We start from the raw sequence: 69,478 nt of genomic DNA, 5'->3' as shown, positions 1-69,478 counted from the left end.
CGGGAATAAAATCGTCCGAATGGCACAGGCGATGAGGGGAATGCGACCCCATTCTCCCCGGCCCCTCTGGCAAAATTATTCGGAGATAATACGGTATATTCATGGTCTAATGCAGGAGTGAGCACGTCCCTGGTTTTGGCACTTGCAAAGAACAGGCGTTAATATTAACCATAGTTTGGCTGGATTCCTGTAAGTTAAGCCACATTCACGCTGCTTTTTACGTCCTTTTTTTGGTACTTTTCTGCATTTTTAATTCTATCCCATGCCTCTCTTGCATTTCAGGGACAGTTACAGGATGGGCGCGTTTTATGGATGCGACACTAAAAAGAGAGCTAGCATATTCATGGTTTCCCTAATTGTAGTTTATGAAATAAGCCACAATTGACGGGTCTCATACACTAAACTCCACCATACCAAGCTGAATGTGGCTAGGATTCTGCCTTAAATTAGGCCAACATATGGGGTTTGTTTGGGGGCCCAGGGGGAGATGCCAGCACACCTGCTTAACGGCGGTTACACGTGCGCTAAGCATTGCATTCTTCAAGACACAGGAAGTCCTCAACTTATGACGAGTGAGACTGGAACTTCCATCACTGAGTTTGCAGGGAGGAGGGGAGGAGGAGGAGGAGATGGCAGAGCAGAAGATCCCGTCAGATAAAAGAAATGAGAAAAATAAAACTAAAAGAAAATAATAATAAAGTAAGTGATAAAAATAAAGTGAAATAAAAATAAAGCGAAATAAATAAGGTAATAAAATAAAATAACCATAAATAAAATCTGACACAGCATCGCCAACACCTGACTGTCCAGCCTCTATTGGAAGGCTCGCCCTGAAAAACTCCTTCCACGTGGCCGCCTGTTCCACTGACTTGACAGCCGGTTGCCACTTCATGTGGCTGTCACTTCCGCCGTCTCACAGCTTACCAACCAGGAAACACTTCCTGACATACACAAGCTAAGAAGTATGAGCGGAAGGGCGACGGAGAGCCGACGGGCAGAAACCCGCATCGACCCAGAAAGAGATCCGGCTGGACTCTTTAGCAACCAAACCTTTCCTAGAACCCCCAGCTTCAGTGGAAGTCTACCTTGGAACGCCAAGTCATAGCATCGAGAAGGGAAGAAAACGCGAAAGACGCTCTGGGCTTACGCAGCTTCTGAAGAGAAAGCTTGGGTGGGTTTATCTGCGGGCTCCCAAGGGTGAACCTGGCTTGTCTTGGCGATCGCTTAACCTGGGTTGGACATCAAACCAGGTTTGCGTATTCTTTGCCTCTCTGCACCCTTTTCCGACAGGTGCCTCTTCACTCTGAAACTCAGTCCGGACCTAGCCCTTCTCCCTTCTCTGCGTACGAAATTAGAATTCTTTTGCCAATTTACTTAACTGTCAATGTTTGCTTCCGGCTCTCTGGGCGTTGAGCTGTCCTTAAACCGGAAAAACGGCAGGCGTGCATCCGCGTGAACAAACGTGTTGCCGTTTCTCGGGAGGGAGAGAGACCGGGGCCTGGCGGGAGGGAGGGAGGGGCTGTGCGAAGCAATAGGTGGAGCCGAGAAAAGGAACACAGCCTGGATGCTACTTTGCAGGCAGTCCTTGAATTATGACCACAAGCTGGGATCAGAATTTCTGTTGCTAAGCAGGACGGTTGTTAAGGGAGGGCAGCCCCATTTTATGGCCTTTTTGCAGGATAGAATAGAATAGAATAGAATAGAATAGAATAGAATAGAATAGAATAGAATAGAATAGAATAGAATAGAATAGAATAGAATAGAATAGAATAGAATAGAATAGAATAGAATGGAATATGGAATATGGAATATGGAATATGGAAAATAGAATAGAATAGAATAGAATAGAATAGAATAGAATAGAATAGAATAGAATAGAATAAGGAATAGAATAGAATAGAATAGAATAGAATAGAATAGAATAGAATAGAATAGAATAGAATAGAATAGAATAGAACAGAATAGAACAGAATTTAGAAGTTACAATTGAAATATAGAAAATAGGATAGAATAGAATATAGAACAGAATAGAAATGTAGAATATAGAACAGAACAGACCAGAATAGAATATAGAACAGAATAGATAAAGAATAGAACAGAATAGAAACATAGAATACAGAATATAGAAAATATAGAATAAAAAATATAGAATAGAAAATATAGACTATAGAATAGAATGTAGAAAATAGAAAATATAGAATATAGAAAACATAGAATAAATAAGATGTCCCCATTTCACAATTTTTATGAAGCAGTGTAGGAGTTAGATGCACCATCAAAGTGCATCTAAATTTCTTTCTTGGATATGTCTAAAAATGTACATAATTCCCTTTTTTCCCCCTAATTTAACATCTGTTCATACAGGGAAAGGCTTAAACAACAACAAAATTCAGATTCACACCCCGTCCCCCCCCCACACACTCACACACAAACCCCCAAAACATCTAGGAAAGGAGACACCAAAGGCAATTAAATTAACGGAGAGTAAAAGATAATAAATGTTCTGTATTTTCCTAATTGGCATTTCCTGGCTGACGTCAACCACGTGGCTGACTGCTAGGCTGTTTTTAAACTTTGTCCCTTTTCCTATCCTTTTTTTTTTCTTCCCCCTCTTAAGTTCTCCAAATCACACAGTTTCGGCAAACTCTGTATCTCTCCCTCTCCCCCCCTCTCCTTCCCTCTCTCTCTCTCTCTCTCTCTCTCTCTCTCTCTCTTCCTTTGGTATCGGTGACGCAATTTGGCTCATGTCAATATTTCCCGCCCATCTGCCAAACATTGAGAAATAATCAATGATGCCTCACTTCCAAAGACGAAACTACTTCTCCCATTCCCATGTTCCAAGCTACATGCATTGTACAGGGGTGTGTCAAATGAAAGCTGAATTAATCTAATGAACTAACTTAATCTGAAGCAGGTCAGAAGAGGGCCCGCTTATGTAATCCTTGACCTTAAGCCTTCTTTCTTTCAGGGTTAAGCTGCTTTGCCTGCCCCTCGCTGAGGCTGAAAAATAGGGAATAAGAGAGTTTTAAACGGTCATGTAGATAAGATGGGTGGCTTCTGGGAGGTAGGAGAAAGAGAGAAGGGGGGAAAGAAAGAAAGAAAGAAAGAAAGAAAGAAAGAAAGAAAGAAAGAAAGAAAGAAAGAAAGAGAGAGAGAGAGAGAGAGAGAGAAAGAAAGAAAGAAAGAAAGAAAGAAAGAAAGAAAGAAAGAAAGAAAGAAAGAAAAGAAGGAAGGAAGGAAGGAAAGAAGGAAGGAGAGAGAAAGGAAGAAAAAGAGAAAGGAAGGAAGAAAAAGAGAAAGGAAGGAAGGAAGGAAGGAAGGAGGGAAGGGAGGAAGGAAGGGAGGATGGCAGATAGATTAGGGAGGCAAGGAGGAAAAGATATAGATAGATAGATAGATAGATAGATAGATAGATAGATAGATAGATAGATAGATAGATAGAAAAACAGACAGACAGACATTGAGGGTCAGACATACAAGACAGGAAATAGAAAAGTAGAAGATGGCAGTTGTTTGATAGGTAAGTTTGGATGGATAGACGGATGGCAAGAGATAGGAAAAAAACAGGTAAATAACTAAAGGCAGAGAGGAGAAAGAAAACGATTATCAAATTTCATCTGTCTCCTGCGACAGTTTCTGCCCTAGATCTATCTCTGAAAATGACAGGGGAACAAAGCATCCCCCCTCCAATGACCCGCCAAAGATTTCGGGCATCCAGGATGCTCCCCACCACCCCACCCAAAAGAGGTTGTCTCATTTTGCCGGGCAACGTCGTGCTCCGTGAGCCTCAGCGCGCAAAACCTCCACAGCCAGGAGCAGCGAAGATGCCACGTACCAGATCCGCCAAGGGCGAGAGGTACATGGTGATGGTGAAGAGGCTGCAGAAAAGGCCCAGCTGGGCGAGGCGGGTGACGGGATCGGGGACCATCAGGCTAAAATAGGCGTAGCCGAAGAGAAGGACCGCCAGCAGGGCTGTTGTTTTCCTCAAGACGGCAAGCTGGAGAGTAAGGAAGAGAGAGAGAGAGAGAGAAGTAAAATACGGAAGGTCCCGGGTGCTCTCTGAGCTGCGTTGTTTTCCTGCGGACGCTTCATGACCAAACTAGGTAACATCATCAGTGCTAGAGGTGGGATTTGCGAGGAGGAGGAGGAGAAAGGAGAAGAAGGAGAAAGAAGAGGAGGAGAAGAAAGAGAAGGAGGAGGAGGATTACAGACACAGCACTATAAAAATAACAAGACAACTCTGTTTAGAAAATGGGAAAATTAGGAGTTGTGGATTCCTCCCCAGAGGCGTAATTCCATGTGTAAGTCAATATTTTTTTCAGTTTCCACCCCCTTAGTGGCCGGCTGGTGACCCAGGACACGTGAGTCCGAGAGGTGGAGCTGGACAGCGGAGAGAAAATTATGGGGACAAGAACTTTTGTTGACTCAAGTCACCAACCCTCTTGAGTCAACAGCCGTCAGGAGGGAGGGAGGGAGGGCTCGGCGTGTCAGCCAGAAAGCTACTCAAACATCGGCTGAAAAACATCTCAAAATGTTCCTTGCAAACTTTTTACTGGACCGTAAAGTGGTGGGTAACCAGGAAATGCGAAGCAAGGCTGAGGCGGGTTCGAGACACGTCGGCCCAAGGCTTCCCTGAGGATCGAATTGGGGGAGCCAGGCCGTTTCCTTAGTCCTCGGCTTACGAGCAACATTGAGACTCCCTTTTAAGTCGGGCAACTGTGAAGCGGGACGCTGCAGGATTTTTCTCCGGCAGTCGTTAAGTGAATCCCTGCGGTTGTTATTTACGACGGTGGCAGCGGCCCGGGGTCACGTGATCCCCTTTTGAGACCTTCCGACGAGCAAAGTCAACGGGGGGGGGGAACCGGGCTCGGTTAACGACCGTGTGACTAGCTTAACCACTGCAGTGACTCCCTTAACATCTGTGGCGAGAAAGGTCGCAAAATGAAGCCAAGCCCACTTAACCAATGTCTCACTTAACCAACATAAAAATTTGGGCTAGGTTGTGCTTAAAAGTCGCCATCCAAGGTAGCTCGGTAGAACTGCAGGGTTAGGAGCAGTCTACCTTTTGAGTGCCACGTTCCACTGGCCAAAGGGCGGAGGGGAAAGAATAAAGGATATTTTGGACAAGCTCACCCACCTTCTCTGAGCTGAAGAAGAAATAAACCAGGATGTACAGAGTCTGCAGGACGGCGCCCACTGCGTTAACCACGATCAACGTCCGGTCGCCCTTCAGGAAACCGTAGCTTAGCCAACTCAGGTTGCTGATCCAGAGAGAGAAGGAAACAGATTTTTTTTTTGAGTGACCAGCCCACTCCCCTTCTCTGGATTCTCTGAAATGGTCCTTGACTTACGACCACAGTGAAGGCCAAAATTTCCATCGCTAAGCGAGGCAGTTGTTAAAGTGTGCTCTGCCCCGCTTTACGACGTTTGGTGACAAGAAATGTTGAAAAATCGGGCAAAACGCGACGCACGTCTCACTTAGACAGTCGCTTATCTGAGATGGTACAGGATCTCCTGCTTGAGCCGGGGGCTGGACTAGAAGACCTCCAAGGTCCCTCCCAGCTCTGTTCTATTCTATCTGAATTGTGGTCGTTAAGCTGAGGACTGCTTGAAGTTGAAAGGGTTTAAATGTATTCCTTTTGAGGGCCCTGGGTTATGGTTGAGTAGATTGATCATACACAGATGTACAGCCGAGGATTGACCAATCTCTCAGTCTTGTTAAGGTCAGGGCTCGGAGGGGAACCTAGAGATCATTTAGTCCAACCCCCGTCTGCCCCTGCCCGGGACTTCACCACTGTTAGGCTTACTTTACGTCGGTGGTCAGAAACGGAAGAAACTGGATATTTTCCACGCTTCTGGTTGCAAACATTTTCCGCAGGTCGGTCCTGAGTGCGAGATATGGCAAAACAAAACAAGACAAAATATTAGATCATCCCTCTCCTGCCCCATATCCTCACTCCCCATAAAAATTAATTCCCCCCCCCCCATTTTTCCTCCCTTCATTTAACGCCAGCCATCCCACGGCTCTGCAGATTTGGTGGTTCAGGCAGAAAAATACTTTAAATGTGTGTGTGTGTGTGTTTGCATTAAATCTCAATTTGATGCCAAGAGTCCAAGACCCACAACTAAGGTCCTAACATGGCTTGTTTCTTCTCCCCAGGGTGGGCCTCCTCATCCACCTTCCCCCAAACCCTGCCCCACAGCTATGCTTTCCCACCCCACAGCTGTGCTTCGCAAGATTTGTGATGACACGCAGACACACACAGGTCTATGGGGCTAGTTGCCCCATAGCTCTGGGGATCTTCCTGCCCACCCCGCACCCCACATAATTAAGCAAAGGGTTGCTGATGGTGTGCCTATGGGGCTGAGCCACGGGTGGGAAGGGAAAATCCACACCCCTCCCCCCAATCTTTCCTTCTCACACACACACAAGACACACCCCATAGCCACTTCAGCCCCACAACCACCAGCTTTCCTTTTTTCCATAAACCTGTTTCCTGGCCAATCATTGCCCAGCTCACCTGGGCAGACAGGTGGAATCCTGGTGGGGGAGGGGCATTTTTGCTCCACCCACCCGGAACCTCCATGCCAGATTCCACCTGTGCACTGGGGGAGGGGGGACTCATTTTGCCACAAGGCTTTTCCCCCTCCCCTTATTTCTACTCTGCCTCCAGATCCCCCCCCAGCTGCTTATAGACCCCCAGCTCAGCTTCCCGACCCCCAGTCTTGCTTCCAGCCCCCCCAACTTTGCTTTCAGCCCCCCAGCTCTGCTTCCGGACCCCCAACTCTTCTTCCAGACCAACTTTGCTTCCAGACCCCCAGTTCTGTTTCCAGACCCCCAGTCTTGCTTCCAGCCCCCCAACTTTGCCTCCAGCTCTGCTTAGAGACCCTCAACTCTGCTTAGAGACCCCCAGCTCTGCTTCCAGCCCCCCAGTCCTGCTTAGAGACCCCCAGTCCTGCTTCCAGGCCCCCAGCTCTGCTTACAGACCCCCAGCTCTGCTTCCAGCCCCCCAGTCCTGCTTCCAGCCCTCCAGCTCTGCTTAGAGAGCCTCAGCTCTGCTTCCAGCCCCCCAGCTCTGCTTCCAGCCCCCCAGCTCTGCTTAGAGACCCCCAGCTCTGCTTCCAGCCCCCCAGTCCTGCTTCCAGCCCCCCAGTCCTGCTTCCAGCCCCCCAGTCCTGCTTCCAGCCCCCCAGCTCTGCTTAGAGACCCCCAGCTCTGCTTCCAGCCCCCCAGTCCTGCTTCCAGCCCCCCAGCTCTGCTTAGAGAGCCCCAGCTCTGCTTCCAGCCCCCCAGTCCTGCTTCCAGCCCCCCAGCTCTGCTCCCAGCCCCCCAGCTCTGCTTACAGCCCGGTGCCAAACATGCCCAGCGTGAAGAGCAAGGAGGTCCAGGAGAGGAGCTGCAGCAGCGCCCCCGCCATCCCGGCGCGCCCCCTCCCCACCCGGGAGGCTCCCCCCGGCCGGCTCCGGACCCTCCGCTGCCCCGGGAGACGCGCTGGCAGGCAGGCAGGCAGGCAGGCAGGCAGGCCGGGGGCTGGGCGGGCGCGGAGGGCGCATCAGCTCCGCCTTTCCGGGGGAGGATCGCGCTGCTCCGCCCGGGCGCTTCGCGAGGGGAGCGCGGCGCTGCGAGTCGGCCGGTGGGCTTCTTGGCGAAGCGGAGGGAGGGAGGAAGAGAAAGGGAAAGAGAGGGAGGGAGGGAGGGAGGAGGTAAGGCAGAGGAGAAGAAAGAAGGGAATGAAAGAGGGAGGAAGAGAGGGAGGGAGGGGGAAGGTAAGGCAGAGGAGAAGAAAGAAGGGAAAGTGAAAGAGGAAGAGAGGGAGGGAGGGAGGGGGAAGGTAAGGCAGAGGAGAAGAAAGAAGGGAATGAAAGGAAGGAAGAGAGGGAGGGAGGGAGGAGGTAAGGCAGAGGAGAAGAAAGAAGGGAAAGTGAAAGAGGAAGAGAGGGAGGGAGGGAGAAGGTAAGGCAGAGGAGAAGAAAGAAAGGAAGGAAAGGAAGGAAGAGAGGGAGGGAGGGAGAAGGTAAGGCAGAGGAGAAGAAAGAAGGGAAAGTGAAAGAGGAAGGAAGAGGGAGGGAGGAGGAGGAAGGAAGGAAGGAGAGAGAAGAGGAAAAGAAGGGAGGGAGGAGCGGTGAAGGAAATGGATGGAAGGATGGAGGAAGGAAGGAAGGAAAAATGAAAGAGGAAGGAAGGAGAGAAGGAGAAGGGAGAGGAAGGAAGCTAAGGAGGAAGAGAGGGAGTGATGGGTGGATGGAAAGAAGACAGGAAGGAAGGAAGGAAGGAAGGAAGGAAGGAAGGAAGGAAAAAGTAAAAGAAAAAAAGAAGTTTCTATTTAGTTCAATGATCCCCAAAGGACGCTCAAAGACCCAAGAAAGAATGCCAGGCTAAACAATAAGCGCGAGAGAAAGCGAGTTTTATTTCCAGCTTCAGAACAGGGGAAATAAATTATATGTCAACATTATTGAGCGATAGAATAGGAACTCCAAAAGCAAAGGGGCCGTTATGACTTTCAAACTCTCAGCCTCTTTATTAACCGGCCTATCTGTCTCCAAAAATGATTTACAGGTTTCATTTAAAGCCGGGCTTTTGTAAATATCTCCAGGTAGTTATAAAAACTGTACAAAGAAAAAAGAACAACAAAAAAAAAGATAACAAGTACCCACTTCTCTTTTCTTCCATATTTTTTTTTTGCCAACGAATCTTGCAAGACTTGGTGAGTTATTTATAAAAATGTTAATGGCAAATTATTATCTTTTTTTAAAAAAAAAACTTAAATAAATCCAGAACAGGCCTCGTTTGCTGGGGTTTATGGGTGCTGTAGTCCTCCCACCAAGATTCTGGGTGCCTCCACTCGCTTCAGCTGGAGCCATTTCAGGAATTAACCTGTTTTTCTGGGTTCAGTACAGTTTCTGAGTTGAGATGTTAACTCAGGACTGGTTTAGAGTCGTAAATCATTCATATATATATATATATATATATATATATATATATATATATATATATATATATGTTGAACCAAGTCTCAACAGCATTTCCTTTCTTCCTTTCTTCCTTTCTTCCTGTATGAAAACATAATATATTTTTTTTGTTGGGTTACCCTTTCCGTAACCTACAGCCTAATTATATATTTGGTTGAAAAACAAACTCAGAAGTATATTTTTAAGCCGGCTCTATATCCCACCCGCATTGGCTAATCCGGTCTTTGCAAGCGGTGTGTACAGACAGGCCTTTCCCATCTGCTCGGGGGTGGGGGTGGGGTGGGGTATTTTTTCTTTTCTTTTCACCGCTTTTTTTGTTTTTTTAAACAAAATGAATTGGGGGGGGGGGAAATAACATAACACCATTCCCATATGGCCGAACCAGAAACAAAGCCAATTGTTTGCTTTCACAGTTGTTGAACTGTTAAATCAACACATTTAAGATAAATCGAGAAGTGGGTTCTGTAGGCTAAAGGCATGAGGTCAGAAACCAGGAGACAGGGAATTCTAGTTCCACCTTAGGCATGAAAGCCAACCTGGTGACTTTGGGCTAATCACTAGGAGATGGTGAGTTCTAGTTCTGCTTTGGGCATGAAAGCCGGCCGGGTGACTTTGGGACAATCGCTAGGAGACGGTGAGTTCTAGTGCCGCCTTAAGCACAAAACCCGTTTGGGTGACTCTGGGCTAGTCCTTCCCTCTCAGCTCAATCTACCTTACAGGATTGTTGTGACAGGGAAAACAGGAGGAAGAGTACTCGGTATGTTTACTACCTTGAGTTATTTATAACAATAATAAAGAGGATAGGAATGAAGGAATGAGGAATGAAAAGATTGACTCAATCAATCAATGCCAGGTTGACTTGCTGGTGTGAAAGTCTTATACCTTCATTATTGTTCGATTTAATCATATCATCTGGCACACAAAGAAGGCGGGATTTTTTTGGGGGGTGGGGGTGGTGCAACTCACTTTCCCCCCCGCCCAGAACCACCCACAATCTCGTACAGATTAATTGCATTATCCTCAAGGGTGTGTCCCCAAAAGCACAACTCATCCCGTTTGGCCGTGCCAAGCGAAAACTCCAAGCTCATGGGCACTTGAGGCAGACACACACACACACACAAACACACACACACACACACACCAAAGCAAATATTGCACCCCCTAAAAGAAACAGGAGAGCAGAATAAGATCCTCCCTCCAATCTCAGCTTGGACAATGAACCTCCTCGTGCAGGAGCAGTCTCCCTTTGGCGTCCCGAGGATGGGAAGAAAGGAGAGGAAGGCAGGGTGCGGAGTTTTTTTCAAAAAAAAGGGGGGGGGGAAGAGTTTTGTTTTTTACAAGCTGGGTGGACTTCAAATTCCCAGAATTCCCCACCAGCCAAGTGAATTCCGGGAGCTGAAGTCCGCACATCTTAAAAGTTGCCAGTTTGGCAAAACATTAAGCTACACAGTGCTGAAACCCAGAATTTGGGGGGGGGGGCTGCACTTTTCTTTTTTTGAGGGTCTTTGCAACTCGGAGCTGAAGAAAGGAAAAAACAGAAATATTGAAGAAAAAAAGCAAACATCTCTTGTTTGTCAAGGACCTACTGTCAATTATTTCTCCCTCTTTCCTGCCCTGGGATTAAAATCATCAGAAAAGGAATTTTTTTTTAAAAAAAAGAGGGGGTGGGAGGGATTGAAATTTATGTCATTTTCCCACCAAGCTTGGTTCCCCCCCCCCCCCATTAATTACCAGCTTCACACCTCCCCGAATTTCTCGACTTTTACAGTTGCGTTGGTGAATTTGGAAGACAGAGAAAAATAAACGCGCGTGATCCTCCTTCCTCGGTTTTTCTCCAGCTGGACCACAAAACCCTGAATAGCACAACTTGTCTGGCTGGGTCACTCTCCCAGTTCCCAAACCTGCTGTGGCAGCATAATCCTGATTTTTGTTTTAAAAAAAAGAAAGAAAAGGCAAAATGCGCACGGACGCACTCGGCCCGACAAGTCAGGACAACCCAGTTACTGCGGCTGTCCTGCCGCCACCGTCGGATAATTTCTCCTGGATCCGACTACAAAGCCATCACACACACACACACACACAAAAAGAAATTTAAAAGAATCTCCACGTTGCAAGATTTCCTTCAAAGACGAGAGAGCGAACATCCAGTGCATTTTATTTTATTTTAATTTGCCGACCGTGATGTCATTCACCTTTCGACAATTTTTCCCTTTCTCTTCATCAGCTTAGCTGGCACAGACCGATGATGCCTCTTCTCAAAACAAGGCTTAAATGCGATTAACTGCCTCTGATTTACCAGCCTCTCCTTTCCTGGCTTTCTGTGATGGGCCAGGTTGAAATAATGGCTCACGGCTGCTGTAGGCAGTCCTCGGCTTACGCCGGCTCTTTTAGTGGCTGTTTTGCAAAAGCGTACTGTAAAAAAAAAAGTGACTGAGGAGCCTTTTTCACACTTAACGACTGTCGTAGCTTCCCCACGGTCCTGGGATCAAAATTCAGCCATTTGCAACCAGGTGTAATTCATATAAGGGGAAGTCCTTGACTTACGACCACCATTTACCCCGAATGTCCGTCGCTAAGCGAGTCAGTCATTGAGGGAGTTTTGCCCCGTTTTACGACCTTTTTTGTTCCTGTTAAGGGAATCACTGCAGTCATTTAGTCACAAGGTTGTGAAGTGGCCGTCGTACGTGCGAGTCAGTTGTCAAGTATCCGGCAGTGAATTTCAGGCAGTGAATTAGCTCCTTGGTTATACCTGCCCTGACAGCAAGGTGATGACACTGCACTATAAAAGAATATATATATATATATATATATGCCCCATACAACGTGGTTTGCCCTAAAGCAAACTACGGATTGTTTGCATGGACTTCAGCAAACACAAGATTATATCGGCTTTGCAACCTGCCAAATCCAGATTCTGCAGCGGGCTAAAGAGCACGCATGACTCTAGTCGCAGTTCTTTCACCCTCCAGGATTGAGGCAATATTGCAATAAAAAAAACCACAAAAGACTATTTTTAAAAAACAAGTAACATAAAATAATGCTTGGCACTACCCAAGCCATTGGGCTGAGAACTGCGGAGCTGCTTTATTTATTATGATGAAATGTATTTGCGGATGGTCTCGTTTCAAAGCGACTCTGAGTGGTTAAAAGGTTAAAAGTGTGGGGTTTGACTTCAGGACTGCAAACCGGTGGACGCCTGCTTATTTTTATTTGTTGTTTTTTTTCCAATAATGCTTCCCCTTGTTTTATTTATGTTCTTCTGTGAAATAAGAACTGTATTTTATCAGCCAGGGAGAAAACCAGGTGAAAAGGCGAATTAAAGCATCGTTAAAAATGCATCAAAGGAGCTTTGAAAAATCTTGGCGACCGGCAAGTTTCGTTTCCTTCGATCCCATGTTGTTGGGCCACCTGGCTCCCCCCAATATCCCCGAAACAAATCACTCCAGACATTTTAACAGACCATAATAACATCAGGCTTCAAAGGTTGCCCTCGCATCTTCACCTGGGCCCCTTGAGGCAGGAAATATAATAGTTGGGATCCGAATCAAAGCAAAACAATTTGCAAGGAAGATTTTAGCCTTTGTACTTTGTAAATTCCATTTACAGAATCGTTCCAGCAAGAAAAACTATGTTTTTTGCCTCTGCCACCAGGCTCCGCCCCCTTGCTTTAGGCCCCACCCACTGATCTCCCGCGCTCGGCCCTCTCGTTTCACAAAACAAGGTTGCCCAGTTGAACCACAGCCAGCTAGTTTGGTGTCATTTATTCTTTTTTATTCTTTTTTTTTTACAAATAAAAAAAATACCCCGCAATAAAAAGCATAAGAGAAAATAAATTTTCCCCTTCTTCTCGAAAATTCCACCCTTTTCCAAGCCTCTTTTGAAATTGCGATCCTTGCTGCCAAACTGGGTTTGTCACCTTCATCTTCCGTTCTAATAAATAGTACTGATCCGAGATCTTGAATCTATATCCTCTGGACACAGCCTTTCTGTCCGGATTGTGAGGACAAAAGTTCGACGAAGGGAAGATAAAAGTCACCGGGGCGGGGATCCTCTTTGAATTCAGGTCCTGCCTGTTTTTTAAGTCTGATAAATTATTCACATGATCTCGGAGGTCCCGAGGGAAGTGGGTGGTTTTGGAAGCAGCCTGTGTCTGTCTTATACCTTGCTTGAAAAGTCCAACGAAGTTTGCTCGAAAAGTCCCAAAGTATTTTGCTCGAAACATCCAATGAAGTTTGCTCGAAACGTCCCATGAACTTTGCTCGAAAAGTCTAACAAGGTTTGCTCGAAAAGTCCCAACGTATTTTGCTCGAAACATCCAGCCAAGTTTGCTCGAAACGTCCAATGAACTTTGCTCGGAAAGTCTAACAAAGTTTGCTCGAAAAGTCCCAATAAAGTTTGCTCGAAAAGTCCAACGAAGTCCATCCAACTTTGGCAGGATCCTCGGCATCACTGACTCGCGGAGGACACGTCTCCGACCTGCAGAGGACACGTCATCAGCTCGCCGCATTGCTTTCTCCTCACCGGGAGTCCAACGAGTTCTTTCTCGAGAACGAGAGAGCTGATTTGCACACCGCCTTTCCCACGCCTACGACGTGTGTCGCGCCTCCCCGCGCCTTGTGCTACCAACGGTTTTGAGCTTGATAATAGTGAAGACCCATGGTGCTGCCTCGCTCACCGCGTGGATCTCGTCGGAGTCCACCCTGCCTGGCTCAATCCGGGGGGGTTCAGTCAGGGTCCGAGATTCCCTTCAGGGCCCCCGAAAGATGAAGACCAGCAGCAAGAGGTTGATGAAGGGCAGGGGGCTGCCAAGCCGGGGGGCGGAATTGTGCCCCACGCTGCGCAACATCGTGGCATCCGGATCGTCTGCGGAGATCAGCGAGGAAAGAAATAAGGGGGGGATGTTTGTCTCATTCTGCATGGAAGAGGGTCACTTGTGTCTCGTATGGACCCCATGGATTTCTAATGATTTATCCGTGGGATGAGGACACCCCCAGCCCCACAATTTCCAAGAATTCCATTTATAGACCTACCTGATTGAAGTTTTCCCTTCTGCGTGGGCACGTGGCCGGGTGGTATCTGAGCTACAATGGAAGAAAGAACACTGTTAAGTTCAGACACCCCCAAAAAACAGGATACGCTGAATCCTGAGAACCCCTTCCCCTTCCCCTTCCAGCTTGAACCTCACATCCTTCTCTCTCTTTTTCTCCAGGTGTGTTTTACAGGTAGTCCTCAACTTACGACCACAACTGAACCCAAAATTTATGTTGCTGAGTGAAACATTTTGTTCAGTGAGTTTTGCCCCGTTTGGGGCAATCTAACTTAACAATCTGCGGTTGTTAAGTTAGTAAAGCAGAATATGAAGCACCATTCAAGTTGTCCTCATTTAGCGACCATAATGGGGGCCGGCAACTCGGTTGTTCAGCGAAGCAGTCCCTAAGTGAAATATTCATGTTGCCATCAGCTTTGCTTCACTTTACAGACCCGCAAAAGCTGTGAAGGCCAGGACGGGAGGTCAACTTACTTTTTCATCACGGTCGCAACTCTGAAAGGTCGCTAAACGAGGCGCCATTGAAAAAAAGACCACCTGAATGCCCCACCCTGAGTGGCTGAAGAGACGGTGGGCGGTAAGTCTGAACCATGAAAGGGTGCAAAGACGTAACTGTGGCGACGTCGCTTCCTTCATCCCTACCGATATTCTTTGGAGGTAATCCTGGTGCTTTTATTTATTTTTTATTTATTTATTTTAATCCCATTTATATCCCGCCCTTCTCCGAAGACTCAGGGCGGCTTACAAGCTTAGCAGTTTGAGACAACCCAAAATTGCTAAGCACATTTGATTTGTGCTTAGATTGTAAGCCGCCCTGAGTCTTCGGAGAAGGGCGGGATATAAAGGGGATTAAAATAAATATAAATAAATTGGAAAAGCAATGAAGTATTTAAATGCTAAAATACTTACTTTTCTTCCCAAGCACCTTCACCTTCAATTTCAGGCAGGAATCTCGGTGCCGATGGATTGGTTTTGCTAACCAAGAGGAGAAAGAAAAAAACAAGAGAGGAAAACTATTAAAAATGCTGGCGAGAATCAAGAGAAAAGAGAAAATTGGAAGAGCAAAAGGATAGGATACGCCCTTCTCTAGCCTGGAGTATTCCAAGAAGAATTTGCAGAGCATTCGTATTTTTAAACGGCTGTAGTTTTGGAGCCCAATTTAACCAGCGGAACGGCTTGCCTCCAGACGTTGTGGATGCTCCAACACTGGAGGTTTTCAAGAAGGGACTGGATGGCTATTTGTGTGAAATGGTGTAGGGTCTCCTGTTTGAGCAGGGGGTTGGACTAGATGACCTCTAAGGTCCCTTCCAATTCTGTTATTCTGCTATTCCTTCCTTCCTTCCTTCCTTCCTTCCTTCCTTCCTTCCTTCCTTCCTTCATCACTGCTGGTTTTAAAGAAGAGATTCTTTACAAACATTTGTGTAAAATGGCATAGAGTCTCCTACTTGTGCAGGAGGGTGGACTAGAAGACCTCCAAGGTCCCTTCAAACTGTTAGTCTGTTATTCTTTTCTTCCTTCCTTCCTTCCTTCCTTCCTTCCTTCCTTCCTTCCTTCCTTCCTTCCTTCCTTCCTTCCTTCCTTCCTTCATCACTGCTGGTTTTTAAGAAGAGATTCTTTACAAACATTTGTGTAAAATGGCATAGAGTCTCCTACTTGTGCAGGGGGGGTGGACTAGAAGACCTCCAAGGTCCCTTCAAACTGTTAGTCTGTTATTCTTTTTCCTTCCTTCCTTCCTTCCTTCCTTCCTTCCTTCCTTCCTTCCTTCCTTCCTTCCTTCCTTCCTTCCTTCCTTCCTTCCATCTTGTATTTTATCTCTTAAATTTTCTGTGCCTGATTTTTAGTGGGGATGCTCCTGCCGTAAATGAAAGCGCGAGTTTCTCCCAAAAGGAGACTTACAGATGTAATAATATTCGTGGCCCTCTCTGAATTCTTTGCCGAGGGTGAACGGCGTGAAACGCTGGAATTTTTCGGAAAGCCGCTCCGGACCGTGGAGGGCATCCGGCCGGTTGCATTGCCAGCGGACCTGATCCTTAGAGCGTGGTTTGCACGTGTCGTACTCCTCTCGTTCGACCAGGTACAAGGTGTAGCGCTCCATGGAATGGACGGGGACGCTGTTATCCTCGTAGTGCGGACAGATGATATCCAAATATTCGTTCAGACGCACCTCGACAGTGTAATCCTCCCTCTGAAACCTAAAACCGATGTAAAACGAAGGCTTAAAAACTTCCAAAACTTTTTCAAACTTCATTCGGCGTCTTCTTAATCATCCTTACCAAGAACCCTGCAAGGTAGACCCTGCCTCCCCTGAGAGAGTAAGGGATTGCTTTTAAGGAATCTACAGTCAAGACAGAAAAGATAGATTTGCTTAACGACCCTGTGATTCCTTGAATGACCGCGGTGATTTGCATAATAACGATAGCAAAAAAAAAGCAGTCAAATTGAGCGTGATAAGCCATAAATCAAGGATTGTTTTTACACAGGCTGACCAAGAGCATCTTAAGGGCCACCATTAGCTAAATAACGAGGAGGCCTGTCAATCAATTTAATAATTAAATCATAAGGTATTCTTCCTGAGGATGGATTATTTCAAATCCAGTTTTATTCTCCGGACAGCCGCAGAGTTTTTCCCCCCAGATTTGCTAGGCCTATCTTCAATTCCCCGGAAATTTGTTTGGCTGTTTAAATACATTCCTTAGCTTTACCGTCTCCAATTCCTTGCTGTTTTTTAAAAAATCTCTTTTTTAATCGTGTCGTTTTTCAGTCGGGCCTCTTTGCAAATCCAATAAATGGAAATTAAACACTGTTTTCTTTCAGCCAAGCGTGTCTTGGAATGACTGACGTTAACAATCGCACCGTATCAACAAAGGCCTCCCAAACTTTATGCAATAACTCCAGTTCCTATCAGCCCCAGCCAAGGCTAGGCTGGCCGAGACGCTGAGCTTACTTACAATCAATTTCAACGCATAATGACCCCTGGACACCGTGACCGTCGTAAGTACGAGTCAGTGGCCAATTTTGATGACATGAACCGTGGGGATGCTGGAACGGTTGTTAAGTGTGAAAAACGGTCCTAAGTTGCTTTTTCAGTGCCATTGTAAACAATCATTAAACAAGGTCAGAAGAGTTAGAACAATTAACCAGTGGAACTACCTGCCTCCAGAAGCTGGAGAAAAAGGGACTGGACAACCATTTGTGTGAAATGGGATAGGGTTTCCTGCCTGAGCAGGGGGTTGGACTAGATGACCTCCAAGGTCCCTCCCAATGATATTATTATTATTCTTATTATTCTTATTATTATTATTATTATTATTATTATTATTATTATTATTATTATTATTATTATTATTTACATGTAAATGGGGATGCAGGGAGTAAATCCCATTGCACACAAAAAATTCCCTTCTGTGGCTCTTTTCAAGGTCCTTGACTTTTTACGGGTGATGATGGGGGGGAAGAAGTGACATAATCTGCATTTTGAACCCCTCCTCTTCTGTGAAGGAACGCACAATTGCTATACTTCCATTTAATCTATTTTTTAAAAAAAAACCACAAATATATCGCTACATAACGCTTGTAAGAGTCAGCAACGTTGGATCTTACTCTGCAAGATTTCTTTTTCGATTTTGATCACAGCCAGACACCCTATTTTTACACATTTTCATGGTCTCGCCATTTTTACACCGATTATTCCTCATGTATTTTTGTTTGGGAGATTCAGCATTTGCTATTTTGCTGCCAGACGGACTTGCAGTGGGTCAAAATGAAGAATAGGGCTCATCCTCAATTTAACGACCGTTCGTTTTAGTGACTGAGGTTGCAACGGTCCTGAAAAAAAGCGACTTAGGACAAGTCCTTATACTTACGACCATCACAGAAACCCCAGGGTCATGTGAAAAGTTCAAGCATGGATTTTACATCCGTTGCCAAATCTCAGGATCACGTGCTTGCCATTTAATAATAATAGAATAGAATAGAATAGAATAGAATAGAATAGAATAGAATAGAATAGAATAGAATAGAATAGAATAGAATAGAATAGAATAGAATAATAGAATAAAATAGAATAAGCTGGAAGGGACCTTGAAGGTCTTCTAGTCCAGCCCCCTGCTCAAGCAGGAGAATTTACAGCATCTCGGACAAGTAACTCTCTACTCTAGCCTTAAAAACCTCCAGTGATGGAGCACCCACAATTTCAGGTGGCAAGCTGTTCCACTGGTTAATTGCCCTGTGGACAATTAACAATCTGTCCGACTTCCGACCAGCCAAGTCTATAAGGGGAAATCCAGATTCGTTTAGCGACCACCTGGTTCCCTCCACACCTGCAGCGATGCGCTTAACGACCGTGGCAAAAAAGGCCGTAAAGCCGGGCGCCTTGAACACTGAACAAGCGCCTTGCTTAGCCAAGAAAATTCGGCTCGTAATGGCGGACGCGCCCCACAAGCAAAAACTCTGCGTGAGGATTCCTTGCCAGGATTAAAAACATGGTTTCTGTTGTCCTCCAAGAAGAGGCAGGACGTTCATCTTGTGGGAGGGGGGGAGGGAAATGCTGGTTTGTTCTGCCAACCTGCTTAAGATGGATGGTGCCCCCCTCCCGGGGAAAAAACAACGATGTCCCTCTTTTAAGTCGGCCTATCCTATCCCGGCCTCTGGAGAAACTGCATTCCAAAGGGCAAAATTAGTTATTAAAGGTTTATCCGCTTCCCCACACACACATCTGGGAATGAAGGAACAAACTAAGGCTTCTCCCAAACCGGTTTGACAACCCCGCCAGGGCTGCGGATCCACGCTGGAGCAATAAACCACTTTTAGCATCCTTGCAGAGAGAGAGAGAGATGGCTTGAAAGGGCTCTCGCCTCCCACCCAGCCTGCCTCCCACCCTGCCCTGGGGGGGGGGGGTTCACACCACCCAGGATCCGACCCCTGTTTGCAAAGATCACCCAGGATGGTGGCCTCCCCACCCCCCAAAACGCATCCGGCTAAGTTAGCCAAAAAGTTAGCTAAGTTAGCCAAAAAGCGAACACAGCAAAAAAGGGAAAATTTTTAGCTGAGCTGGAAGGTGTTTGTGTGTGTGTGTGTGTGTGTGTGTGTGTGTGTTGCCTGAACCAACCATGAAAAAAATAATCACCAGTCCCGGACAGGCAGTGGGCCGCCCTCCAGATGTTCTTCAGATGTTTTCCCCCTGCTTTCTTTTGTTCCAAACATCTGGAAAAAGTGTTTGGGGCATGAAGAAAAGGCTGGTTGAACTTAGGAGATGGCATTTTTTGGGGGGGAGGAAAGGGTCAGGAAAAGGGGGGTGTATGTGTGTGTGCAGGAATTAAGTGGGCAAGAGGAGTGCCAATCACCCCAGGTCTGAAATTAAAAGGGGGGGCCCTGCCCTGAGATACGACGACGGTGGGCTCTCGACATTAAACCGCGCTCGCACGGCTGGCTGCAACAAAGAAACTCCATCCGAGTTGAATGTCTCCCCACGTCTCGCTTGGCCTCGCCCGGGGCCGGATTCGAATCGCCCACAATAACTACCTGGGTTGTTTTCTTTCTTTCCCCCCTCCACCAATCCTAAAAAAACACAGCCCCTCCCTCTGTTCCCCCACACACACACACATACACCGGAGTTGTCATCCTCGGCAGGCGCTTTGACAAAACAACTTTTCTGTCTTCAGAAAGAAGGAGGGGAAAAAAACTTTGCAAGATGTTTGTCCCCGAAAAACAGCCAGGCTTCCTGCCCCGGATAACCCTGGCGCCATCCCTTGGCCGCTGTCCAGGGCTGGCGGGAAGTTAGAGGCCCCAGGCCAGCAGGGCGCCTGCCCTGGGAAAAGAAGGCTTGGCTGACCGGCCTGGACTTCTCTCCTCCTACTAACTTTCCCCCGCGCCTGGCCTTGCCAAGATTTTCCACCTGGTTGAACTTCTGCAATGTTGATCAAAAGTCCAGCCTTTTTTTTTTAAAGGGGGGGGTAGGGAGGAGATGACCTGATGGCGCAAATCCTTCTACAAAGGCGAGAGACCCTCCTCGTTTTTTTTTTGCCTGTGTCCAAAGCTGAGACACAGAAAAAGCGAGAGGGCTTCTGAGCACATGCAGAGTGCAGGTCCTTTTTTTTTTTTTTTTGGCCTTGCAAGATTTGGGAGTGGGGAGGGGCAGGTAAGAGTCAACGTTGTGCTCAGAGTCCGGGGCTTCTAGAGAGGCCTCTGAGCAAGCTCTTGCGGGGAGGGGGGGGAGTTTCTGAGCTCTGACAAAAGAGGTAGAGTGCTCCTGCGAGTGGAGGCTCCATCTCCGCAGTCACATCTCAAAAGTTAATTTTCTCCCGCGCTTGATTCTCGGAAGGAGAGTCTCTGTGGAAGCCGCTTCATGAGAACAAGAGAATCCCAGGGCCTCGGAGGTCCTCTAGTCCAACCCCCTACTCAGAATACAGAATAACAGAGCTGGAATAACAGACGGGGGGGTGCCCACCTCTCCTCCAAAGCGTCTGAAGGCAGGACAAGAAGCGACGGGTGGAAACTAATCAAGGAGAGAAGCAACCTGGGAATTAAGGAGAAAATTTCCTAACAGTTAAGACAATCAACCAGTGGAACTGCTTGCCACTAGAAGTGGTGGCTGGTGGTTTTTAAGTTGTCACTGGTGGTTTTTAAGAAGAGACTGGACAGCCACTGGTCTGAAATGGTGTAGGGTTTCCTGCCTGAGCAGTGGGTTGGACTAGATGACCTCCAAGGTCCCTTCCAAGTCTGTTCTTCCTATTAAATGTTCCCTCTACCTTAGAGGTAGGCCGGTTCCAAATCACCAAGTCCGTTTCTGGAGCCGAGGAGGATTTAGACCCGGGAGCTTCTTCCAGCGTCGCCCAAATGCTGAGTGGCGAACAAATTGGACGGATAAATAAATAACCCTAACCCCTTCGCTTTCCTCCATCTGCGCTCCGTGGGCCTGTGGCAAAGCAACAGGGGAGGTGTAGTGCCGACATCTGGGCAGCCTGCTTAGAATTTCAGCCCGAGGGAAAGAAGGAAGAAATGGGGAGGAAAATAAAAAAAACTTTTTTTAAAAAAAAATCATCAGGGAATGGGGGAGAGGGACAAGCTGGGTAGGAGAGGGGAGGGAAAGAAGACCACCTGGAGAGCCCCCAGCCTTGAAGCTTTCACAACAGGATGCAGCTGCCCCCTGGCTTCCCTGCAAAGCCAGACAATCTCTGCAAAACAATCCTCCCCCCCACCCCCGATGAGATTAACCCTGCGGGTGCCAGAGGGAAACCTTGCCCTCGTCTTACGCTCAGAGGCACACCTCTGCGGGCACGGGTGCACGCACCCCCCCGCAAACTCCAGTGGCATCACCCCGAGATCAATCTGGAAAGGAGGAAAAAAACACCACCACACACACACAGGACCACAAGATCCTCTCTCTTTCTTCCTTCTGCCTCGATCCCCATGCCTGGATCTCTTCCCCCATCCCCACGGTCCTATCGCCCCAACTTTTGAACCCAGTCCAAACTCTCACTTTCTCCCTCTCCTCCCCCCCCCCACCCTGCCCCGCAGGAGCAGGAACACCCCGCCTTGCTTCAAGGCAGATTCACAGACCGTTGCCGACGTGGCGGGACCCGGGCCCACAGAATCACCCCGGGAGGAGAAAGATAGCCGTCGGAACTCCCCGCCACTTGAAAGTCATTCCGGACTGGCAAGCCATGTTCGAAACAAAACCCACCCGCCCTTGCTCAGAATACTGAAGCTGTATTAGAAAGCTGGTTTGAAAGGCATTTCTGACCACCTTAACCCGGCTTAGAAGAAGGGGAATTTTTCAGGTTGGCAAAGGATGGCACCGCTTAGGGCTAGGAGCTACTGCTAAACTTGTAAGCCGCCCTGAGTCTTCGGAGAAGGGTGGGATATAAATGTAATAAAAATAAATAAAAATAAAATAAATAAATAAACTGCGAGGAGGCGCAGCCAGGGGTTATTTATTTATTTATTTATTTATTTATTTAGATTTATATACCGCCCTTTTCCCGAGGGACTCAGGGCAGTTTACAGGGCAAATTAAAACAGTACAATATATACAGGTTAAAATAAAATTGAAGCCAAGAGCCGCCTAGAAGTGCTCCACATCGAGATAAGCGGATAATAATAATAATAATAATAATAATAATAATAATAATAATAATAATAATAATAATAATAATAATAAATGTCCTTGGTGGTCTCTTGAGTTTGCTTGTTTTCTTCCAGACGTGCCATTACCCTAACTACTCTAAATTTAATACTCATTATTAATAGAAAGAAGGAGAAGGAGAGGGAGGAGGAAGAGAAAGAGGAGAAGAAAGAGGAGAGGGAGAAAGAGAGAGAGAAGGAGGAGAAGCAGAAGAAGGAGAAAGAGAAAGAGAAGAGCAAGAAAGAGAAGGAGAAGCTCAAAGAGCACCAAGGACTCCTCATTTCAACCCTGAGCTACAAATATTCTCCTTCATTAAGAATAACAACAACAATAATAATAACAATAATAATAATAATAGTTAGTGGCACCGCCTTCTCTTTCCTAGCACGGCTGTCTCCTCCTCCTCCTCCTCCTCCTCCTCCTGGTTTACACCCTTGTGACTATGCCCAGGTACGGGCTGGCTGCCAAGGAAGGCCTACACACTGGATGTTTACAAATTCTAGCTCTCTTCCATCCCCTCCTGCCAAGGTGGAGACAGGAGGGGGGGGACGCAACCGACCCCTTTCTCTTGAGTCTTCCCCCCCCCCTGCCCCGCCACGAAGTTGCCTTCTCCCGCTCACAGGAGGGAGACCCAGCTGTCAATCAAGGTTCGGTGTGTGTGGGGGGGTCTAACTCTCAGTAGCAAAATGCTAGAGAGCAGAAAGAGAGAGAGAGAGAAAGAGAGACGCACGGGTGGTGGTGGTGGTGGGTTAGGGTGGGGTGGGGGAGAGATCAGCAGAGAAGGAAAAGGGGGTGGTTGTGCAAACGTGCAATTTTGCACGCGGAGAAGGCTGGCAAGGTTTGGGCCCCCAGATTGAAAGGGTCCCGGCTTAGGGGTGGTGGCACTCTGGGTGTTTTTGGGGAGAAAACAAGCAGGGGAAACGCACAGATCTGGAGGCGTTGGACGCTGGAAGTGGGCACCGGGTTTGTGTCTGTGTTTGTGTGTGTGTGTGTGTGTGTGTGTGTGTGTGTGTGAGAGAGAGAGAGAGAGAGGTGGTGGCACTCTGGGTGTTTTTGGAGAGAAAACAAGCAGGGGAAACGCACAGATCTGGAGGCGTTGGACGCTGGAAGTGGGCACCGTGTGTGTGTGTGTGTGTGTGTGTGTGTGTGTGTGTGATTGTGTGTGTGTGAGAGAGAGAGAGAGAGAGAGAGGTGGGGGTCGTGGCCTTGTGGGGGCAGACTCCTCTTCTTCCCGATCCAAAAGGCTTGGCCCGGCTCCCTGAGCCGCTCCGCAATTTTCTAATTGAGGAGGTGGGCTGCCTTCAGGAAACCAAGCGCAGCGAGACGCATTGGCCAGCCATCCGAATCCCTCTTTTGGGGGGGTGGGGGTGGGGTGGGGGGTCTGGAAGCCAGCTGGGTGGGCCAGCCAGAGAGGGGGCCTCCGCTGAAACCGGAGACCCCCGCCGTTTCCCAGTCTGGGAAGGGGGGGAGAGAAGGGGGTCTCCATCCGCGCAGGAAGCCCGCCTGGAAGGCGCCTAGCCCTGGGCCAGCTCGACCCGGCTTGGAAGGCGGGGGGCGGGGGGGGTTAAAGAGGGTGTCTGTTTTCCCCAGCCCGGAGGCTTGCCTGCCCTGCGCCCCCTCCCCAACTTTCCCAGCGCCCCGACCCGCGAACTCACTTGGGGTTGGTGCTGTTCCAGAAGACCGTGTGCCTCTGTCCAGACGCCAGGCCCAGGGCGCAGCAGAGAGCCAGCAGCGGGGTCCAGGACGGGAGACCCATCGGCCCGCAGTCTCGGCTCTCCTCTTTCCTTTCCTTCTTTACCTTCTTTCCTTTCCTGGCTTGGCTTGCTCGCTTCCTTCTTTCCTACTCTCTTCCCTCCTTTTTTTTTTCCTTTTTCTTTCTTTTCGCCTTCTCCGACGGCGCGTACCAGCTTGCCCTGGGCTGCTTTTCGCTCCCTGCCGCGCTGGCTGGCTGCCTCTCCTAAACCGAAGCGAGCAGCCCCAGCCGCGGCTTTAAGTACTGGGCGGAGGTGCCGCCCCTGCTGGGCCGGGAAGAGAGGCGGAGAGCGCCGGCTGACCCCCAAGCGGCCGCCCCGGGGTTCACGCCTTGCCCTGGGCCAGCGCCAGACCCTCAGCTCTCCACCCCCCCCACACACACACCCCTTCTCGGTGGGCCTAGACAGCAGTTGCCAAACAAGTCAGCCCCCCTCCCCTTTCCCTCCCAAGGCATCTTTCCAGGAGCGGTGGGTTGGGCTAGAGGATCTCTGGGTGCCCCAAAGTGGAAAGGGCCGCCCAGCGGCAGGAACGCGCCCACCCACCCCCACACACACACATACCCAACCTCCTTCAGAAGTTGCGAGTGCTCCACCGCTGGAGGCTTTTAAAGAAGCCATTTGTCTGAAATGGGATAGGGTTGGGACTAGAGGACCTCCAAGGTCCCTTCCAACTTATTCTCTATTCTGAGCGGGCGGGGTGGGGGTGGGTTTGGGGGTTGGACTAGAAGACCTCCAAGGTCCCTTCCAACTCCGTTATTCTCTATTCTGAGCGGGCGGGGTGGGGGTGGGTTTGGGGGTTGGACTAGAAGACCTCCGGGTGCCCCTTGCCAAGTCAAAAAGGCCCACCCAGAGGCAGGATTGCTCGCCTACTTCGGAGGTTGTGGGTGCTCCCATCACTGGAGGCTTTTAAGAAAAGATTGCAGAGCCATTTGTCTGGAATGGGGTCATGGAGGGTCTCCTGCTTGAGCGGGGGGGGGGGGGAGGGAATTGGACTAGATGACCTCCCAGGTCCCTTGCCACCCTGTTACTTTGTATTCAACATCCCCCAACTTCGGTGGGGGGGGGGAAACATGCCAGACTACAATTCCCATCTCCACCAGCCCTAATAGGAGTTGAGCAGGAGAGCACTAGTCTCAAAATGTTAGCGTTAATATTAATTTCTTTTTATTATTATTTTTTTCATGTTTTACCTTTGTTGCCTTTGGTGATTGCAAGCGGCCTAGAGAGTCCTCCAGACAGATAAAAGAAATAATAATAATAATAATAATAATAATAATAATAATAATAATAATAATAATAATAATAAAAAATAATAATAATAATAATAAAAATAATAAACAAAAAAGGAGAGCACAAATGTATCTCTTTCTAGCCACAAATTCCACAAAGACACACAAGCTTTCTGGCTGATAAGAGCCTGCAAACAGAAGCCACTTGGAGATGTTTATAGAAAGACAAGAAAACAATTGGCCGGCTCCTAAAACACCTCTCAAACAAATAAAATAATAATAAAGAGAAAAAAACTAGAAGGAATCCTTGCCCTGTAACCTTACAGAATCATTTGAAAGCAGGCTAAGATAATAAATAGAATAAAACAAAGTGAAATAAACTGAAATAAAATATAAGTACAGATAGTCCTATAATATCCACTTAGTAGGATAGAATAGAATAGAATAGAATAGAATAGAATAGAATAGAATAGAATAGAATAGAATAGAATAGAATAGAATAGAATAGAATATGGAACGGAACAGAATAGAAATAATAAATAGAACAGAACAGAACAGAATAAAATAGAATAGAATAAAGAGAGAATGGAATAGAATAGAATAGAATAGAATAGAAATAGAATAGAATAGAATAGAATAGAATAGAATAGAATAGAATAGAATAGAATAGAATAGAATAGAATAGAATATGGAACGGAACAGAATAGAAATAATAAATAGAACAGAACAGAATAGAACAGAATAAAGAGAGAATAAAATAGAATAGAATAGAATAGAATAGAATAGAATAGAATAGAATAGAATAGAATAGAATAGAATAGAATAGAATAGAATCCCAAGAACATCCAATATAAATAACAAAACCGGGCAAAACAGAAATCGTCATCAACATTAAATTAAATAATAAAACGGACCCAGAATTTTTAGAGAGGTCGAGTCTGCAATTAAGATGGATATTATTATGCTAGAAGCGAAGCCGGTGATCGTTTTCAAAATTAGCCTATCAGGCATCCTCAATTGTCCTCTGCCTTTTTAATATATTCTTTTTAATTGAACACTTGGAAGCAGCCAGATAAGCCACACCAGAGAGAAAAGGAGAAGAAGAAGAAGAAGAAAGAATAAAGAATTTAATGCCGGGGGGGGGGGAAATAAAGCCGGGGTTTTAAAAAATTCATGGAGGTTAGAGCTTTGTAAAATATCACTAATTAGCTCTGAATAATTAGGTATATATATATATATGCCACGTTAAGGGACTAAGGATGGCTGTTGAACTTCGGCACGCAAGTGTGGGGACTAACCACGAGCGACACAATAGGAAAATCCATACGGAATTATCCACGGGCCACGTTCTCACGTGGCACACGGGTGGATTTGGACAGCAAAGCGAAGAGGCGTCGTTGGGAAAGGGAGAATAAAAAGAGCATAGATTGAACATGAATGCTCCAACGCGGGAAGTTTTTAAGAAGAGACTGGACAGCCATTTGTCTGAAACGGGATAGGGTTTCCTGCCTGAGCAGGGGGTTGGACTAGATGACCTCCAAGGTCCCTTCCAAATTTATTACTATTATTATCCATAATTCGTCATGCAAAGAAATTCATTTTGGGATTGAAATTAACGCGGGCTGCGCTTGGCTTATCCACCACAATGGACCCCCCCCCTAAAAAATTTCTCTGGCTCAGTGAGTTTCGCCCCGTTTTGCGACCTTTCTGGCTACAGCGGTGAAGCGCCGTAAATCGAGGACTCTCCGTGTCGGGGATGAAAAAGGGAGAAAGTGGCAGCTCTAATATTTTGTGGAGCAGAGGCAAGCCCGGCTTGAGACAGGGAGGCTTGTTTACACAAAAGCGACACCAGGTTTTGTGTTTCTCCCTTGCGGAGAAATTCGTGTGCCGAGACAGGCAACTACACGCACTCGGGAGAACACGGCTCGACATGCGTGAACCTGCCTCCGGCTCCTGCCCCCAATAATTTGTGGGGAGATTTCAAACTAGCTCTACAGCAAAACGTCAACACTGCAAGCAAGCCAGGTGTTGCGTTGGGACTGGGAGTGGGGGGGGGGGACAGTTTGCATCGGGATGCCCAAAAAATGAGGATGGGGGAAAAATTAACTCTGTGGACCTCCTGGCCTACATGGATTCTCTCTCTCTCTCTCTCTGTCCCCCCCGCCCCCCCTTTGGTGAGTTTTGAGAATGGATGGCTACGTTTCTGTAAAAAGAACCAGAACAGGGTTTGGGAAAGGTGAGGTCAGGCGTCCGATGGATTTAGAAAGGTGAAAGGGCAGAGAGAGAGAGAGAGAATAAAGAAGGAAAGAAAGAAAAAAGGAAAGAAGGACGGGTGGGTGGAAGGGGAGAGGAACGGAGGGAGGGTAGGAAAGGATGAAAGAGAAGGAAGGAAGGGGTGAAAGAGAAGGAAAGAAAAAATGAAGGAAAGAGAAGGAAGGAAAAAGTGAGAAGGGAGGAAGGAAGGAAAATTGGAGGAGAAAGAAGCAAGGAAGAAAGGGAGGGAGGGAGGAAAATAGGAAGGAAGGAAGGAAGGAAGGAAGGAAGGAAGGAAGGAAAAGATCATGAGAAAGGAGAGAGACAGGGAGGAAGGAAGGATTAGGGGGAAATGGGAAAGGAAGAAGGAAGGGAAGGAAGGAAGGAAAAGAGAGTGAGAAGGAAGGAAGGAAGGAAGGAAGGAAAACGAGCTTTTTCTCAGTTTTTCAGGCCTTAACTGATAGTCAAATCAAGACAGGATTATGGAATTTAAGTCAGTGACTCTGCTTGTCATAATATTGGCATTTTCTCCCCCCCCCACGTTACTACACAACTCTTCCCCGAATGCTCTTTTTATTAGGGAATCTGTCCTTTTCCCAAAAGCTGGATCCCAAATCCTGCCTTCAGAAGTAGGTCTCGGGGTCCCAGTATTATTCACGGCCACCCTCCTCCTCCTCTTCCTCCTCCATCCTTTTCATCCCTTTAATCCCAGTTTAAACAATCTGCTGCAAGCTTAAACCTTGGTCGGCAGCGAAACCTACCTACGGGAAACCCGGCGACCCCCATCGTGGTTATTCCGCAAGAAACAAGGAGAGAATCCCTGCCCCCCCCTCCCCCCAAACAGAAACTCATCTTCAAAAATAACCTGGAATAGACTTAGACCCCATTGATGGGTTCTTTGACCCCCTCCCCCTCAGTCTCCCCCCCCCCGCCACTTCTGGGCAAAGATTTACCAGGCGCAAACAAACAATCGCTTTGTGTTATGGCAGTTTAAAGGCCTTGGTGACCTCTGTTTGCGGCTTCTTATCAAGAAAAGCCAACACACTCGGTGTTGTGCAGAAGGTGAGGAGAGAGCCGGGATAAGTTTCAAGGTTGTTTGTTGTTTGCGACTTTTCACAAGGGAAACCCCCCCCCACCTCCCTGGTGGGAGGCTGCAAGGGCGGGGAAAATGCCATTTTACAGGTGGTCCTCGACTGACGGCCACAATGGGGCCCAACATGTCTGTCGTTAAGTGAGACAGTTCTTAAGGGACCCAGAGGGTTGGGGGTCGATATGCTGACTCTGTAAACTGCTTAGAGAGGGCTGTAAAGCAATGTGAAGTGGCATATAAGTCTAAGGGTTACTGCTGTTGCCCTTCCTTCCTTCCTTCCTTCCTTCCTTCCTTCCTTCCTTCCTTCCTTCCTTCCTTCCTTCCTTCCTCCTCTAATCTTTCCTTCTTTCCCCTCCTTCCTTCCTTCCCTCTAATCCTTCCTTCTTTTTCTTCCTTCACACTAGTTTTGGAGCCAAATTTAACCAGTGGAACAACTTGTCTCCAGAAGTTGTGGATGCTCCAACACTGGAGGTTTTCAAGAATAGATTGGATGGCCATTTGTCTGAAGTGGGATAGGGTCTTCTGCCTGAGCAGGGGGTTGGACTAGATGACCTCTAAGGTCCCTTCCAATTCTGTTATTCTGCTATTTTTTTTCCTTCCTTCCTTCCTTCCTTCCTTCCTTCCTTCCTTCCTTCCTTCCTTCCTTCCTCCTTCCTTCCTTCCTTGAGTTTGATTCTAACCGGCTCCAAGTTTGACTCAGCCTTCCATCCTTCCAAGGTCGTTAAAACGAGGACCCAGATTATTGGGTGAGGGGTGGAGGGGTGCGATAGGCTGACTCTGTAAACTGCCCAGAGAGGGCTAAAAAAGCACCGGGGCGCGGTCCATAACCCGAAGTGCTATTGCTATTAACAAACCATCTCGCTTAGCCACAGAAATCTCGGTCTCCGTTGCGGTCGTTAATCCGAGGACCGCTTGAATTTAAGAAAAACAGAAACGGCGGCCTCTGCGGAGTTCTCTCCCGGCTTTTCAGGAATCAAGGACTGCCGGAGCAAAGGCGAAAGCGCGGCTGTTTTGACTATCCTCTTGTTCAGTTCCCTAGTGGGGCATTGATTATGGCTAATGTTGCATGCTCGACACGCCACACGGCTGTCCAGGAGCGTGCGCGGATTGCACGGCGATGCCGGAGTCACAGGCTGCGGGAAGCGAATTCCCCCTAGGGCTAGGCCCTGCAGCAAACCAGTAAATTTTATTTTTATTTTATTTTTTGCCTTGGTGGGGGGCAAGAGGTTTTCGCCAGCGCTGCACAACCTTTGCGACAGAGGAGCAGCCGTGGGAAATTGATCTGGACTTGGGGACTGCCTCCCGATTTATTTATATTATTACCGCCCTTACAAATGAGATATTAATTTTTTTTAAAAAGCCTACTTCCTCCTCTGTCTGGGTAAGGGTAGGCCTCGACTTAGCAATTATTCGTTTAGCGACCGTTCAGAGATACTACAGGGAGTGTCAGCGACTTACACAAGGGTTCATTCAGTGACTCTTTGAAGTTGCAACGGCCCTTAGGACCGTTTTTCAGACTTGCGACCGTCGCAGCATAAGTCAGAACTCGAGGGACGACCTGCCAAAGAAGGAATAAACAGATCAATTTGAAAAAAAAAGTGTTGGGTCTGCAGCAAAGCAGCCCCCGCTTCCTGACCCCCACCCCCACCCCCGAGAGGAAAAAGGCACTCTGCGCATGCTCAGGAGCTTCCCTCATCCATAGCAGGAGGGAAGTCCTCTTGAAACTGGCTGGAGTCCACCGCAGTCTGTTGCACCCTTTGTTCGGACGTGCGCACTTAACCGTTGAACTTGGAAATCAATCCATCATGCGCCGTTTTCTCTGGCTGAGCTCACCTGCGCCTTGTTGTAAAGTAGTACAAAGGGTGTAAGCCGAGCGTGCTAACTCGAGACGTTGCGTGTGACTGTTTACAAGAGGGTGCCCAGGTGCCAACCTCACCTTTGCCTCTCTTTGCCAGGGGTCAAGCTTGACGTAATCCAGCTAGGTTTTCTGCCGTTTTCCAGGCAGGCCGGTCCTATTTCTCCCTTCTTATGGGCAGTCCTCGGCTTACGTCCACCCTCAGGACCGGACTTTCCGTTGCTAAGCAAGACAGTTGTTCAACGAGCGGCACCCAGTTTTATGAACAGATTATGGGGTTGTAAACAACAACAAAAAGGTCGTTTTCCAGGGTCGTTAAGCAAGCCAGATGGTTGTTAAATGAATCCAGCTCCCCTCTTCTCTCCCCGCCCCCCTTCACTTTGCTTGTTGCAAGCCGGCTGGGATGGTCGCAAATGATGATCAAGGATGCTGCAGCTATCACGAACACACGCTGCTTGCCAAATGTGGCCGAACTGGGGTTCTGCCATCGTCATAAATGCGAGGACTGTTGTAAGTTACTTTTTTTTTAGTGCTGTTGTAACTTTGAACAGTTCTTCAACGGGCGTAAGCGAAGGACTCTCTCTATTCCCAACCTGAAGAGTGCAAAGCGGCTTGCGCAGGACGGCTTAAACCTGGTTTCTTTCTCTTGTGACTAAAATCCCATTAATTGAAACCTCGTTTCAATTAATTAACGGGTAAATAAGAGGATATATATCATCCATTAATTAAAGTTTCTTCTTCTCTGTTTTTTTTTAGGGGGGGTTGTTTCTTTTCCCCTCAGCTGCCCAGGAAGTTTATTCTGACAATAACCCTATGAGGTAGGCCAGGCTATAGTGCAGCTGCTACATACCTAATGAATTGAGCAGCTGGGGGAGGGGATTCGAACTCGGCTCTGTGGGATTTTCTATCCACACACTGACCTGTGCGGTGACTTTAAAAACACTTTTAAAAAGCGCCAGCTTTTTTTTTTCTCCAGTTGTCTCATGCAGCTGTCGAGCTAATTTCTGACACGGTTTAGAATTTTACATCGGCTGGCCATCACCCCTTGGTGCCCTTTCCTCTGCTGTTGAGAAAAAGGGGCGAACTGTCAAGAGGGCTTCCAAAAGGAACTTTTTTTTTTAAAAAAAAAGGGAATTGGTGCACCCAACTGAGCAGTTGCTTTCTAACAAATGCACACCTATACTTCACAGGGGAAAAAATAATAATAATGCAATTGTTAGAAGAAGAAAAAAGAGCTTTTCCTTTTTTAAATTCCTGGTTAATTATCACATCTGGCCTTTTTTTTTCCCCTTTCCCTCTCCATGAGGGACGTGTCAAAAATCCTGACACTTGTAACCTGAGTCATAAATTCTCTTATCGCTAGTTGTGTGTGTGTGTATGTGGTGTGTGCTTTTTTTTAAAAAAAAAACCACAAGGTCACAAAGTAGGGTTTCAACAGGGGGAAAGGTTTGCACGGATGGCATGCCGCTTTCTGGAGAGCCCGGGCAGCGCGGCCTAGTTGGCGCTGAGAACTTTGGACGGCTCACCAGCCGTGACTTGAATTCCGGCCTTAAAACAAACGCTCCATTGCAAGGGCTGTCGTTGCACCTTTGAACGGCCGCTAAACGAAACGCTGGTAATTTGAGGACTAGCCTCACAGGTAGCCGTCCAGCCAGCTTATGACTGCGGCTGAGCCCAAATTTCTTCTTGCTGGGGGAAGACATCGCGGTGAAGGGAACTTTGTCCCGTTTTGCGACCTTTCCTACCTCCAGCTTTTGAGTGACCCCTTCAGCCGTTAAGCAAGTCACACGGAGCCGGCTTCCCCATTGATTTCGCTTGCCAGGGTTTTTTTGGCCCACCGGTTGACTTTTCCATCTGGGGTTCGAACTGGGCACTTGGGGGGAGTTTGCAAACGGGGTGGCTAGATCGCCCCAAATCTGTACCCCTCCCTCTTGCATTGTTGAGAGTGGGGGGAGGCATCCCCCCCAACCCACACACACACACACTTTGCCAGCTGTGCTTGGTTATCTGTTCTCAAGACAAGTTCAACCAGTCTGCCAGCTTCTGCCAACCCTGGGCGCGTTGTAACTTGCACCTTGTGGGTAAGCCGTTGGTTGTCCAAATCTAATAACATCTCTGTTGAAGAGAGGGGAAACGCAAGCCTTGGGTTCGAATTGCGGCTTTCGGCTCTTTCCTCCCCCCTCCCCACGTCCCTGGGGCAAACAGGACTTTTTCTGCTCCAGGCCTCCGTTTCTCCCTGGCGTCCCTTGCATCTTACTGGGGCCTTCTGTCGCTATGCGGGGCGGTCCTTAAAGAGAGTTGTGCCTGATTTCTACAACCTTTGGTTGCGAAGCGAATCGCTCCGGTTTGTTAAATCGACCGTGTAGTCATTAAATGAATCCGGATTCCCCCTTTTGAACCTTTTTGCTTATCGGAAGCCGGCTGGGAAGGTTGCAAAAGGGGGAAATCGCGTGAACCCACCCACCCCCACCGCCGGATGCTGCAACCGGCGGCCAAGTTCCCTGATTTTGCTCACGTGACCGCAGGGATGCTGCAACGGTCGTTAAGTGTGAAAAAGAGGTCCCGAGTCCGTTTCCTTAAGGTGGTGTCCTCACTTCGAACAGTCCCTAAACGAAAGCAGCCTACTTGCCTGTGGAACGCACAGCCCAGGTAGTCCTTGCTTAACGACGGTTCATTTAGCGACCGTTCAAAGTTACAAGGGCACCGGAAAAAAAGCAACGTAGCACTGTTTTTCACACTTACGAACGTGGCAGCCTCCCCTGCGGTCACGCGATCCAAAATTCAGACGCTGGGCAACTGACTCATATTTACGACGGTCGCATGTCTCCTTTTGCGACCTTCTGGGCGAGCAGGGTTCACTTAAGAACCGTTATTCCTGACAACTGCAGTGATTCGCTTAACGCCCGTGGCAAGGAAAAGAGGGGAAAATGGGGGGGGGGAACTCACTGAACGAAGGTTTTCCTCAGCCACCTAAATCTTTGGGCTCAACCTGCAACAATCTCTCACGGGCTCAACGTCCTACCTTCCAAGGATGTTGTACAGCAAGAAGAACCCTTTAAAGAGGAGGCAGAGGACGAGGAATCGGAATATAAAATTGCATCAGCCACAAAAAAACACCCCGGAGACACGTGAGATTTGCAAATGGCAGGTGGGTGTCTGCAAAACAACCCCCCCACCCCCACCTTCCCCTTTGTCTCCCCGCTTTGGTGCAAAAGGTTAGGGATGAACCATTCCAGACCGGTCCAGACTGCTCGTGAGTCACCAGCCGACTGGGAAAAAACGGTGATGTGTTGTTTTGATTTGTAGGAAAACTTGTTGGGAACCCCAGTTTCCAGCCAGGTCACAACCTGAGCGGAGACGTATCCGTCACCACCATCCATCTCTCCCACCCTCCCAGCTGTCTTGTCATCCGGAGCGGAGCGGAGGGGAACTACTGCAACCACTTAGGCAGGAAGAATCCAAAGTCCCCGTATAGATGGGGTGAAAGCAGGCAGAATAGAATAGAATAGAATAGAATAGAATAGAATAGAATAGAATAGAATAGAATAGAATAGAATAGAATAGAATAGAATAGAATAGAATAGAATAGAATAGAATAGAATAGAATAGAATAGATATTGGAATATAGAATAGAGTAGAGTAGAGTAGAATAGAATAGAATCAAATAATGTAAACTAGAATAGAATAGAATAACAGAATGTAGAAGAATATAGAACAGAAAGTAGAATAGGAATAGGAGATATAGAATAGAATAACAAAACAGAATAACAGAACAGAACAGAATATAATAGAGAATTAGAATAGAACAGAATAGAGAATAAGAAAGAATAGAAATACAGAATATAGAATAGAAGAATAGAATAGAATGTAGAACAGAGCAGAATATAGAATAGAATAGAAGAATAGAATAAAATGTAGAATAGAACAGAACAGAATAAAATATAGAATAGAATACAATAGAACAGAACAGAACAGAACAGATCCCTTTCTAAAGTGCGGTTGCAGCTTCGGTCATTAAACAGATAGTCGTAAGTTGAGGGTTATCTGTAAATGGAACTGGGGATGGGGGGGGGGAAAGAGAATTGGGAGGCAATTGGGGTTGGGTTTTGACATGTTCCTTCCAATTTAAGCGGTGAATAATCAGACATACCAGGGATTTTTAGACCGTTCCTGCTCTGGAGCGTCAAAATGCTTGTTACCAGCTTGCTTCTATTTTCTTCTGTTCCGGGGGGGAGGGGGGGGGAGAGGAAAGCAAATTTATTCTGTGTGCAGGACATAATCGGATTACAGGAGCTAAACGGCCTTCATTTGCCATCCTGTTAAAAGGAGATGAAAACCAACTCAGCCTTGATCCTGAACTCTGGACCGAAACGAATCTGGATCGAGGGCGCCCGTTGAATAATTCAGCTTGACACCGCTGACGTGGCCAACCCAACTTGGCAAACCCCGTGGGTTTCTCTGCCTAATGTGGAGGATTTATCGATTCCGGGCTGGAGAGATGGACTTTGGAGGAGTTCATCCCTTCCAGGGCTCCAGAGGGGAGATAAAGGGTGGGGTGGGGTTCGCCCCCCCCTCCCCGTGGCGGCTTTCCCTGGCTGCCGCCTGGGTTAGTCTCTGGAGACCAAGCTAGCATTGAACTCCCAAGGCCGAGAAAACAAACCTGCATGGAAGACAAGGTGGTTTGTTATTGGTGGACTGGGTTTTTGACTCTGCCAGGCTTTTGAATCTTCATCCAAGGCAGCCAGCCGCGGCTGGGGATGATGGGGTTTGGAATCTGAAGGGGCTTGGGTTGGAAGCGGGGGGGGGAAAGAAGGAAAGGAAAGGAAGAAGGGGAAGAGGAAGAAAGAGGAAAGGAGGAAGGAGAGGAAGAGGAAGTGGGGAAGGAGGAAGAGGAAGACGAAGAAGCAAGGAGGAAAAAAGGAGAGAGAAAAAGGGGAAGGAAAGAAAGGAGGGAGGGAGGGGAAGGAGGGGAAAAGGAGGAAGAAGGGAAGGAAGAGGCAGAAATGAAGCAGGAAGAAGGGGAAGGAAGGAAGCAAAGAAGGGGAAGACGGGAAGGAAGAGGAAGTAGAAAGAGAAGGGAGGGTACGAAAGAGGAAAGGAAATGAAGAGGAAGAAGGAACGAAGGGGAAGAGGAAGAAAGAGGAAAGGAGGAAGGAGAGGAAGAGGAAGTGGGGAAGGAGGAAGAGGAAGACAAAGAAGCAAGGAGGAAAAAGGAGAGAGAAAAGGGGAAGGAAAGAAAGGAGGGAGGGAGGGGAAGGAGGGGAAAAGGAGGAAGAAGGGAAGGAAGAGGCAGAAATGAAGCAGGAAGAAGGGGAAGGAAGGAAGGAAGCAAAGAAGGGGAAGACGGGAAGGAAGAGGAAGTAGAAAGAGAAGGGAGGGTACGAAAGAGGAAAGGAAATGAAGAGGAAGAAGGAACGAAGGGGAAGAGGAAGAAAGAGGAAAAGAGGAAGGAGAGGAAGAGAAAGTGGGGAAGAGGAAGACAAAGAAGCAAGGAGGAAAAAGGAGAGAGAAAAAGGGGAAGGAAAGAAAGGAGGGAGGGAGGGGAAGGAGGGGAAAAGGAGGAAGAAGGGAAGGAAGAGGCAGAAATGAAGCAGGAAGGAAGAGGCAGAAATGAAGCAGGAAGGAAGGAAGGAAGGAAAGAAGGGGAAGACGGGAAGGAAGAGGAAGTAGAAAGAGAAGGGAAGGTACGAAAGAGGAAAGGAAATGAAGAGGAAGAAGGAACGAAGGGGAAGAGGAAGAAAGAGGAAAAGAGGAAGGAGAGGAAGAGAAAGTGGGGAAGAGGAAGACAAAGAAGCAAGGAGGAAAAAGGAGAGAGAAAAAGGGGAAGGAAAGAAAGGAGGGAGGGAGGGGAAGGAGGGGAAAAGGAGGAAGAAGGGAAGGAAGAGGCAGAAATGAAGCAGGAAGGAATGAAGCAGGAAGGAAGGAAGGAAGGAAAGAAGGGGAAGACGGGAAGGAAGAGGAAGTAGAAAGAGAAGGGAAGGTACGAAAGAGGAAAGGAAATGAAGAGGAAGAAGGAACGAAGAGGAAGAGGAAGGGGGAAAAAAAGGATTCGGAATTCATCCATGGGAAAAGCTCACCCATTCCCCATTTCTCCCCACCCTCTCAAACCCTCAAATCCATCAGCCGAGAATCGACAGCTCCCTGAGTCCTTCGGGAGAAGGGCGGTATATCAATCAAATAAATAAATAAATGAATAAATAACTAGCCAATTGAGCCAAGAAGACCACGCCAGGGCGGAAAAGAAAGAAGACAGTCTGTGGTTGGGGTTTGTTGTTTTTTTTTTCCTTCTCTTTTCTTCACCTTTTATTTAAATTTTTTTTTTAATAGACTAAGAGGAAGTATATGAAAACCACGAGCCAAAGTTCTCCGGGGGGGGGGTGGGAAGAAACCCCAATGAAATCCAAACCCAAGAAGTTGACAAGAGAAAAAGGAGAATTAAAAATAAGAATAAAACCCACCGACACACGTAGAGAGAAATCTCTTTTTTTTTCCCCCACCTCCCCCCCCACCCGCACCCCCCCCCTCCGTTTCTTTTTTTCTTCTTCCTTTTGACCGCGCGTGGATTCGGCCGGCCCTTTTTACCTACCACCGGGCAAAAGCCACCCCCCCCAGTCTCCGCCACCCCCCCACCTTGAAAGGAAAAAAAAAAGTGACTGTGCCGCTTGCATAGTTTAGGTCTTCACAGAAGACAGACGGGGGGAGAGCTGCCCTTCCTCCCCCCCGCCCCCCCCCCCAAAAAGAAAAGACTCTGGCTTAAACAGGCAAGCCGCTGCCTGTCCGCGCGGACCCCCTACGAGAACAATTTCATATAATCTATAGACACAGGTAATAAGGGTGCCTCTCTGTACAGCACACATACTAGAGATATGTACAGGGTCCCCCCCCCTCCGAAAGATCGGGTGTCCATCAAGGTCAAAAGGACGACGCGGACCACCCCCCCCTTCTCCCCGATCTCGGGCATCCAAAGCTCAGTTGGGACGCAACGCCCCTCTCCAAACGGGGCTCTTCCCGGACACCCCCCTCCCAACTTTCCCAAAAGAGCCAGGCTTACAATCAGTCCGTATCCTGACTCTTCCCGCCCCCCCACCCCCCCCAATCCTCACGAGTACGATCTTGCGGATACGTCCGCCAGCTTCTTCCGCTCGTCCGGGGACGAGACAAGATAGAGGGATACAGGACAGCGATGCAAAATCGCCGCCACGCTCAAGTAGTAGCAGAACGGGTGTGTTGTTTTTTTTTTAAAAAAAAAAAGGAAAAGAAAGGAGACATACAAACACACACCCCCTTGATTTTTTTTTTCCTTCCAAGGAGTCGGTGTGGGGGGGGGGGTTGCGTTTGTCTTAACTTCTGGAGCCTGCCTTTGAAAGCAGAGTCGTGTTCTTCTTCTTCGGCATGTTGGTGGACCGGAAAGCGGAGAAGATGCCAAAGTAGGAATCGTGATATCCGGTTTGCTGGAATGACCAGACGGAGGAGCGGTTATGGTTATTACGCTCGCATAAAACCCACTGTTCTCTTCTGCGACACCCCCACCCACCCCGCTTTCCCACCCAGCCGTGGGCCGTCTCAAGTGTCTCCCTCTGGAATTTCGAGGTGAATATACTTTGCTTGTTTCTCTGTGTCCGCCAACCAACAGCCAAGGAAACCTTGGGGAGGAGACCGGGCCTGTGTGGGGAGGGGGCGACTGCTGGCCCCCTCCTCCTCCTGCAGTCCACACAGCTAGGAGGCGAGGAGAATCATAAGGAAGAAAGCCACCGCCAGGGCGAAAGGCAAATGTTCCCATTTCGGACTGGTTCCGCTGATGCTCTTCTCCAGTTTGGGCATCTCTGGGTTAAAATGATCTGTATTTTGGGTGGGGGGGGTGGGAGGAAGAAGAGAGAAGAGAGAGAGAGAGAGAGAGGATTAAAAAGTGGTAGGGGGAAAAAAACAGAGGTGGAAGCATAGGGTGTGCCCTCTTCCCCTAGTCAATCCTGCTCAAAACGCTGTTTCTCAGCCGGGCGCCGCACAGAACGAGCGCCGCTGACGAGGGTCCGCCATCCCTCGCCCGGAAGGGGACAACTCACTACAGGCCCCTCAACCCCGTGGGACAATTCAACAAACACAAAAAAGTTAAATGAATTCCGACGGAACCGTGGCCAATAATAATAATAAAAATAATAACGACAACAGTAAAGTCGATCCAGAGCTACGAGAGTCGCAGCGATTTCCCGGCAAAAACGGGGTCCCCGATAATAACTGAACGAAAGTCGTCTTTGCTCCGACGCCGGAGGGTTTTTTAAGAACAGACTGGATAGCCATTTGTCTGAAACCGGGGTAGGGTCTTCCTGGTTGGACTAGAACAGAGGTCCCCAACTTTTGGAGCGACAGGGACCGGTTCGGTGGAAAGAGGTTTTTCCACCGACCGGAGGGCGCGTGGTTTTGTGTGCTGTCTACATCCCACCGACGGGGCTTTGCTTGTTTCTGCAGACCGGTTGCTGGCCTGCCGCGGCCCGGTACCGGTCCACGGACTGGGCGGTTGGGGACCCCTGGGCTAGATAGAAGACCTCCCGGGTCCCTTCCAACTCTGACATTCTGTTAAAAACGTTGAATTGTCCCGCGGCTGAGTTGGCCGTAGTGATTTGGCCGTGCGCGGCGAGCTGTCCTAGACTCATCCGCGACAGCTTCCAGAATTTGGGAGAATCCTGCGTCTCTTCCAGCAAGAGGCCCAATCCACAAGGGGGCAGGATGCTACGTTTTGGACGGGGAGGGGGGGGCGTCCCCAAGCCCGCAACCCCACTTTCCCGGGCAAAGATAGGTGGACACTCACCCAAATCCTCAATCTTCACTTCGGGCCCTATAGTGAACGGCGGAAGGGTTGATATTGCTCTGTCCCCAGAAAACGGCGCTGTGGGCAGGAAAGGGGGGGGAAGGCATTACTTCCAGGGGTGGTGGTGGGTTACTAGAGAGGACTGCCCCCCCCCACAAATTTTTGGCAGCCCCCTCCTCCTCCCAAGCCCCGACTACAAGCTCTTGCGAGGGGCGTGGCGCTTCAGCAACAGGCGACGTCAATTTTGGATCTTGCTTTCAATGAGTTGGGGAAGCGGAAACTGAAGGAGGCCAAGATAAAATTACTTTCCCCAGGTAGGTACTGAGATGCAGAGGGCCGCCTCGTGATAACGGAAGGGGAGAAAATCTCAGCCCTGCTGAGGACTAGCAGCTTGGATTGGACAAGGACAAAAGGACAGCCCGCAGTTTCTCAAGGGCGGGCGGGGTGAATTGTGTAGAAACAGATATGGAGAAGTCTTTGCCCCGGGAAGGGGGAAATGGAGGAAGAAAGAAAGAAAGAAGTCACTCACGGGAACGGCAGCAGACGAAAACTTTCATTCGCAAGCAGGACCGGCGGTGGTTATGCATCGGAGTGGCTGGGAAAAAAAATAAAATAATAATAACGAGGAGAGAATTGGAGGCGGTCGTTCGTCTCTGACCTGTGTCGTCCTCCTGACTTGGCAGGAAATAGATTTAATCCCCAGATGGGATGAGAGATTCCTGGGACGGAACCAGGCAGGGAAAATGAGGTGGGATGGATCAGTGGGGTGAGCAAGTTTGGGGAAACTTCCTGTTGTCTTCAGTCTTTTGAACAATGAGGACTAGAATCCTTCCTTCCTTCCTTCCTTCCTTCCTTCCTTCCTTCCTTCCTTCCTTCCTTCCCTCCCTCCCTCCCTCCCTCTCCTTCCTCCCTCCCATTTGGACCCTGATTCATATTTATGACGGTTACAGTGTCCCTTTCTTGCGACCTGCTGACCAGCCAACGGGGAAGATTTGTCATGGGGCAGAATTTGTTATTTTGCTTTCTTTGGAAATCCACCCAAATGGCCCAGACTGATCCATCTTCAGGTAGTCCTCGGCTTACGACCAAAAATCCTGTCCCTAAGCAAGGCGGTGTTTCAAGTGAACGGTGCTTGTTTTTGCAACCTGTCTTGCTGCGGTTGTTAAACGAACCAATCGAACGGGACCCTAAAATGTGGGGGATAAGCCTCTTGGGACTCCTTAGAAAGTCATCCCCGCCCCCAATTGCAAATGTTTTTGTGCAAAAAAGAAATAAAATTCCTTTTATAACAAATTTATATCACCGAAGGTTGAGGGCTCCATAAAAGACACTAGGCCTCAGAAGCCTAAAGATGGCTTGGTCAAGGGCTCCCCCTAGTGGACCAAAAGCATATTCTCCTGCTTAGCTGAGCCTGAACTAAACTGCAAAAGAATTAAATCCTAGTTTAGTTTTGCATTTTGAAGGTTTGCACCACCCGTGGACAAGAACCCTGCCGTCACTTCAAGCCTAAATGGCCTCAACTCTGGGTAGTCCTCGGCTTATGACCGTAACTGGGAACTGGGTCCATCGCTAAGCGAATCCAGCTCCCTCTATGGACTTCGCTTGTCGGAAGCTGGCTGGGAAAGGCTGATCACACGACCCTAGGACACTGCAATTGTTGTAAATACAATTTCTGATTCCATGACCGTGGAGATGCTGCAGTGGTCATAAGTCCGAGGATTGGCATTAAGTCACTGGTTTCAGCACCGTCGTAACTCCAAACGGTTGTTAAAGGAATGGTGGTAAGTCAAGGACTTGTGAGGGAGTGGGTTGTCTGAATTCACCCTACATGAAGCCCCTTATCCTGCATTAAACCATCATTTTATGGTCAACAAACTGTTATATACAAGACATCACCCAGTGGTCCTGGGGGGTGGGGGTGGAGAAACCCTTTTAATTTGGTGTTTGATTTCTCCCATTGGGGATGCTCAAGACGGGCGCATGTCCCACTACATCGTTATCACTTAACTGGAACGACAAGGCCTGAATCTAGGATGTGACGTGGGGTCTTCATGACCGACAAAACCCTGATCAACCCATTTTTGCATGAATTCATCCAAGAGGCTGAGCTTGCCAGCTGGGAAGCCGACAGTCTGGGTTCGAGACACAAGCACCTTGCCACGGGGTGAGCGCTCCCGTTCCTTGCTCCAGCTCCCTTGGCCAAGAAAGGGAGGAGAGCAGTGCCCCCTAGTGTTGGATATGACTGGACACTCTTTACCTTTTCATAAGGGGAGGTAAATTTCCTTCCGGGCATCAACAACAGTTTTTGGAATGCAACAGGGTACTTATAAGTTTTTGGAATGCAACAGGGTACTTATAAGTTTTTGGAATGCAACCCAAAGGAAAAACACATCCCACCAATGAATGATTAGGGCAAAGGAGACCAAGGCGCTCAACTCACAGATGTAGTAGTATTCGTGTCCAGCGTGGAATTCATAACCCAGCGAGAAGGCACTGTAACGCTGGAACTTCTCCGAGAACTTGATGGGGCTGTGTGGGGCGCGAGGCCGGTTGCATTCCCAGCGTTTGAAGCCTTGGCTGATGTCGCACGCCTGGTACCCCTCCAGGCTCACCATGTAGAGGATGTACTGTTCCATGCGCCCCTCGGGCACCGAGGTGTTGTAATGGGGGCAATAGATGTCCAGGTAGTCGTTGACGTTCACCTGGACCGTGTAACCCTCTCGCCGTAAGCTGTAGGAGGAGGAGAAGGTTAGCTTGGGAAGATCCAGGAGGAGTTAGGCTGAGGAAGGAGCTTCCCACAAAGAGCTTATCAACATGGGTATCTGTACATGTACAGAGTGTGTTTCTCTCCCCCCCCCAATCCTGGAAAGATAGATTGCAAGGCGAAATTAAAGAAAAAGAAGAGTGGGGCGGGAGGAGGAAAGAGGGAAGGATGGAAGGAGTGCGTGAGGAGGAGAAGGAAGGAGGGGAAGGCGAGATGGAGAAGGAAAAATGGAAGGAAGGTGTGGATGAGAAGGAGGAGGAGGAGGAGAAGGGACGTAGGGAGGGAGGGAGGAAAAAAGCAGATAAGGAGGAGTGGGCAAAAAGGAGGAAAGAAAGAGATGAAGGAAGGAAGGAAGGGAAGAATGGGTGAAAAGGAGGGGGGAAAGGAAGGAAGGGAAGCAGGAAGGAAGGAAAACAAAAGAAAGAAAGAAAGAAAGAAAGAAAGAAAGAAAGAAAGAAAGAAAGAAAGAAAGAAAAAAGACAAAAAGAAAGAAAGAAAGAAAGAAGAAAGAAAGAAAGGGAAAGGAAGGAAGGAAGGAAGGAAGGAAGGAAGGAAGGAAGGAAGGAAGAGAAAGAGAGAGAAAGGGAAGGGAGGAAGGAATTTATTATTTCCTTATTTATCTTCTCTAGAAGAAGCCAATCAGCCAGGCTGACCTACACAACCTCCTGATCCAAACCTTGTTTATTTATTGGGGGGAGAAAAAAAAAACGGCCCTCCACTACTTTATAATCCATTTATCCAAACAGACACCCAGCTCGCTCTGGAATGTCCTTGCTTCAAATGACATACAGTGATTCTCCTCCCGCAGGGGTGGGGGTCCCTCCAACCACCCCCTCCCCGTCCACCGGTGATGGACAGCTCCTTAAATTGGACTGGACGGCAGTCTCCAGTCTTCTTGCTCCAAGTAGCCACAAGGTTGGCGAAGCCTTCACCGCCACTTCCAGGAGAGAGGGCGAGATTTCTCGTCTGCCCACATTTGTGACCCTGAAGTTTGCCTCGACATATTTACTTTGCTGAATTTGCTGATGGCGCAAACACACACACACACACACACACACACACACACACAATAAGCACCTACGTGCAATTTCTATCCATGCCTGCAATTATATGCGATAAAGACATACGTGCAATTTATACTTGCCGAGGTGCTGTTTTCCATGCCGTTTTATTTATTTCAGAATGTTTACTTTCCTCGTCTAAAACGTGGGCACGGGGCAAAATTCTTGGGAAGCGCGCGCGCACACACACACCCACACAAAATCCATGAGGGGCTTTCAGCATTTCTGCCCGGCCCTGCCTCACGTGTGCACCTGATTCCAATCCCTATGTCTTGAGGACTAGAAACCTAAGGGCAGCACCAGAATTTAGGGAGGCTGATATGCATTTCGGACTCATTAGTCCTCATCAGTCAGTCATACCCTTCGAATCTCAGAAGGGTATGACTGACTGATGAGGACTAATGAGTCCGAAATGCATATCAGCCTCCCTAAATTCTTTGTTAGTAATTTAAACAAATATATATATATATATATATATATAAATATATATATATATATATATATATATATATATATATATATATATATATATATATATATATATATACACACACACACACGTATAACGTATACGTATGTATTTATAAAACTGTACAGATATATTTTCACATTCCCCCCAAGCATGTAGCCCACCAACTAATAAAAGCACAGGTGGTCCTTGACTTAGGACTGTAATGTATGTCATGCTAGTCCTAAAATGGGTCTGTCACGTGACCACATCCAACTAGATGAGTATGTTTGCAGCGGTTGTTAAACGAAGCAATGGCGTCAAGGGCCGGGTTTTCCAATAAAACCGTTGTAAAATGCAGCCAGGTGCCTTTAAAACAGGAATCTCCAACCTCGGCAACTTTAAGACTTGTGGACTTCAACTCCCAGAATTCCTCAGCCAGGCAAGTTTAACACTTGTGGACTTCTGGGAATTGGAGTCCACAAGTGTTAAACTTGCCTGGCTGAGGAATTCTGGGAGTTGAAGTCCACAAGTCTTAAAGATGCCGAGGCTGGAGACCGCCCCTGCCTTAAAACGCCACAAACCCCCATAAACGTGACTTTGGACAGTTGCTAAGCAACCAGTCGCAAGTCGAGGACTATACCTCAACGGAGAATTTAAATGAATTGGGAATCCTGCCGATCTAAGGGGATTTAATTTTGGTCCCCCCCCCGAAAGGGATCAAGTCTCGCTGTAACTGGGGCGGGGGAGAGGGGGTTTAAGCCCACGGCGAAAAGCCTCCAGGCCTTGGACAAGCCCGCTTGGTAAACTGTGATTCAACCACGTTCTCTTTTTTTCCTTCCTTCCTTCCTTCCTTCCTTCCTTCCTTCCTTCCTTCCTTCCTTCCTTCCTTCCTTCCTTCCTTCCTTCCTTCCCTCCCTCCCTCCTTTCCTCCTTGTCAATTCAGGAACAATTTGTTTTATTTTTCGCCGGATTTTTGGCAGGCGCCCCCCCGTTGCTTTTTCAATGTGGCTCTTCCTTCTGTTTACCGCGCGACGTGTTTTCAGATGGAATTTAACAAGAAAAAGGCCCAAAAAAATATTTTTTTTATTGCAAATGCTTCTGCTCTAAAAGCCGTTTCGGTACCTTAGCAAGGTAAAGCGGGGGGGGGATCAAAAAGAGAAAAAGCAACGCAACATGAACAGCCGCACCTGTTTACAACAGGTTTACAACAGTTCGTTTACAGTGAGCCAAGTTACGACGGCACTGAAAAGACGGACTTAGGATCGGTTCTCACACTTACGACCGTTGCAGCAGCCCCCCCAGGGTCATGTGGTCAAAGGTCAGACACTTGGCAACCCCTCTTAAAGCCTGCTGGCTGGGGGATTCTGGGAGTTGGAAGTCCTCCCCTCTTAAAGCAGGCTGGCTGAGGAATTCTGGGAGTTGGAAGTCCTCCCCTCTTAAAGCAGGCTGGCTGGGGGATTCTGGGAGTTGGAAGTCCTCCCCTCTTAAAGCAGGCTGGCTGAGGAATTCTGGGAGTTGGAAGTCCTCCCCTCTTAAAGCAGGCTGGCTGGGGGATTCTGGGAGTTGAAGTCCTCCCCTCTTAAAGCCTGCTGGCTGAGGAATTCTGGGAGTTGGAAGTCCTCCCCTCTTAAAGCAGGCTGGCTGGGGGATTCTGGGAGTTGGAAGTCCTCCCCTCTTAAAGCAGGCTGGCTGGGGGATTCTGGGAGTTGGAAGTCCTCCCCTCTTAAAGCAGGCTGGCTGAGGAATTCTGGGAGTTGGAAGTCCTCCCCTCTTAAAGCAGGCTGGCTGGGGGATTCTGGGAGTTGGAAGTCCTCCCCTCTTAAAGCAGGCTGGCTGAGGAATTCTGGGAGTTGGAAGTCCTCCCCTCTTAAAGCAGGCTGGCTGGGGGATTCTGGGAGTTGAAGTCCTCCCCTCTTAAAGCCTGCTGGCTGAGGAATTCTGGGAGTTGGAAGTCCTCCCCTCTTAAAGCAGGCTGGCTGGGGGATTCTGGGAGTTGAAGTCCTCCCCTCTTAAAGCCTGCTGGCTGGGGGATTCTGGGAGTTGGAAGTCCTCTCCTCTTAAAGCCTGCTGGCTGGGGGATTCTGGGAGTTGAAGTTTTGAAGTTCCTAGGGTTCAGAGGCAAGCAAGCAAGCACCAGCGATTGGCTTAGCATCTGCCGAAGCGGCTTTTCACGTTCAGAAACCAGATTTTTCTCCTCCCAGGTTTGCGAACCTGGCCTCTTTGCCTTGCCCCCCACCGAGGGGAGGGCTTCCCTGGCCCCCAGGGTTGCCTTGAAGAGGACTAGTGGGATCTGGGGCTCAAGAGGATGCCGGCCTCCTTCCCTGCAGGGACTCTTGAAGAAGAAGCCGCAGAGTGTCAAGAGGTACTAATTGCAATCTTCGCAAAGCAATTAAGGCAAGTGGGAAAAGCAGGCAATTGGGGGGGGGGATAGAATCCGGAGGAGACATCCCGGGGTAAGCAGTTTTCCTTTACCCTTCGGCCGCTTTTTCCTCTGCTGAGGTAGCACAAGGACTTTCTTTCTTTCTTTCTTTCTTTCTTTCTTTCTTTCTTTCTTTCTTTCTTTCTTTCTTTCTTTCTCTTTCTTTCTTTCCTTTCTTTCCTCTCTTTCTTTCTTCTTTCTTTCTTTCTTTCTTTCTTTCTCACTTTCTCACTTTCTTTCTTTCTCTCTTTCTCTTTCTTTTTCTTTCTCTCTTTCCTCTTTTTCTTTCTTCCCTCCTTCCTTCCTACCCTCCTTTCCTTCTCCTTCTCATCCACTCCTCCTTCCTTCCTCATCTCTTCTTCCTCTTTTTCCTTCTTTTCACCCATTCCTCTTCACCCATTCCTCTTCACCCTATCCACCCTTCCTTCACTTTCTTCTCCTTCTCATCCGCTCCTCCTTCCTCTCCACCCTTCCTTCCTTCCTTTCCTTCTCTTTCTCCCGCACTCCTCCCTTCTTCCTCTCTTTCCTTTCCACCCAATACTCCTCCCTATCCACTTTTCCTTCCTCCCTCCCTCCCTCCCTCCGAAAAAACCCGAAAAACTAAAAAAACAGCCAGCAAAGACACCCCAATCACAAAATAGCATCTTATTCACCCCTCCCTCCCTCCCCATCCTTCTTTTTTAATTCTCACGCCAGCCCACAAAAGTCTCTTTTACAGGCTGTTGTTGTTCCAGCTTCAACCTTGCAAGGCAATTTCGTGGGAACCCGGCTCATGGGCCGGGGATGATGGGCCCTGCAATTCCAGAGGATGCTGGGCTGCTGGATGCTGCCGGCTTTCGCACGCTCGCTGGCTGGGGTTCAGAAAGCCAGGAGCGCCTGTGTTCCCCCCGTTTTTCGCTTCCATACCGCCGCTAATCCTGTTGCCCAATTCCGGCAAATGGGGTTTCTCTCGGGAGCCTCCATTATGCTGATCCTGTGTCACAAGCCGGCTCTGATCTGCTCCGCGGAGGCCCCCGCCGGGCCTAATCGGGGTCCGCTTTGATAATTGTGACAGTCTGAGACGTGGCCCGCTGACACGCACACGCCGAGCCCAAGGCTCGCCAATTAATTAGCTTCCGTGCAAAAGCCAGGGAAAACGCCGCAGCACAAATGGAAGGAATCGCGGCGACATCTGCAATGGTGCATTGAGGTTATAAAATAAAATAAAATAAAATAAAATAAAATAAAATAAAATAAAATAAAATAAAATAAAATGAGACTCTCTCTTCTCTTCCTTCCCCTTCTCCAACCTGGCTTTCGGCCTCCGTCAGGTTGCCTAAAAAAAAAAAAAAAGCCACCTTGCAAAACTGCAGAGCACGCGTGCTTCGCAAAACATGCGACCGCAAGCCGGAGAACGTTTTTAAAAAGCCGTTAAGGAGAAAAAGCCCAAACCGACGACCGTCGTGAGTTCTGAACCACGTAAAAAGGGCCTCTAAATGTTGGTGGTTGGTTGTTGTTGTTTTTTTTTTTCCCTTTCCTCATCCTGCCCCGTCACTTTTCCTTGCGTGTTGGTGACATCCTGGAGTGTCACAACCTGGAGAAGAGAGAAGGATTTTCCTGCCCCGGGAGATTTCCAGCCAAAGGTTCAAAAGGCCCTCTGTGCATGCTCAGAAGCTGTTTTTTTTGGGGGGGGGGTAGGGTGGGGTTTGAGCCTTCTTCACCAGCTAGGTTTCTTGGCGAGGCACCGCATCCAGACGATCTCCAAGGAAAAACCGGCTTTTGCCATCTGTCGCCTCGGAATTGGAAAAAAATAAAATAAAAATAAAAATTGGAAAAGACTCCAGCGTGGGGGCGTTGTTTTTCCCTTCGGGCTGGAAGGAGATAAGATGGCCCAAATTGGGGGGGGGGGGTGATTTGCCCTGCTCCGGATCTGCCTGCAGCCATTCCCGTTCTTCTCCCGAAGCATCTGCCATGCCAACTTTTCTGGAACATGCCAGCTCTTCCCACCAAGCTAAGATTCACGCCTGGAAAAATTCCTGGGGATTTTGGTCTCTGACAAGCCTGGACGGCCCGTGGTTAAAAAAAACGCAAGCCGAGTGAGTCAGATCCTGCCTCCGTTGGCACCATCAAGCCATGGTTGGGAAGTTTGACACAGGGTGGGGAAGGGGCATCGTGGTTTGCAAAACCCAGCTTTGAGGCTCGGCTCGGCCTGGCTGTATTTAAATCCCGTTTCGGTCACCACGATGTAAAAAAGATGTTGAGACTCTGGAAAGAGTGCAGAGAAGAGCAACTAAGATGATCAGGGGGCTGGAGGCTAAAACATATGAAGAACGGTTGCAGGAATTGGGGATGTCTGGTTTAATGAAGAGAAGGACCAGGGGGGACGTGATAGCAGTCTTCCAGTATCTCAGGGGTTGCCCCAAAGAAGAAGGAGTCAAGCTATTCTCCAAAGCGCCTGAAGGCAAAGACGAGAAGCAACGAACGGATGGAAACTCAACAAGGAGAGAAGCAACCTGGAACTAAGGAGAAACTTCCTAACAGTGAGGACAATTGACCAGTGGAACCACCTGCCTCCAGAAGCGGTGAATGCTCCAACGCTGGAAGTTCTTAAGAAGAGATTGGACAGCCCTTGGTCTGAAATGGTACAGGGTTTCCTGCCTCAGCAGGGGGTTGGACTAGATGACCTCCAAGGTCCCTTCCAACTTTGTTATTATTATTATGACCTCCAAGGTCCCTTCCAACATCATCATCATCATCATTCAATTGCAAAAGGCAGCTTGATTCGGAAGAGCTTAAATCCTACGACAAGGCCACATCAAACCACAACCCCTCTGCCTATCCCAGGTCCTTGGGAAAGGCTGGACAAAAATGCCAAATCCAGTCTAAACATCTGGCTGGCTGTGTCACAGACCATAATAAAGAGCAATTGAACATGGCATTGACAAACCCCATCGGTCAACTGCAAAAGGCTGCTTGACATTTTTGAACAGCTTCAATCCTTCAAATCCTTTAACACCATCAAAGCACATCTGCCCACCTCTGGTCCTTGGGAAAGACTGAAGAGGGGGACAAAATTGCCAAATCCATCCTGAACATCTGGCTGACCGTGCCACGAACCGTAATCAATATATAAATAAAAAAGGAACCATAAACATCAGCCCTTTTTCAAGCGAGGCTGAACTCTTTCAAACACCCTGACTGGATTTGCAAATTTTTAGATTTTTTTTCCCCCCAAAGCCTCCTGAGACCAGCTGGGCACCGATGATGGCTTATTCAACAAGCCACGGTTTGCTGAGATGAAGCAAGCCGGCTCGGCCTTAGCGCCCCCAAAGGGAGGGGGGAAAATAAACCAAACCAACCAGAAAAATAATTAGTAAATCAGGAGTCTGTCTCACTTAGCAAAGGAAATTAAGCTCAAAGGAATTTGGCCATTCGGCTCTCGATTTAATTTATTTTATTAGGTTTTATTTTGCTTTTAACGGCAAAGAGAACCACTTCTGCTTATTTTTTTTTCCTTCTCCTTCTTCTCTTCCCTCCTCCCCAAGCCTTGTTGGCAATTTGGAATAGGTAGGGGCGAAAGGGGGGGAGGTCACCCCAACACCCCCCCTCACCCTAATCCTAAATAGAAAGCTTATCTCCAAATTGAGATAGTCCCTTTTAATGAAAATAAACCAGCTAAATAGATGCTTGTTTCGTCTTTTGCAGATAGACTGCATCTGCTTGGGGAGGCTCCCTTTTCCTCCCCTAAGAAGACCTGACTTGAGCCTCCTGAGGCTGGGAAAGTGCAGGTAGACTGCCTCTGCTCAAGGAGGCCCCATTTCCCTCTCCTAAGAAGGCCTGACGTGGGCCTCCTGCTGATGCTGGGAAAGGGCAGGTAGACTGCCTTTGCTTCGGGAGGCTCTATCCGTCCCTTTAACCCTGCAAGAGACCCTGACTTGGGCCTCCCGCTGTTGCTGGGAAAGCGCAGGTAGACGGCCTCTGCTTGAGGAGGCTCGATTCCACCCTTAAACCCCGCAAGAGAACCCTTGCCTTGCATCTCCTATTGACCTTGGGGGAGAGCGCAGGTAGACTGCCTCTACTAAGGAGGCTCTATCCTTCCCTTTCTCTCTCTCTCTCTCTCTCTCTCCCCTGCCCCAAAGAGACTCTTGCCTTCCAAAAACACAGGCTGCGGACGTCTCCTGTGGAATTTCGGCCTGCTCGGCGTAAGGTATATAAAGACATTTCAAGCAAGCTTTCGCAAGGCGCCAGCAGCGCAATCGGTTGTCGCTTGGTGCCGAAGTGTGCGGGGAACACCTAGTCAGTTCCCTCTGCGGGGGGGTGGTCCGCTGGGGCTTGGCCCGGACCCCAGGGGAGCCTCTCCTGCCACGGGCTTATTAAACGACAAAACAGGCTGGTAAACAGCCCCGATAATAATGCTGGGGGTTAGAGAGAGATGCTTCTCCCACGGGGAGCCGTGCGCGCAACGCTCCGACAAGCCAGGCAGAAGTGAGAAAAACACAAAGTTAAGCCCGCTTGCCCTTCTCCAGAACAAGATTTCCCCCCCCCCCCACAGACACACACACACTTTTAAATCTGCAAGGGTTAGGATAAAAGCCTTAGAAAAGGAACCAAATGGGGAGGGGGGGAAAACACTCTGTACATGCCCAGAGGGAGAGGCAGCAGACAGGTGGAGGGAGACAGAGAGAGACTCACAGAGCAGAGAAAGAGGGAAGATGGGACTTGAGAGAGAGAGAGAGAGAGAGGAGGAAGATGAGAGAAAGAAAAAGAGAGAGAAGCAAGAGAGAAAGAGAGAGAGAAAGAAAAAGAGAGAGAAGAAAGAGAGAGAGAGAAAAGAAAGAGGAGAGAAAGAGAAAGAGAGAGAGAGAAGAGGAGAGAAAGAGAAAGAAAAAGAGAGAGAGAGAAGAAAGAGGAGAGAAAGAGAAAGAGCGAGAGAGAAGAAAGAGACAGAGAAAGAGGGGTAACCAAGTGGGAGACGGGACTTGAGAGAGAGAGAGAGAGAGAGAGAGAGAGAGAGAGAGAGAGGAGAAAGAGGAGAGAAAGAAAAAGAGAGAGAAGAAAGAGGAGAGAAAGAGAGAGAGAAGAAAGAGGAGAGAAAGAGAGAGGAGAGAAAGAGAAAGAGAGAGAAAGAGAGAGAGAAAGAGAGAGAGAAAGAGAGAGAGAAAGAGAGAGAGAGAGAGAGAAGCACTCTGCACATGTCCAGAAGAACTCTGACCCTCTGGGAAGGTGACGCCTTGCAGCCAGCAATGGGCAGCATGCAAACTTAATAAATAAAAACAAAATAGAAACAGAAGCCGGCATGGGGGAAATGCAGGCGGTCGCAATGATTTAGTTTTACAACAGTCCTGCAAGGCAGGCTAGGCGGAATAGGGACAGGCAAAGGGCCACCCCTCCCCTTCCCGGTCTGAGGCCATCTTTGGCGTTTTTTGCAAATTCTGGGAGCATTAAAAAAAAAGCAATTAGAAAGACAGAGAGGGAGGAAAAAAAAATAGGAGAAAAAGATCGATCCGGCACGGATTACAGCCATTTGTATGGAGATAAATGCCTCTGTGCATGCTTAAAGATTTTTTCTAAGTGGAAAGAGCTGTCTCTTCCGGCGAAGGCGCTGTTTATTCAGAATATTAAGCCCCCCCAAAATGGGGCTGTGCCAGGGAAGAATCTTAAACCAATTTGCACATAAGCCTTTTAGGCCGATTTGCATTTCAAGAAACAAAGCCTCTTTTTAAATTCTGTATATTATATCTCTCTCTGTGTGTCTGTATACATATATGTCTATGTATATGTGTGCATATATGTATACATATATGTGCATGTGTGTGCATATACATATATGAAAATATATGGGTATGTGTATACATGTGTATGTATGTATATCTGTATGTAGATCTATATGTATGTCTCTGTGTGCGTGCACGTGCGCGCGTGCAGAAGACCTCCAAGGTCCCTCCCATGTCTGTTATTCTGAGCAGGGGGTTGGACTAGATGACCTTGGAGGTCCCTCCCAACTCTACTATCCTGTTTTTCCGACTCCAGAATTGTGTCTGAATCGGATGCAACCTGCAGGGAGCCTGGGAGAATTTGGAAACGGCTTTGTCCTCCCAACAGCCCCTCCCTCCAAAGGGTGTCCAACATTCCCCCCCCCGACTTTCTTAGCCTCAGCTTTGCCGTACAACGTGCTGCGCACTTGCCGGTTGTACGAAAGGACACCATAACTCAACTGTAGCTGGAGAGTTGCTTGGCTGCCTTTCCTGTGTTTAAACACTGCCGCAGCGGCGCTGGGGGAAGGGAGCAAACGAGAGCTGTGGCAAGGGGAAGCAAAGGATCTGACCGCCGGGTTCAGACGCCACTGTCCTACCTCACAGGGCTGCTGTGTCACCTTTTAAGGCTTGCCCGTTGAGGCTGCGAAATTTGCAGCAAGACTCTTTAAGGACGGGTCTCGCCTTTGCATGAGGCAAGTAGGCCGGGACCAGCCTGAAACACTCAGAACGGACAGTCCTTGATTTACAATGGCTTGTTTAGCGACCGTTCAAAGTTACGACACCGGGAAAAGTGACTTCGGACCGTTTTTCACACTTAACAACTGTCGCAGCAGCAGCCCGTGGTCACGTGACCGAAATTCAGACGTGTGACTCAAATTTACAACGGTCGCCACGTCCCCAGGGGTCACGTGACTTCCCCCCTTTTGTGACCTTCCGACCGGTGAAGTCCCTTGGTGGGAAGCCGGATGCATTTAAGGACCACGTGACCGACTGAACAACCGCGGGGATTCGCTGAAGAACCGTGGCAAGAAAAGGTCGTAAAACAGGGCGAAATCCACTCAACCGTTGGGAATGTTGGGCTCCATTGTGTCGTTAAGCCAAGGACAAAACCCCCCCCCAATACGCCGATTTGTCTAATCGTGCAACAATTAGGAAGGGGGGAATGCGTTTTATTTATTTATTTAACCGCTTCCAACAACGTTTGCGATAATGGTGGATTTGCAACAATATTAAATTGCAAAATATTATCTGGCAACAATGAAGGCTCACGATTTCGGGGCGGGGGAAAGGGTGCTGCTTCGGCCTGGCACCGGGTCGGGAGAAAGCCTAAAACGTTCCTCGGAATAAAATGCCAGCCTGTTTATCGTGAGCAGATGGGTATTTGGTGACGAGCCTCTACCTGCAGAGGCAGTCTATCTCGGAGAAGCGAAGGACGGACGGACAGCAAAAAAAAAAATTGCTGTGGGTGAGCCTTGCTCTCTCTCTCCCCCCCACTCCCCCGTGGGAAGCTCACAGGAGCCACACCCCCACCCCACCCCCACCCCAGCTTGGCCGAGGAAGAGTTAAGCCCCCAGGCGGAATGGAGAAGCTGTTGCTTCTGCACGGCTGAGTTTTTAGAGCAGCTTTTACGGCGATGACACTTTCCATCATCCTGTCACGAGCTGGGCGGGCGAAGGGGAAGGCTGGCAGGGCTACTGCAGGCCAGGCATGGCGCCCAGGACCCAGGACCACCCCCCCCATAGGCTTTGGCAGGGAGGAAGAAAGGAACAGGAACACGGGGGGGGGGGGCGGGAAAGACACAGGATGCAGCCCGTGCCAGCCAGAGACGGGCACAGGGTGGGTGCCGCAGCGGGCAGCTTGTCACGGAGGGAAAATGGAGCGGGATGTTGCAAATGCTCCAAAAGGTTGCATTGTGTCCACCTGGGATAGATAGATAGAGACAGACAGACAGAAAGAAAGACAGAATGAATCACAGAATGATTGAGATAGATAGATAGATAGATAGATAGATAGATAGATAGATAGATAGATAGATAGATAGATAGATAGATAGACAGACAGACAGACAGACAGACAGACAGACAGACAGACAGACAGACAGATGAAAATGATAGAAAAGATAGCGGAGAATGATAGGATATAGATGATAGATAGATAGATAGATAGATAGATAGATAGATAGATAGATAGATAGATAGATAGATAGATGCTAGCTAGACAGGGAGATGAGAGATTAGATAGAGATGAGAGATTAGCTAGATAGATGATTAGACAGACAGACAGAGTGACTGAGGGAGATTTTACACACACACACACACAGAAAGAGAGAGAGAGAGAGAGAGAGAGAGAGAGAGAGAGAGAGAGAGAGAGAGAGAGAGAGAAGGAAAACCCTCTTACTATTGATAGCAGGCAAGCAAGCAAGCCAGAGCATCCCGTCTGAGAGCAAAGCATGATGGGAATATCCCTTCCTGCTTAGAGATGCTGCTTGGGTAAGAATTCTATGGGCCGGTCTCCCCTGGAAGCAAAACACGGGCCTGTTTTCAACTCCAGACTAGTTAAGAGATGAAAACAACATCCGGACCGCTCCGAATTTCAGGATGAGCTCACGGAGCGATTTGCAAGACAGGCAGGCCTCCATTTTGGGGGTCCAACCCCCCTTTTTCTGGATGGGGCACTCACTCCTCACTCTCGACAAACGCAGGATGAGATCAAACAACTGACAACAAGGGCCCATCCACTATGACTCAAGCTTGAGACGGACTTGGTTCCAGCAGTCCAAAGAGACCGTTGTAAATGCCCAAAGCATTCTGTGCATGCTCAGAAACACCTCCCCTTTTGCATTCTGGACACGTCAAGCTCGGCTCTCCAGTTTTGTCTCGTGCACCAGCCTTCTGTGCATGCTCAGAAAAACCTCTTTGCCTTCTTCGACAGACCAGCTTTGTCATTTGCACTGGTGCGGGGGGGGGGGGCACACCTCTTTTCACACCTACAAGTGTAGTAAAAGCCAGCTAAAAGGACACCTGGCGGAAGGTGCCCTGTGTCACACGCTCGGCTATGGAGCTGCCTTGCCCACGGGGCCTGGCTTGGCCTCTTCCTGTCAAAAAACGGGGTGCGTGAATCCACACCCCGCTTCCCACGATCCTGGCTAACAGGTCCTGCTTTGTCTCCGCAAACAGAAAAGGCCCCGAGTGCAAATTGCTCAAGGAACCCCTCCCAATGTTGCAACCTGGTGCTCCAGATGTGCCAGAGTTAATGCAGAGAAGAAAAACGCTTTGCATATGCTCCGGGGCAAGACGCTTCATGCTTCGGAGGGTGGAGAAACTGGGTGCCTTGTGCAGGGGTGCAAAGCTGTGCAATCCTGCCGGATTCACAACAAACGGCAGCGATTCGGCTTAACAAACGTGGTGAGAAAAGTCGCAAAATGGGGCACAACTCACAACTCAACAAGTTTCTCGCTTAGCCAACACACACCTGGAGCTCCATTGCGGTCATTAAGCTGAGGACTCCCTGTATTTTATTTTTGTTTGATTTATTCTTAGTTTAGAATGGTTTTCCTTTTTCACCACATAAACTTTTTTTTTTAAAGAGCAACAATTTTTGAACAAATTGAAGAATCATACTGAGAATTAGCAGGGAATTGCAACCGTTGTAAATGTTGGTGGTCAAGAATTTTGAGTTTTAATCATATGACCACGGGGATGCTCTGATGGTTGTTAAGTGGGAGGGCTGGTTGCCAGTCACTTTTTTCAGCGTCTTCGTAACTTTGAACGGTCATTAAACGAATAAGTCATAAGTCGAGGACTGCCTATAGCTGAAACCGTTTAATGCCTTGTTAACTATCCTTTAGTTCCTGCTTATTTATTTAGACTGCCTGCTTATTTGTCTAGATCACACTAAAGCAGCTGAGCCAATCCATGGAAATGAGAAACAACAAAAAAAATGAAGTGAATATACAGACAGCCTAATAATAATAATACTCAGCAAAGCGGACTTTTGCCTCCTGAAATTAGCTGAACAAGCTTCTGATCCTCATTGACGCCCTAGTTCGGACCCTATAGATGTCTCCACTTTGACAAGAGTCCCTACAGCCCTAGTTCGGCCTCATGTTAAACCACGAATTGTGGTTGATGAGCTACAGTAGCGTCACCCAATGGCAAAGCCAGAGATTTGTTGAACCCCAAGAAGCAAGAAATTTTCCTTTCACCCAACTGGTCACCGTGATGCTCAAAAGTAAAGGAAAAACACTGACAGGTTTGACAAGGGGAAGCTACAAAGCAAACCACAAACAGACACAATGGTGCGTATCCCTCTTTCCCCCAAACCGGTATCGTTACTCATTCATACAACCACAGCATGATGGTTTCGCCTTGGAGCCAGCTTGTGAGCACACCCCAACCTCGTGGTTGGCGACCCAGCCTTGCTGGCTTCTTGCAACGAGTGATTCACTCGGCAAACCATCGTTACACAAAGAAAAGCTGAGCATTACGGGGCAAACCGGGATGCAATCGTGTTCTGTCCTTGTGAGTATGACAGGTAAAAAAAAGAGCATTTCAGGTGATGACCTGTTTGGCGAAATAAACATGGAATTTAAAGCTTGCAAACAAGTTGAGAATTGTGGCTGATCCTCTCTTTCCTGGACAAAGGGAAGGAAGGAAGGAAGGAAGGAAGGAAGGAAGGAAGGAAGGAAGGAAGGAAGGAAGGAAGGAAGGAAGGAAGGAAGGAAGGAAAAAATGCTCACTGCTGCACTATAATATTTAATCTGGTCCCAGCCAGACAGAGCACCCCAAAGTGTCAGAGCACCCCAAAGTGTCGTGTCACAACGCCTGGCTTGATTGGAGCAGCAGAGCCGTGTGTGTCTGTCGTGGCGATAAAGAAATAAAAATAAAACCAGGAGTGGGGTAGCACCTTCTCTGACTAATACATTTTCTTGAAAAGCGCTTTTGCAAAGGATTCTGGATTTCCCAGGCTGGGGGAAAAGAGAAGAAAGAGAAACGGGAAGGCGGAGAAGAGAAGCAGCCTTAACAGGATTAAGAGGGCTGCAGGGAAAGTCCCTTTAATCTCTAACCTAGGGTTAATCTGGATTAAGTCGCCCACCCCCCACCCCGCTCCCCTCCCAGCCCTTTGCTGATTCAGTTGGGGGCTGCTGCTCATTTTGTGGCTGGAGACGCCGCCGCTGGGGGAAATCCGATCCACCAACGGTGCAGCTTCTCTCCAGCCCCCCAAAATTGGGGGAGGATGCTTCCTTGCCGCTGCTCAAAGGCCAGAGTCCTTGAACCGTTGCTTTAAATCTGGGATTTGTTTTCATCTGATCTCTAATCCCTCTTGAAACAGGGGAGGGGGGGCGCTTTGCCAGTGGCGATCTTCTCCAGATCAAATCACGGGGTCTTCTTCCTGTCCCGGACCCCTGAAAAAAGCCAGTTTCAGGAATGTTGGCCTCTTGAGCAAGCTTCTCCCGTGGCAAGGTGCTCTCATACAAGCCACCATCGCCTGGCCTCTGGTGTGCAAGCCGCCATTGGTGAGCTCTCCCCCGCACAAGCTGCCCTCCTAAAAACCACCACTGGCTAGCCTTTCTAGTACAAGCCATCATCAACTGCCCTCTGCCGGGCAAGCCACCATTGGCTGGCCTCTCCCGTGCAAACCAACATTGGTGAACTCTCCCACACACACACAAGCTGCCATCCTGCAAACCACCACTGGCTGGCCTTTCCAGTACAAGCCACCATTAACCGGCCTCTGCTGGGCAAGCCACCATCGGCTCCTCTCGTGCAAGCCACCATTGGTGAACTCCCCCCTCCCTGCACAAGCTGCCGCGGTGCAAGCCACCATCGGTCAGTCTCTCCTGTAGAAACCAGAGTTCACGCTCAATCCAAACGCGATCCCGCTTTAGTAGAGGCATGGGTGAACGCGCAACTTGGCTTTTCCGATGGTAGTGATGCTAGCTAGGAATTAATTTGTGTCATTTAAGCCGTTTCTCTCCCCAACCCCATCAAGGGACACCAGAGACAATCCCTTAAGAAGAAGTCAGTCCTTGCCCGGAAGATGGGTCGTCTGAACGGAACACACGAGAGAAAAGAGGGAAAAAGAAAGATTCCAAACACCTCGGGGGTGAATCGTGTCCGAGGGCAAAGGCTAAAGCCTAAACAATCACAAGAATGGAAAACTGACACTTTTGGCAGAAGAACAGAATCAAAACAGAAACTTGGCTAAGAGTTTGTTTTTCTTGTTCTTTCGTATTTCTGACCACTTTTGGCTAAGCACCAAGCACCCAGGACAGGCAAGGGTTTCCCCAATGCAGATCTTTTTTTATTTTTTTTATTTGTGCTAGTTGGGGATAATGGGAGCTGTAACCCAACCCATGCAAAGCATGTCTGATCCGGAAAGGGAAGGAGTAAAAGGAAGGGAAGGGAAAAGAAAATAGAATAGAATAGAATAGAATAGAATAGAATAGAATAGAATAGAATAGAATAGAATAGAATAGAATAGAATAGAATAGAATAGAATAGAATAGAATAGAATAGAATAGAATAGAATATAGAATAGAATATAGAATGGAATAGAATATAGAATGGAATGGAATGGAATAGAATAGAATAGAATAGAATAGAATAGAATAGAATAGAATAGAATAGAATAGAATAGAATACACTTAGAATAGAATAGAATAGAATAGAATAGAATAGAATAGAATAGAATAGAAATAGAAAAATAGAAATAGAAAGAAATAGAAATAGAATAGAATAGGAAATATGGAATAGAATAGAATAAAATAGAATAGAACAGAATATAGAATAGAACAGAATAGAACAGAATATAAAAGAGAAGAGAAGAGAACAGAATATAGAATAGAACAGAACAGAACAGAATGGAACAGAACAGTAGAATTTCTATTGTAAGAGGTCAGTTTCCTTTTACACCTTGTGATCCAGCGGCCAAAATTTTGGCAAAATGTGTCCTTTGTCAAATAAGGGGAGTTTACGACCGTCACCACCTCCCCCGTGGTCATGTGATCAAAATCCAGACGCCTGGCCTCATATTTATGACGGTCGCAGCATCCCCCCCCCCCGGGGTCAGTCACGCGATCCGTTTTTGCAACTTTCTGACGCGCAAAGTCAAGGGGGAAGCTGTGTTAACAAGCCGGGTGACTCGCTGAGCAACAAAGAAAGAGATTCGACGAACAAACTGCAGCAAGGACGGTCGTAAAACGGGCCAAAACAACTATCTCACTTAGCAACAAGGCCACTGAATGCTGAGATATTCTGGAAATGAGCCTGGGGGAGCCCCTTCTCTGGGCAAGGGGAACACAAGTGGGCGGGGCCGCACAGAGCAAGGGGCAGGGCTAGACTTTTAGCCGGGGGGGGGGCTGACCCTCCTTTTAAGGAGCATCTTTGGGGGCTGAAAATGGCCCCCAAATAGAGTAAAAAAAGTGATTTTTGAGGTGTAAATTGGAGGAGACAGCCAAAGCAGTCTTAAAAGTCTTAGCCTCCAAAATTCTCCATCCATCTCCAGCATATATTTTAATGCTGGTGCAGGGGAAGATTGCCTGGTCTCAGAAACCACAGCACAATCCGGCAAATCTGATTTATAAACCATTTCCAGATATTGAATTGAAGCCGTTGTTGTGGCTGAAAAGCCGGAGACTCTGCTGTCCTAGACGGAGGTCCCGCCTAGTCACACCATTCCCGAGAGAAAAGAAGAGAGAGAGAGAGAGAGAGAGAGAGAGAGAGAGAAAGAGAGAGAGAGAGACAGAGAGAGAGAGGAAGAAACAAGGAGCAAAAGAGCAAAAGAAAGGGAGAGAGACAGAGAAATAAGAGAGAAATGGAAAGAGAGGGAGGGGATGAGGAAGAAAAAGGGAAAGAAAGAAAGAAAGAAAGAAAGAGGAGAGATGGAAAGAGAGAGAATGAGAGGGAGGGGACAAGATTTGAATGAGGGGCAGCAAGGTTAATAGGATTTTGCTTAATTTTAAAGACAACGAGAAAGACCCTCTCCACCATGTGTGCGTGCGTGTGACACACATACACACCTTCTCCACAGAAATTGAGTTTGGGGAGGGTGGGGTCCTTTGTCCCCCCCCCAAAAGGGAAGCGAAAATCCTCTATTTGGACCAGTTTGAGAAGCGCACGGAGGCTGTTTACCTCTCCAATCCTCTTTCGATGGATGCAGATATTTATACGCACATAAACACACACACACACACACACACACACACACACACACACACACACACAAATAAGCGTGTGCACGCGCGAGCTTTAATTCGGCATCCACACGTGCCGTTTCCTCCACCCCCCCCCGGCAAGCGGCACGCAAATAAAGCTTAGCGTCGCAATAATACCTCTCTAATAACAGCGAAAGAAAGAATGAAATCACCATTCAATTGCCTTTTTCGATTTCTCCCGGCTTTTTTTTCTTTCCAAAGCAGGGCCTCTGTTTTATTTTTTATTTTTATTTTTTTGCATTATGGCTTTTTTTTTTTATTTCCCCGGCTTGCAAATTTCCTCGAAATTGGTTTTCGCAGAGGAAAGAGGAGAGGAGGAGAAGGAGGAGAAGACGGTGGAAATAAAATGAAATAATAAAACAAAACTGTTCTTTTCTTAACGGGCTTTCGTCCCCAGGCTCCGAGCGGATCAAGAGAAAGGGATTCTGATGTGTTTTTCTAAACTCCTGCAGAAAAGGCAGATTTTTTTTTTTTGGTGGAAATAAGAGAGGAAGAGGAAACAAACCTCTTTCCGTTTGGATAATAGCTTGTCATGTCAGGAATAAGAAAACAGGGTTTGGGGGTTTGATTTTCCCCCCCTCCCTGCTCCTTCTTCTTCTTCTTCATCACGTGCCTCTGTTTGAATGTCAGGATCGGCTCATCGGCTGAATCATCCTGGAAGTAGCAGCGTGTACTAAGGAAGGGTGTGTTCAAAGAAAAATAAAAAAAGATAGGAATAATTTGCCGTGGCGGTGGGCCTTCTCGCCTTGCAAGGAGGACAAGATGCCAAGCCACTCTTCTTTGTCCACGCTCAGGGGCTTTTTGCTCAGCGGAGGTTTAGCCGATAACGCCACCTTTGCAAAACTGGCTTGACGGGGGTGCCACCTCGCTCTTCGCCCACAAACGTCAGGTGTGACCCGGGGGTTCACTTCCTGGAGAGCTGGCATCTCGGCTTGATCAGCTTTAAACAAGCATCGTCCTTATCCCGGCTTGAGAAAACTTGCGTTTTGGTCTTTCAAAGAAAAGCTGGTGCAGGGGGAAGTCCTCGGCTTACGACCGCGTGCTTGGCGGCTGTTTGAAGTTACAACAGCACTGAAAGAAAGGTAATTCCGTATAAAGGGTCCTCCCCCAATCTAGCCACCCCCAAAAAGGGGTCATTAGACACCCCACCACCACCATCCCTGACAGCCAGGCCATTTCTGGAAGTCCAACTGACAGTCCTTGACTTACAACCGCGTTCCAAGTTACCACGGCACTGAAGAGAAGCAGCTCGTGGCCGATCCTCACATTACAACCATCCCTGCACGCTCACGTGATTGTGGCAACTGGCGCAAATTTTACAACGGTTGCAGCGTCCCGGGGTCACGTGTTCACCATTTGCGACCCACCCAGCGGGCTTCCCACAAGCCAGGTCAAGGGGAGAGTGCTTAACCATCACGCGACTCGCTTAACGACTGCCACGATCTGCTTAAGAACCGTGAGAAAAGAAAAAGTTGTAGAGTGGGGCGCGACTCGCCTTAAGGCCTGCCTTGCTTAACAGCAGGAATTTTGATCCCCATTCTGGTCCTAAGTCGGACAAGGAAATGCCGGCACATGTTTTCAGGCACACAACAGGCGGGAAGTCTAAAAGGGAAAGGAAGAGAGGGGTTGATCCCTTGACAAGATTCCCCAGGCTGCCGAAGAAGATCCCCAGATCCCTTCCCTGCTTCCTAGATGCATCCGGGTGGCTCCAGGCTTCATCAGCACACAAGTCACATCTGCCCTTGTCCAGAGGAATACACACCGCCCCGCACTTTGCAAGCACACACGGACCAGGTTATTAAAATCAGGAGGGTTGCCGGTCTCTGAGAATTTGGGGAGGCCAAGGGCAGAACTCAGAAGTCACACACACACACACACGCACACACACACCCCTGCAAATTTAGGGGAGCGGCGTTAAAGCTGGAGAGTTTCCAGGGGGTGCATGGGAAACACGATTTGGGAAGGAACAGACTGGACACTCAAGGCCGCTCGCTGCACCCCAATTCCTAAAACAAAACAAAAAGAGATTTGCAGAAATTCAGTTTACGCTGGCGGCGTGGACAACGGGCCAGATTTGATTCAGATGGAGGATCTGATACGGGAGAAAGATTCCAGAGGGGTGGAAAAGAAATGAAGGATCCACCAGCTCCCCGGGAAGGTGGACTTTCCCACCTGTGTCCCATGTGGGCCTCGGAGACACGTAGCCGGCGGAAGGAACGCAAGTGGGAAGCGAGGACCGATCCCGTTGACTGGAGCACGTTGGCGCAGACACACGCCCCTGTCACAGGAACCGGGGCACAAATCGGAGAGCTGGGCCCAGGGGAGCTGCTCCAGGCCCCTGGGAGGAAGAAGAAGGGGAGCCCCCCCAAAAATTGAGGCCAGTGTCCCCCCTCGGAAGATCCGCAACCCAACAAGGGCGAGCGGGCACCGCTGTCGAGAACAAAGAGAGAAGGCTGTTTGCACAGCCGTGCACGCGCTCGCTGGAAAGTCTATCCCGAATGGGCCGTAAATCATCGGCCCAAACCCGAAGGGATGGACCAGAAGGAAGAAGAGGTCTGGGAGAAGAGGAAGATTTTTTTCTTATTATTTTCCCCGTGCCAGGAAAATAAAAATAAAAATAAATTCTGGCACCCTAAAGATTTGCGTCTTTGGCGGGCCCCGTTTGGAGACGTTCGGCATCCTGCAGAAAGGAGCCAGGCCTAAGAGCTGGCTGAGTTTACAGCCCCCCGCCCGTTTTAGGATCTGGCCCACAAAGACCCACTCCAGCCCTCAACCCAGCGCCCGGGGAGGCCGTCCGGGCTGCAGCGAAGCCAGCCTTTGCCGCACTGCTTCGCCATAAATATCCACGATGTGCTGGCAACTCTGCTCTGCGGCAGGCGCAACCGTGTTCCTCCCCATGCATTTGAGCCGGCCGGGAAGGGCCGATGCCCTTGGGGTGTTGTAGGGCCAGAGCTGGGGATGGGACCCCCGACTAGGATGGGGGTGACCGCCACGCAAGGAGGACAGGGCCGAGAGGAGGTAGGCGGTGCCACGACTGCAGCAAGCACACCGGGATGTTTTGCAGGGGTGTTTCCACCCACCCACCCACCCCGAAATCGAAGGCAAAGGACCTCTGACCTGATGGGCCCTCGGCATCGTTCAGGCGGTCCGGCACGTTGGAAGACTTTTACCTGAGCATCTCCTTAGCAACCGTCCTTGGCAGGCCAAGTTAGCCAAGGTTCGACCGGCGAGGCGGATGAAAAGAGAAAAGGGGTGGGGGGAGGGAGAAAAATATGGCCCTCCGCCTCACGCTCTCCGCCATTGTTCGGTGCCCGCCATAGCCCAATTCACAGGCAGAATTTATGGGCGCCGAGCTTCCGCCTCAGGGGAGATTCTCAAAGGCAAGGGTGGTCCCCAGACTTGATGAAACCGGAGGGACGCAGGACGGAGGGCGTGAGAGTCAGACGCGCAAGGACAGACGGACGGACGGGGCAGGAGAGACACACACCAGGCCGGGCTCAGGATTAGGTGGGGGTGAGTGGCTACAAATGGCAGCCCAGCACGGAGGATGCCCACTTTGTTTCAGCCTCTCTGACTCCTGCGCACGAGCCGGGAGCTGCACGGCAGGCGTGTTGGGGAGGACATCACCCACAAGGGTGCCCGGAGGCTGGTGGCACCTGTGCTACCTTTGTGCAGGTTGAAAAGAGAGGACAGGCTTCGAACGGTGCTGGCACCCTCTTTCACCTGGCACAACGGGTTGTTTTTTCCCCCCTGTGGTTCTGCATGGAGCCTTGGAGATAACGTGCAGCGCCCCACCCTCCCGTTCTCACCGGCCCTCCTCCCCGATCCGGTTCCCTGTGGCTTCCCTTGGCAGCCATGACAATCCCCAAATTATGGCTTCAACCGTTGATTCATTATCCATCTATATAAGCAAGAGAAAGATTGCCGGAGGAAGGGAGAATTTTTTATCCGGGTCCCCGTGAAGGGCAAAAAGCGGTTGTTGCTTTTTTTTTTTTTTTAACCATTTGGGGCAAAGGGAATGTGGATGGCTGGGCTCTGGGATTGGTGGTGCTCCTGGACTACAACTCCCAGAGTTCCCGGCCAGGCTGAGAGGGAGAGGAAAGGCAGTCCCACAGTGGAGAAAGAGGGAGGCGGGGAGGGGGGGGGGAGAATGTGGTGTCTGGCCCTCCAGAGGGGAATTCAGTCTGCAGCCCTTGGTGGGGAGGTGGGGAGGTGGGGGTGGAGCAGAAGAGCTTCTCACTCACAGTGGGGGTTTGCCCTGGTGGAAGGAAGGAAGGAAGGAAGGAAGGAAGGAAGGAAGGAAGGAAGGAAGGAAGGAAGGAAGGAAGGAAGGAAGGAAGGAAGGAAGGAAGGAGAGGCAGAGGGATGGAGCTTCCTTCTCCAGCGTGAAAGAATGGAGGGAGGAAGGAAGGAAGGAGAGAATGGGAGGGAGGGAGAAGGAAAGAGGGACAAAGGGAGGAGAGTGGAAGGAAGAAAGACGGAAAAGTGTAAGAAAGAAGGAAGGAAGGAAGGAAGGAAGGAAGGAAGGAAGGAAGGAAGGAAGGAAGGAGAGGCAGAGGGATGGGGAAGGAAGGAAAAGCGTGAAAGAATGGAGGGAGGAAGGAAGGAAGGAGAGAATGGGAGGGAGGGAGAAGGAAAGAGGGACAAAGGGAGGAGAGTGGAAGGAAGAAAGACGGAAAAGTGTAAGAAAGAAGGAAGGAAGGAAGGAAGGAAGGAAGGAAGGAAGGAAGGAAGGAGAGGCAGAGGGATGGGGAAGGAAGGAAAAGTGTGAAAGAATGGAGGAAGGAAGGAGAGAATGGAGGAGGAAAGGAGGGAAGAAGGAAGGGAGGAGGAAAGAGGGACAAAGGGAGGAGAGTGGAAGGAAGGAGAGAGAAAGGAGAGGGAGAGGGAGGAGAGAAGAAGGAAGGAAGGAAGGAAGGAAGCAAAGTAGGAAAGAGAGGGAGGGAGCAAATAAAGAAGGATCTTATCCTGTCCCCCTCCAAAGGAGCTCGGGTGTGGGGGGGGGTCAGCCTTCCAGCCAGCCCATAGACGGGATCGGGCACTCACTCACTCGGCTTTGTACCACCCCAAGACCCCCCACCCACCCCCTTCACTTTCTCCCTTTCACTTCCCTGCCCACTGCACTCTAGGCAGCCCAAGGCAGGACTCTGATCAGACCACGTGCAACACCAGGAGGAAGCAGCCTCCCGTGAGCTTGCGGGGGGGGGGCTCGTCTGCGTAGAAGTTAAAACACCCCCCCCTCGGGTTTTTTTTTTTTTTGGCCAGACTTTGCCAGGAGAGGCTAAGTTTTGCCCAGAGAGGTGATCTTTTGGGCAGGCAGAGGGAAGACGGGACGCCTTTTGCCAAGGGCAGGGCGGGCAGAGGGGGGGAGGGGGCGGCAGCCAGGGAGAGAAACCTGCAAAGGCCAGTTGGGGGTGGGCGAGGGCATCCCCCACCCTTGAAACCCCCCCTCCCCCTTCCTCCCCACCGCCCATCGGCAGCCCCGGCCGCTTCTCCCTCCCCAGGGCCGGCTGGAAATAGACAACCTCGCCCAATTTCACCCTCTCCCCCCCCCCTCCGGGACGCCTGGCAGTGGCTTGGGCACGTGCCACGGGCTGCCCTGCCGGCTACTCTCGAGTCGCTTCGAGGAAAGAGGGAGGGGGAGGAGGAGGAAGTAGGAAAGAAGGAAGGAAAGGCAGAAAAAAGAAATCCGAGGGAAAATAGGTCATGACACGCGCGCTCCGACGCACAACTCTCCCCCCCCTCGCCCGGAGACCCGCCCGTCGCGCCCCCCACCCCTGCCCCCGGCAAGGGGGTCCCCGCCTGGACTCGCAGGGTATCATCGGTGGGGCAGGAGGAGGAGGAGGAGGAGGGGGTGGGGGAGTGCCTCCCAGCCGGGGCCACGGGTTCCCACCCCCGCCCCAACTATTCCTCCGTTGCGGAGCAAAGGGCGCGCGTTCACACGACACGCTTTCCCCCCCCCCGACCCACCAGTCGCCCGGTCCGCGCGGAACGGCTGCCGGGCGAGAGAAGCGGCAGCCGAAGGAAGGAAGGAAGGAAGGAAGGAAGGAAGGAAGGAAGGAAGGAAGGAAGGAAGGAAGGAAGGAAGGAAGGAAGGAAGGAAGGAAGGAAGGAAGGAAGGAAGGAAAGGGAGCAATAAAGGGAGGGAGGGAGGGAGGGAGGGAGAGAGGAAGGAAGGAAGGAAGGAAGGAAGGAAGGAAGGAAGGAAGGAAGGAAGGAAGGAAGGAAGGAAGGAAGGAAGGAAGGTAAGTAGGTAAGTAGGTTTGGGGCCAAGCGACACCCCCATCCCCGCCGCCCCCGGCCGGCTGCAAATGCCTGATCTTCAGTTCTGGAGAGGCCACCAAGCCTTGACTTTGGCGGGGAGTAGGGGTGGGGGGAGAGAGAGAGAGAGAGCTGGAGCAAATGAGGGCGGGGGAGGGAAGGGGGAAGAAGGGGCGGGGGTCCCCGTCCAGACAGCCGCCAGACGGGGGTGGTGGGGGGTGGGGAGGGCTGTCAAGAGCTGAGCAAGGCAGGCGAGGAGGACTCTCCGGAGAGGGTCTGTCAGGGCAGCGGGGGAAAGAATGAAATGGGGGACCCTCCTTGCACCGCACAGCCCCGGGATCCCCTGACGCCCGTCGGCTCCCAGACACCCCCCCCAACTCCACTCCAGGACCCCCTCCCCAATTTTTCCAGCCCTCCGCGCGCCCTCCTCCTCCTCCACTTCCCCGGAGCCCGGGGTACTCACTGCGGGTTGGAGCTGTTCCAATGCACGGCGTGCCGGTTGCCGAAGCTGCCGCGGCAGAGCAGCAAGAGCAGCAGCTGCAGGAGGAGCAGCGGCGGCAGCGGCGAGGGCGAGGGCGGCGGGCAGAGGCGAGGCAGCGAGAGCCGGGCCATCCCGCCGGGCCACGTCCCGGCCGCCAGCCCCCGCGCCCAGGGGAGCCCGCTCCCGGCAGCAGCAGGAGACGAGCGGGAGAGCCAGCCGCGGAGATCGTCTCCCTTTCCCGCTGCTGATGCTGCTGCTGCTGCCCAAGCCCGAAGCCTCCAGCGCCGCCCCGGCTCCTCCTCGCGCGCCCCCGGCCCGGGACCGCCCCCTCCTGCTGCCCGCGCGCGCCCGCGCTCGCTCCCGCGCCGTTTTCCCACGGGCTTCCCCCACGCTGCTGCGCCGCCTTGGCTTCCCGGCTCAAGCCAGCCCGGGGAGGGCGGAGACAAGGGCGGGGTGGGCGGGGTTTGGCCAGCTCTCGACGCCACGCCCCCCTCCTGGGGGGGGGACCCTCCACTTAAACCCCCTTTCCCCCCCACCACCACCACCAATTTCCCTGCCCCAAGTAAGTGGGCGAGGGGGTGGGGGAAATGAAACCCTTTCCAGATGTTTCTTCGCCACCACCACCACCACCACTCAGGGGGTCCTCCAGGGACCGCATTTCATTTAGCGCACGTTCAGAGTTACGACGGCACTGAGAAAAGGGACTGACAGCCACTTTTCACGCTCAGATGACCGCCTCATGTCCAGGTGATCAAAATTCAGAGGCTTGGCAACTGCCTGGTATTTATGACAGTTTCAGTGCCCAGGGGTCACATGATCCCCTTTTGCGACTCTTCCAACTATTCCATTCTATTCTATTCTATTCTATTCTATTCTATTCTATTCTATTCTATTCTATTCTATTCTACTCTACAATTCTTATTCTATTCTATTCTATTCTATTCTATTCTATATCCAATTTCTATTCTATTCTATTCTATTCTATTCTATTCTACTCTACTCTACTCTACAATTCTTATTCTATTCTATTCTACTCTACAATTGTTTATTCTATTCTATTCTACTCTACTCTACTCTAAAATTCTTATTCTATTCTATTCTATTCTACTCTACTCTACAATTCTTATTCTATTCTATTCTACTCTACTCTACTCTACTCTACTCTACAATTCTTATTCTATTCTATTCTACTCTACAATTGTTTATTCTATTCTATTCTACTCTACTCTACTCTAAAATTCTTATTCTATTCTATTCTATTCTATTCTACTCTACTCTACTCTACAATTCTTATTCTATTCTATTCTACTCTACTCTACTCTACAATTCTTATTCTATTCTATTCTATTCTACTCTACTCTACAATTCTTATTCTATTCTATTCTACTCTACTCTACTCTACTCTACAATTCTTATTCTATTCTATTCTACTCTACTCTACTCTACAATTCTTATTCTATTCTATTCTACTCTACTCTACTCTACAATTCTTATTCTATTCTATTCTACTCTACTCTACTCTACTCTACTCTACTCTACTCTACTCTACTCTACTCTACAATTCTTATTCTATTCTATTCCATTCCATTCCATTCCATTCTCATAGATCACCTGATTTTAACCAGTTTGGGCCATGGGTTGGACTAGATGACCTCCAAGGTTCCTTTCCAACTCTGTTACTCTATTCTAGTCTATTCAGCCTTGGAAGCGGATCCAGGCAGGCCAGCGTCAGGGCTGGGCCACCCAGCCTCTCCGTGCACCCAAAACTGCTGAGCTAGGAAGCCGGGCGACGGATGCCCGCCTGCCCACCCAGCAGGGAGACTCCCCACCCGCCGGGGGGCTGGCCGTGCCCGAACACGCCGTGCTGTGGTCGAGTTGGACGCTGCGTGTCAGGAATGCAGCCAAAAGCCCCAGGCCAAGGTGGGCCCTGTGTCCTATGCTGGAGAAGCCGGCCCCAGCCGGCTTCACCCTTCCTCCCTTCCTCTGTGGGGCGTGTGGGGCAGGCCCCCTCCTTCGCCCTACCTTGTCTGTTTTTTGTTTTTTTTGCCAAAGTTTTTATGTTATTCCCAACGTTAAAAGAAGAAACGAACCACAGAAAGTCCTCAAGTTACAACGCCTCATTTAGTGACCGAAGCTAAAACAGCACTGGGAAAAAGTGTTTCCCCCCCCTCCCACTTAACGATCCCACGGTCACATGATCAAACTTCAGACGCTTGGCCACTGACTCGCATTTATGACGGCCGCAACATCCCGATCCCCTTTTGTGACCTTCTGACAAGCAGAGTCGAGGGGGAAAAGCCAGAAGGACTACACAACCGTGTTATTAACTTCACAACTGCAGTGATTCCCTTAACAATAGTGGCAAGAAAGGTTGTAACCCAGGCCAAAATTCACTTAAGAAGGGTCTCGCTTAGCAACAAAAAATTTGGGGTTCCACTGTGGTCGTGAGTCAAGGACTACCTGTGACAACCAGCAGACATCATTATTATTATTATTATTATTATTATTATTATTATTATTATTATTATTATTATTAATAATAATAATAATAATAATAATAATAATAATAATAATAATAATAATAATAATAAAAACCCAGCACGTGTATTAAAAAACCCGCAACAAAGCAAGCTCTGTGTTTTTAAAAAAAAACACGTGTGTATCGCTCGGCACGCCTCGCACGCAGATCTGACTTTGGACCCGTTTCCCCCCCCCCCCCCAAAAAAAGCCGGGAGTAAATTGATTGTTCGTCTGATCAAATTCTGCCCCTCGCTATCTGGACAGCCAGTGCAGAGTCCATATTTTTTTTTGCAAATTGCACCTTTGCAAACCAGGAAAGGCAGCTTCCCACACAATTTGGGCTGGTTGCTCTTGAAAACCCAGATCCTGGCCTGACAAACGAAGCTTGACGGACGTGTTGTTACAAGGAAGCAACCTGCATCGGCCGGGATTTTGCAAACACACGTCGGAG

At 49.0% G+C, this 69,478-nt stretch overlaps 3 protein-coding genes across 5 annotated transcripts in view; all 3 read right to left on the bottom strand.

Moving 5' to 3' along the window:
• SLC50A1 (solute carrier family 50 member 1) overlaps positions 1 to 7,571 on the bottom strand; it is a 10,570-nt gene extending 2,999 nt beyond the window's left edge. The window contains exons 1-4 of one of the 3 annotated variants that reach the window (XM_083374352.1): positions 7,345 to 7,571; positions 5,808 to 5,885; positions 5,138 to 5,261; positions 3,836 to 3,997 (exon numbers count right to left, since the gene is read on the bottom strand). In XM_083374352.1, coding sequence (XP_083230478.1) covers positions 3,836 to 3,997; positions 5,138 to 5,261; positions 5,808 to 5,885; positions 7,345 to 7,418 — 438 coding nt within the window. In that variant the 5' untranslated portion in view covers positions 7,419 to 7,571. The remainder of the gene's footprint in view (positions 1 to 3,835; positions 3,998 to 5,137; positions 5,262 to 5,807; positions 5,886 to 7,344) is intronic. The other 2 variants (XM_083374351.1, XM_083374353.1) reach the window with 2 other exon arrangements.
• A 4,926-nt stretch (positions 7,572 to 12,497) lies between these two features.
• EFNA1 (ephrin A1) lies at positions 12,498 to 24,420 on the bottom strand. Its single transcript, XM_083374130.1, has 5 exons — positions 23,795 to 24,420; positions 15,914 to 16,209; positions 14,927 to 14,992; positions 14,001 to 14,051; positions 12,498 to 13,833 (listed from the first exon to the last, which is right to left on the bottom strand). Exons 1-5 carry the CDS (start codon positions 23,893 to 23,895, stop codon positions 13,718 to 13,720), a joined length of 630 nt encoding a protein of 209 aa, XP_083230256.1. The 5' UTR covers positions 23,896 to 24,420; the 3' UTR covers positions 12,498 to 13,717.
• A 13,005-nt stretch (positions 24,421 to 37,425) lies between these two features.
• LOC310647135 (ephrin-A3-like) lies at positions 37,426 to 66,867 on the bottom strand. Its single transcript, XM_083374120.1, has 5 exons — positions 66,490 to 66,867; positions 41,561 to 41,850; positions 39,650 to 39,715; positions 39,121 to 39,198; positions 37,426 to 38,155 (listed from the first exon to the last, which is right to left on the bottom strand). The coding sequence occupies exons 1-5, from the start codon at positions 66,636 to 66,638 to the stop codon at positions 38,034 to 38,036; spliced, it is 705 nt and encodes a 234-aa protein (XP_083230246.1). The 5' UTR covers positions 66,639 to 66,867; the 3' UTR covers positions 37,426 to 38,033.
• Positions 66,868 to 69,478: the final 2,611 nt, after the last annotated feature.

The sequence above is a fragment of the Vipera ursinii genome (genome assembly GCF_947247035.1).
Source record: "Vipera ursinii genome assembly, chromosome: 15".
In the NCBI taxonomy this organism is placed as follows: domain Eukaryota; kingdom Metazoa; phylum Chordata; class Lepidosauria; order Squamata; family Viperidae; genus Vipera; species Vipera ursinii.
Note: the sequence above shows the minus strand (reverse complement) of the source record. Positions and strands in the feature narration are given on the sequence as shown.

Excerpts from the sequence above, each read along its gene's own strand:
- EFNA1 (XM_083374130.1), bottom strand. The coding sequence starts at position 23,895 with ATGGGTCTCCCGTCCTGGACCCCGCTGCTGGCTCTCTGCTGCGCCCTG. Across the intron at positions 16,210-23,794 it reads TGGAACAGCACCAACCCCAA|GTTTCAGAGGGAGGATTACA; the intron begins GTGAGTTCGCGG and ends CATCGGTTTTAG. Across the intron at positions 14,052-14,926 it reads GAAGGTGCTTGGGAAGAAAA|CTCAGATACCACCCGGCCAC; the intron begins GTAAGTATTTTA and ends CTTCCATTGTAG.
- LOC310647135 (XM_083374120.1), bottom strand. The coding sequence starts at position 66,638 with ATGGCCCGGCTCTCGCTGCCTCGCCTCTGCCCGCCGCCCTCGCCCTCG. Across the intron at positions 41,851-66,489 it reads TGGAACAGCTCCAACCCGCA|CTTACGGCGAGAGGGTTACA; the intron begins GTGAGTACCCCG and ends CTCCTCCTACAG. Across the intron at positions 39,199-39,649 it reads TTTCGTCTGCTGCCGTTCCC|CGCCGTTTTCTGGGGACAGA; the intron begins GTGAGTGACTTC and ends TCCTGCCCACAG.